Source organism: Gossypium arboreum, chromosome 11 (assembly GCF_025698485.1).
Source record: "Gossypium arboreum isolate Shixiya-1 chromosome 11, ASM2569848v2, whole genome shotgun sequence".
In the NCBI taxonomy this organism is placed as follows: Eukaryota; Viridiplantae; Streptophyta; class Magnoliopsida; order Malvales; family Malvaceae; genus Gossypium; species Gossypium arboreum.
Window position 1 is genome coordinate 122735014 of NC_069080.1, and position 71119 is coordinate 122806132.

Below are 71119 nucleotides of genomic sequence, written 5' to 3' on the forward strand. Positions count from 1 at the left end.
TAATTAATGGGAAACATGACAGTTTGATTCACCGACAGCAATGTCAATGTTGTGGAAATGGAGATGTAATGACATTAGTATTAGGGTGGGCCTGTTGGTGTTTTACATGGTTCTTGTGCTCCCCAGTGTCAGTTCCTTCCTCCCACACGTTACATTCTAGGTGGGACTTGCTTTTATGTACGTGTATAAAGAGTTGCGAATGTGCCGGACCTCTTGATTAGGTTAGAAGCCTATCCGAAAAATGAGAAAATTTAGTTAAAAATATAGATATAAAATATAAATTTGAATAAAAAAATGAGACTTATTTTCTAAAAGGATTATGCTTCGGGTAAGTTTTTTTAGTCTGAACTTTGCTCAAATACATGTCTTTTAAAAATTTGTTCAGAAATATTTCTTTTAATGTTTTTAATATATGTTCAATTTGTTGAGAAATATTATTTTAATGTTTTAGTGTATTTGATATATTATATTTTTAAAATTTATTTTATATAATAAAACTATTTTTAAAAATTAATACGAGTCGGGTTGAGCTTAGACCATGTTTAACATCTATAATTTGGGTTGGGTTTGAACAAAAAATTAAACCTATTTTTTAGGTCGAGCCAAACCCGAGCTTTAAATTTTGTTAAGGCCTGACCCGACCTATGAACAACTCTACGCATATACTAATTTTCATTATACATGTTACGCATTAATTTAATGCTTTAAATAAAAATAATATTAAAATAATTTCTAACATTATTATAAAATTTTAAATTTAAATTTAAAATGTAAATAAGTATAACAATAAAATTTTAAAGCTTAATATAATTTTATTCTATTTTGTTTTTTTTTTTATTTGTATTTACGAATCAAGTATTTAAAATATGCATATAATAATATTTTATAATCAAATTTTATTAATTAATTTTTGTTTTACCTAAATAAAGTGGGCTTACCCCAATCTAACTATAGCCACAAAATAGACTAAGGTATGATCACTCTATTTTCACCTTCATCCCTTATTTTCCATAGTTTTTTCTGACTTAAACATTGGAATATCAATTTAGGTGCTATCATAGTTGTTTTCGACCTTGCAATATTCTTGAAGCCTTGAACTGAAGCAATCTTGTAGAGATGACTTTGAATGACTTGACACTAGGCATGATTTTTATTATTGGTGATACACAACGTACAAATACTTACAAAAGCGAAATTATTTTTAAAAATTTATGATAAATTCATAAATCCTATAAATCATCTAAATCACTTCATAATTTTTCACAACCTACGAAACATATTGAATTTGATCTAATATTTTATTTTTCGACTTCTCTTAAATAACCAACTTGAATATGAGGGTACTCATTACCTATTAGATCAATCGTCAAAACCATTAGAGTAGAAATTTATTGGCCCATTTTGGAAGTTGTTGAGTGGCATTAAGAATCTTAGCCAATCTGATGTTGATTACGCAAAATATTGAAGAAACTATACATGAGTGCATAAAGCATTTCCATGTTGATACCAAATATTGAGCATTTCTTCGATTTCTACTAATAACTCCCCAACATCTCTGTTTTTTCGGTACCCAAATAATTTTGTCTCAACATCTTCATTATTATTGAGATTCATCATAAAGCATTTATATCCCCTTTTGCCATACCTTAGAGATACATACTTCATGTTGGATATGTACTTAATCCTTTTAGTCTGAATTTTGAGAAAAATGTCTAAATTCGTCACACACGAAAAACATGTTCTTGTTACATTTAACTTTCTATTCGTAACTATGAAGTATAAGATTTGTAAGAGAATCTTGCAAAGTGATCGCCAGGGCTTCGACACCAAATAAGCTTTGAAGAAACATACAATAAGACATTTAAAAAATTGATTATATATTAAAGTAAAAAAAAAAATTCCCATTAAAGGAAAAAAATCCACTTCTATTAATGTAGGACTATAATAACTTTACATATTTTTATAACTTTTATTAACATTTTCAACAATCCATCTATCATACTTAATGTATATGCATGTACATCAAATTTTGAGAAAATTAAAATATCTATTTGTTTGATGTAAAATATTTAGACCAAGGCAATATTTTAAATCAACATGATAGAAATATTGAATTGACTCAAAATTTTACTTGCAGTACAAATACAAATATATTGATACATACAATTAATTGTAAAAATATATAAAATGTATTAAAATTAAAATATTTCCTAAAAAAACAACAACCAGTGTTATAAGATCTCTCCCTTACTAAAAATATAAATTTATTTTATTCAATCAACTTAACATTAAGTCAGACTCAGAGGATATATGCTGTATTGTCTAAACAAACAATCTCCTATTGAATGAAAGTGTTATAGTGTAGATAAGATTCTTGAAAGAAAAAATTTTGCAGTTAATAGGACTCCTCCCTTGAAACAAATGCAGCAGCCAGCCATAAAGGAACAGAATCCATAAAATATTTTCTATGTTCTAAGCTTCCAATTCTACCCAACTTAGGTTAAGGCTGGTCATAACCAGCCCCATTTGATCATATCAATGCTTCTCAAAAGTGCTTGAAAAAAAAGCACTTTTGGAAAGAAGCTAAAATTTTCAGCTTCTCAAAAAAGTGTTTTTGGGCCAATTTTTGGCTTGGGAGAAGCACTTTTTCTATAAAAAAGTAGCTTTTTTAGGAATGTTTTTGTCTCAAAAGTGCTTTTTGTTCCAAAAATGCTTCTTAGAAGCAATACTAAACACACCTAAGTAATTCGCTTTCAGCTTCTCTCATCTTAAGTCCCATCTTTACCAGGCATATATTCTGCCTCCTCCATATGTGGAATAAGCAACTCGACAACCCCATTTGATCATTTTCAGTAAATCACTTCAGTTTCTTAAGCTTCTCTTCTCTTCAAGTCCCACTTTCAAGATCATGTATCAATGTAAACCAGCCATTTACCCTGTTTCTTCCATATGTAGAACAAGCAACTTAACAACCCCATTTGATCATGTTCAGTACCTTACTTCAGTTTCTTCAGCTTTTCTCCTTTGAAGTCCTATCTTCAAGATCATGTATCAAACAATCAAAACCAGGCATGTATCCTAGCTTCTTCCATATTTAGAATATGCAACTCTATAACCCCATTTGATCATGTTCAATAATTCACTTCAGTTTTTTCAAATCCCATCTCCAAGAACATGTATCAAACAAGCTAAATCCGGGTTCTTCTGTAAGTAAAATAAGTAATTCCACAACCCCGTTTGATCATATTAATCACATTTCAGTTTCTTCACCTTCTTTTCTCTTCAAGTCCCATCTTCAAGATCATGTATCAAACAATGTAAATCAGGAATATATCCTGCTTCTTTCATATGTAAAATCAGCAACTCTACGACCCCATGTGCCCACTCTGTGTGAGACCCAACCTTATCACCAACCACAAAGCTGTATACCTGATTTCTTACCTCAATCCAACTCCTTCCTGCCTCTTTTCTACTACCGGTTCTTCTCATCAACTTCCTCATTCTTGCAGATTCTCCCCACTTACCCTCGGCAGCATAGATATTTGATAACATCACATATGCCCCTACTTTATTTGGCCTCAAATCCAATACCTTCAATGCTGCTAATTTTCCCATACTTGGGAGCTTATGTGCTTTACAAGCACCAAGAAGTGCACCCCAAACAGATTCATTGGGCTTAAATGGCATGCCCTTGATCAGTTGATAAGCCTCCTCAACTCTCCCACCACGGCCTAGCAAATCAACAACACACCCATAAATCTCCTGATCGGGAGTGACGTTGTAATTTCTCATTGATTCAAAACACCTCAAGCCTTCATCTATAAGTCCAGCATGACTGCAAGCACTAAGAACTGCCATAAACACTATCCTGTCTGGTCTAATTCCAGAAACAACCATCTCATCAAACAACTTAACTGCCTCTTTCCCATAACCGTGTGCCCCATAACCAATCATCATAGATGTCCATGACACCAAATTTCTATCAGACATTTCATTAAAGATTTTGCGTGAGTCAGCTATGCTTCCACACTTGGCATACATGTCAATTAGGGCATTAGCCAACACCAAGTTCCCCTGGAGGCCTCTGCAAATGATACCTCCATGAACCTGTTGTCCACAATTCAAAACTGCTAAATTTGCACAGGCAGCAGTAATACTAGTAAATGTGAAGCAATTCGGTCTAAAACCTTCTGATTCCATTTGTGAGAATATATTCAAGGCCTCTTTAGAACCTAGTCTTTCATAACCAGCTAGTAAGGTGTTCCACGTGATCAGATTTTTTTCAGACATCTCATAGAAGTATGCATTTGCTTCAGATAAAAAACCACACCTACAATACATGTCTAGCATAGAATTCATGACAGGAAGATTAGAACCAAACCCGTTTTTAATGACGGCTGCATGTATTTGCCTACCAAAAGTATTTGAACCTATGGCAGCACAAGCTCTAATGGCAATTGAAAAACTATGAGGATTCAACTCTGCTTCATCCTGTTCAACAAACAATGCGAAATAAGTGAGAAACAATTTAATGACATACTATATTTATTTGCCAGAATGACATGCTAATTCAAACCCAAAAATATCCTGGTTGTTTGACATGCTTAACATAACAGCATTGATATACTAAACAAGATACTAAAGCATCCAAACTTGAGAACTGAAACTACCTAGATAAAGTATATAGTTTTGCACATAAAACACAGAATCCATATAAATTCATAAATTCCATTGTTGTTTTGAGCAATTACCAGTAACATTTCTCGGAAAACTTGAAGTCCACCATAGCCATCACCCCGGTGAGTGTAACCAGTTATCAAAGTAGTCCAAGTGACCATATTTTTCTCTTTCATATCTCTAAAAATGGAACACGCATCCTCCATGCTAATGCAACACGTAGCATACATGTCCATAAGCGCATTATCAACGTATAATGAACCCTCTAAGCCAAGCTTTATAGCCATCCCATGAACCAAACCTCCACGCGCAAGACATTGCAGGGATTTGCAAGCCTTTAAGACATTAGATAAAGTAAAAGCATTGGGGTTCTCCCAATTATTTACCATCTCACAGAACACAGTCCAGGAATGGACATATTGGTTGCATGAAGTATAGCCAGCAATCATGGCCGTCCACATAACCACGTCTCTTTCAGGCATTTCGTCGAACAGAGCACGTGCATCATCAATCAAACCGTTATCGAAAAAAGATCTCATGACATTTGTGGCTAATATAGCAGACCCCTTTGCTCCTTTCGATAGATTGGCAATGGGTATCTTTGTTCTGGTAGTGTAGTTTTGGACCCATTGAAGGGAGTTCTTGGTGGAAAGCGGGACTATTTTTCTAGCCGCGTACATTTAATAGTAACGATAAAGATGGAGATGAAGCTAATGTTTTAAGGATAAAATGACCAATGGAAGCTATAGCTTCAAAAATCGAAGCTCAAATTTGTCTGTAAAATGATTTCGCTGTGAAAAATTGATTTATATCCTTCCTCTTAACTTTTTAATTATTTAATAATATTTCAATAAATTTTTACATTATTATACATAATTTTAGTAATTTTTTTTAATCTAAACTCATATCTTAAATTTTGAATCCCGAATCCCAAATCAAGATTAAGGGTTTGAGGTTTGTAATTCGAGATTTCAAAGTTTTATTTTTGAGGTAAAAATTATCAAAATTATGTTACTGTAATTTTAAACAGTAATTAGCCTTGAAAAATTCATATAATATTTTTATGACATTATTAAGAAAATTCCCAAACTAAAGTAATAATTTTGCATCGGATTATGTATGTAATTTATCCTTTTCTTATTAACTACTAATATGTAATTCATTTATTACAATAATATTTTCAATACCATTGTTTTATGTTTAGAAACAAAAGAGAGCAAAATGTTTTTTCATCCTATGGTCTAAACTAGTCCGTATAATGCTAGGGGAGGTAGCAACATTTGATTTGTCTCGTTCCACTTAGATTCAAAAACATTTTCACTTTTGAGCTTCATAAAACATCGAAGTGTGAGTAGACTATTTGAACCGGCTTGATGACTTGATCCGGTAATACGAGTCACGTTTAATGTTTGAGCTATTTTCTCTAAACCGCCTAGCAACCCCAATAACTTGAAGGTGTGTTTGAGGTCGAAAATGTTGTAGCCAGAAGAAATAAGCCAATTGATGCATAAGCGGTGAAGATGCAAAAGCGTGGATTTTGAGTCGAATCTTTAGCATGAATCCGAAGTCATAAGTGCCGTGAAAAGTAATCCGATAATATTTGTCGGACCACAACAGTTGAAAAGCAAGTAATCCCTAAACTTCTTTGCAAAATCTTTAGAATCAATCCTTCTTTTATTCTTCTCAAAATCTATCCTCGACATTTGAGCGGTTGGATCGAATCACTAGCATAGCGGTCTCGATTGATATTGAAATCTCGAAATTAAATTCCCAAACATAAGAAAAGGAGAATCAAAGTCGGTAAATTACCTCGAGCATCTGAAGACTCAAGCCAAGTTGAATAATTTGAAGCGCGTCAACATTCAACTTCATATAGTGATAATTGATAATCGGATTGCCTTCACGAATCACTTGCTTCTTGGGCTTAAATATTGTCCCGAAATTCGGTATCTATAGATACAAAAGGATACCTCAAAATTGCTTTCTTAATCATCAAAAGCTCATTGTCCAAATCTTCACAAAAAACTGTCTCTAACGATAGACTTATTGCGAGAAATCGACATCGTTGGTCACAATAATCTCTTTTCTCTATTTTGTAACTTTAAGAACGGTTTGTGTGGACTTTTAAGAACTGTTTTTAAGCTTGTTTATTGAATAGGTGTAATTTCACTCAATTGAGCTAAGACTATATATAAGCCCCACAATTAATCCCACCTCAATTAGGATTTATCTTTTTAACATTTCATTTAATCCCAACTCAATTAGGATTTATCTTTTTTAGCTTTTTATTTAATCCCAACTTAATTAGGATTTAAGCTTATCTTTTTAATTTTTCATTTAATCTCACCTCAGTTAAGATTTACCTTTTTAGTTTTTTATTTAATCACACCTCAATTAGGATTTATCTTTTTATTTTTTCATTTAATCTCACCTCAATTAGGATTCATTTTTTAATTTTTCATTTAATCTCACCTCAATTAGGATTTATGTTTTCAGGAGGATTTATGTTTTAGTTTTCATTTAGTCCCACCTAAATTTTATATGATTCAATTTACATTTGATTTGAATTAGTTGAATTATATTAAAAAAATGTTTCCTGAATTATTTCTTGAAGGAGTTTCCGTTTTTCCAATGGTTTCTCTTTCAAGCTCTCAATTTTGAATCATAAGTGTGGGATAGCTCTTTTCCAGTTGAATTTTCTCAGTGAAATTCAAAGGCATTAATAGAAGAATGAATGGCCAAAACAAAACATGCTATAGATTATTTTGCTTATACATAAACCGACAAAGGGAACAAAAGTGAATATTCTGCCTTCTGAAATCCAATATGTTTCAGGTTTGAGAGATTGATCCAGAAATAGAATACTACATGGATATGTTAACTCTCACTATCCTAAAATTGTGGCTGTACAATTGAAAGGATCTCCGCCTACCAAACAATGGTGTTTCAATTAGACAAGTATCTGGGATTTAGCAGCGCCCCGAGAACAGTTCTTCCGGCCGCTTTTGTTAAGTGCGCAAACGCAGATATCGAGAAGCTCGTAGTCTTCCTCCCAGTATAACAAGGAAGCCATCTGCGGATTCTCCACCATCATTTTGGACGTCAAGAAACCAGCGATTGTCCATGTTTGATAAAGACGAGATTGTTTCCCAATGAACTTCCCCTACGAGTGTCGTAATATTCAGGCCATCGGTCGATTGAGAGCCTCTTCTCGGCCAAAGAAACTGCTTTTGAGCTAGTTCTAATCTTCCCATCTTGATGCATGCCAAAGTTCCTTTTCTTATTAACTACTAATATGTAATTCATTTATTACAATAATATTTTCAATACCATTGTTTTATGTTTAGAAACAAAAGAGAGCAAAATGTTTTTTCATCCTATGGTCTAAACTAGTCCGTATAATGCTAGGGGAGGTAGCAACATTTGATTTGTCTCGTTCCACTTAGATTCAAAAACATTTTCACTTTTGAGCTTCATAAAACATCGAAGTGTGAGTAGACTATTTGAACCGGCTTGATGACTTGATCCGGTAATACGAGTCACGTTTAATGTTTGAGCTATTTTCTCTAAACCGCCTAGCAACCCCAATAACTTGAAGGTGTGTTTGAGGTCGAAAATGTTGTAGCCGAAGAAATAAGCCAATTGATGCATAAACGAGTGAAGATGCAAAGGCAGTGGATTTTGAGTCAGAATCTTTAGCATGAATCCGAAGTCATAAGTGCCGTGAAAAGTAATCCAGATAATATTTGTCAGACCACAACAGTTGAAAAGCAAGCCGTAATCCCTAAACTTCTTTGCAAAATCTTTAGAATCAATCCCCTTCTCTTTATTCTTCTCAAAATCTATCCCTCGACATTTGAGCAGTTGGATCGAATCACTAGCATAGCGGTCTCGATTGATATTGAAATCTCTGAAATTAAATTCCCAAACATAAGAAAAAGGAGAATCAAAGTCTGGTAAATTACCTCGAGCATCTGAAAGACTCAAGCCAAGTTGAATAATTTGAAGCGCGTCAACATTCAACTTCATATAGTGATAATTGATAATCGGATTGCCTTCACGAATCACTTGCTTACTGGGCTTAAATATTGTCCCCGGAAATTCAGTATCTATAGATACAAAAGGATACCTCAAAATTGCTTTCTTAATCATCAAAAGCTCGCTGTCCAAATCTTCAGCAAAAACCTGTCTCACAACGATAGACTTATTGCCAGAAATCGACATCGTTGGTCACAATAATCTCTTCTTTCTCTATTTTGTAACTTTAAGAACGGTTTTGTGTGGACTTTTAAGAACTGTTTTTAAGCTTGTTTATTGAATAGGTGTAATTTCACTCAATTGAGCTAAGACTATATATAAGCCCCACAATTAATCCCACCTCAATTAGGATTTATCTTTTTAACATTTCATTTAATCCCAACTCAATTAGGATTTATCTTTTTTAGCTTTTTATTTAATCCCAACTTAATTAGGATTTAAGCTTATCTTTTTAATTTTTCATTTAATCTCACCTCAGTTAAGATTTACCTTTTAGTTTTTTATTTAATCACACCTCAATTAGGATTTATCTTTTATTTTTTCATTTAATCTCACCTCAATTAGGATTCATTTTTTAATTTTTCATTTAATCTCACCTCAATTAGGATTTATGTTTTCAGGAGGATTTATGTTTTTAGTTTTTCATTTAGTCCCACCTAAATTTTATATGATTCAATTTACATTTGATTTGAATTAGTTGAATTATATTAAAAAAAATGTTTCCTGAATTATTTCTTGAAGGAGTTTCCGTTTTTCCAATGGTTTCTCTTTCAAGCTCTCAATTTTGAATCATAAGTGTGGGATAGCTCTTTTCCAGTTGAATTTTCTCAGTGAAATTCAAAGGCATTAATAGAAGAATGAATGGCCAAAACAAAACATGCTATAGATTATTTTGCTTATACATAAACCGACAAAGGGAACAAAAGTGAATATTCTGCCTTCTGAAATCCAATATGTTTCAGGTTTGAGAGATTGATCCAGAAATAGAATACTACATGGATATGTTAACTCTCACTATCCTAAAATTGTGGCTGTACAATTGAAAGGATCTCCGCCTACCAAACAATGGTGTTTCAATTAGACAAGTATCTGGGATTTAGCAGCGCCCCGAGAACAGTTCTTCCGGCCGCTTTTGTTAAGTGCGCAAACGCAGATATCGAGAAGCTCGTAGTCTTCCTCCCAGTATAACAAGGAAGCCATCTGCGGATTCTCCACCATCATTTTGGACGTCAAGAAACCAGCGATTGTCCATGTTTGATAAAGACGAGATTGTTTCCCAATGAACTTCCCCCTACGAGTGTCGTAATATTCAGGCCATCGGTCGATTGAGAGCCTCTTCTCGGCCAAAGAAACTGCTTTTTGAGCTAGTTCTAATCTTCCCATCTTGATGCATGCCAAAGTAAACTAAGGGCAATATAAGATTTCGGGTGAGTATAAAACTCCATGAAACAAATCAAAGTCCCAAGCAAAACCGGATATAAAGTTATGTCGAACGAACGATTTTTACCTGCCAAAGAAGTGTTGGCCAAGATCCGCCGTTATGATAGGACCATGGCCTGCACAATTCATTAAGCACACTAGTCTTAGAAGATTATACTACGAGGAAATACATGTATATATGTGTGTGTGTATAGAGAGAGAGAGTTTTCATGATAAGGGCAAGGTACTTGCGTATTTTTCGGGTCACTGCCGGTAATTATGCGCCACTCCTCATTCTCCAAAGCAGGGTAGCATATCTTGAAAGGCATTTGCCCTGCAATATCATCCCATTTGGCTTCGATTAAGTTCAATATAGCTTCGTTCTGTTTCGGAGTGCCCAGCGATGAGACAATGGACCAGAGGTTCCCGAGTGTGAAGAACCTAAAATCCATGTGAGCTGGCTGTAGATTGCCGAGTAGATAACCACCTTTTTCAGGTATCCAATCCATAAGCCATGAAGGAATTTGCTCAGGGTAAATATTGAACTTGTTAGTAGCATCCATGGAATACTCTTCGGTTTTGTAACGATAAATCTCGTTGACCTTTTTCATGTCAACCCAATAGTATTCTCTGACGTGGAACGATAGTGCACTCAGTCTATTGTTGATGGCACTCACCAAATTCTTGGAACTTCCATTTGCTGTAAGAATCTCACGAGAGCAACGTAGAGCAGAACAAAACAATGCCTGTAGATCAAACATGTTCAAATTATGGTCTAAAAACTAACATCGTATCCTACTTTGAGATGAGGCAACCTAACTTCAAAGAAACGAACTCACTTGGATCTCGAGGGGATGACCATGAATACCCATCCTTCGGTCTATCATGCAGGATCCATCGGTGACTAACAGAGAAGGAAACATATCGAATCCATCGGCTAAACACAAGTTGAGGATCAGTCTTATTCCTGTTTGAACATCCACCCTCTCTTGCAATGAATAGTCACCGGTGATCTTCCCATATGCTCTCAACAATATAATCCACCACAATCCTATCAACAAAACCATTTCAATAAATTCACTTTTACTCGATGTTCCCACCGAGACGGACTTCGAGAAAGAACGGAAAAGAGAAAAACTTTAGGAAGTACAACAGAATCATTACTAAAGCTGAACAGATCTATGCAGTAATAGGTCTATGAAGAAGCAATATACCAACCAGAGTCAACCGGTGCAACACGACCGATAGCTGATTCACCAAAATCCGGGTCTAGTACTTCCTCAAACTTATTGTCCTCAAGAGGTACGGTTCTGACCTTAAAACTTGCCGGCATCAAACCCTGTCCAGGACTATAACAATCCACAGTTTTCTCCCAACTCTAAATTAAGAAAACAGCAACAAAAAAAGTTGTTAAAGTTTGAAACGTATACTTTTTTCAAGTCTGACCAGCAATATGGTTAACCAACATGGTACACAGCAAAACACGTCCACCTCTGGATCATGTCTGGGTGTGTCTAATCTCCCATAAAAAAAGGGAATACACAAGGTTAAAATATCCTAGGTGTCAAATTACATTTTACCCCGTTTACTTAAAAAATGAGTAAATTAGTTATTGTACGAGCAAACTAGTCCTTTCTGTTAAAAATTTCATTCACGTCTACTATTAAAAACTAACATGATTGATAGAATAACCAAACAATGAGATGAGGTATGCCACATGTACCTAATGCTAACATATAAGAATCAATTTTTAACAGTAAAAATGGATAAAATTATTAACGAATGACCAATTTGCTCTTTGATCTTAATATTTACTCGTTTTTTTTAATAGAGGAGGCAAAATAAAATTCAACTACTAAGGACTCTATGATACTTTTACCAATACACAACTATTGTAATGGTTAATATGTGGACAGGGGCGTAGCTACGAGGGGCTGGCAGGGGGTCAGTTCCCCTAAAATGAAAAAATTTTCATTTAGGCCCTTTAAACTTTTTAAAATTTTAAATTAGTAAATTGCATTTGTTTCACTCTTATTAATGGCACACGAAGCATCAACCAAGCAATGCAGAAAAAAGCATGAACATTTTCCAGCTATATATCCAAAAATATTAAGAAAAGAAACAGGCCTTCTGTTGTTGCTTAATGAACAATTAGAAAAAACCATAGAAAATGAAATACCCTAAGATAAATTTTCCCATCCTTAAGTTTGTCATAACATTATCCACCATACCAAAATGATTATCAATGAATATAAACGTATATGTATATGTAAATGCATACCTGCAACTGCAAGGTATGTAGGAGAAAATTCTCGACAATCTCTCCTTCACCTCTAAGCAAAAAAGCCAAAGCAGAAGGCACAAAATCACGAATGAAAACCTGGTCATAATTCAAAGGCTGCTTATCACCAGGATTATTGGCAGCCACTGTACCAACAGGGGATCCACAATACGTCACAACAGCATCCTTCAACAACCTCCATGCCTCCTTTTCAACCTCGCTCTTAGCTGAAACCCCATTTTTCTTCACATTGTTTTCACCTTCAGCGACAGCAACATTTCCTCCTACAACAAGTGGCGTCACATCGATGTCGTTCCCCCGGGTTGAGAGACCCCTCACCGTCGAAGCTACCCTGGCTTCAATGGAGACATCGTAAGGCCTTGAAACCGCCCTGGATTGAACAAAACTGGAACTTGGTAAACAATGCAATTTCTGGGTATCATTGACAACGCGTTGAAAGCATAAGAATCGAAAAGGGTAAGCGTGGTGGGATTGAGTGACTTGATTGAAATTCAACAGAAAATCTTTCTTTTTGCAGCAAAGCTTTCGTTCAAAAACAGAAGGATTGAAAGAACGTGCAAAGCCCAAAAACGAAGCGTTTCTAAGGCTGAGGACCCTGGAACGGGCCTTCATGGTGGATTTACGGAAGAAATGAATGGCGTTCATAGACAACAATGGAAAGTAGAAAGATATGGAGATGGAGAAAGTGTACAGCATGGATATTTGAAATATAACAGAAAAGAGCTGCCTTTACATATATATTGTAGGGGGCTTTACTTATTGCTATTTTATTTTATTTCCCCCAAAATTAGAAATTGTCTTGAAATAACTACTTTTTTTTTGTGGATAATTTTCAACAAAATCATTCACATGGTATTACAACACAATTTCAAGACAATGCTCAACAAACAAAAATTTAATATCACATTAATAATTTATCCTAAATTTTAAGATTTTCAGAATAAACATTAAATTCAAATTAAAATCTTGAAATTCAAGATGAAATTGTTGATGTGATATTAAACTATTGAAATGAATAATATTTTATAAAGAGAAAGGATTGTATAAATTAGTAATGTCACATCATCTGTATTTTTTTTAATAATTTAATACTATATCAACATTTTTATCTTAACAGATTTTCATCTTGAAAAAATCAAATCAAAATAAAAATACTAGAATTCAAGATGAATATATTGTTGTGGCATTAAACTATTAAAATTAATTATATTATTGATTCATACAATCATTTTTCTTCCAAAAGATGCCTTTTGTTACGGGAGATTTCACTAAAATTCTGTTGAAATTAATTTTATGAATGAATTTAGTTTTTGTATTATTAAAAATTAAATAAGATCAAATTGTAAATAAAATTAATATTTATTATTTAAAAATGTAATTTATTTTAATATTTTTAAAGTTTTTACTGTTCTCTAAATCAAATCTTTTATTTAGAATTGAATTTTACTTAAAAGAATAATGTTCTATACAATAAATATTAATTTTGTTATAATTTGAATTTATTAATTTTTAATAATATATGAAGTAAATTTAGTAAAGAGACTAATTTAATTTAAACCATATCATAAAGTACCTACCAAATATTTTGACCTTCTATTAATCATACATTTCAAATTATGCTAATTGCTTTTTTTATTACAAGTCATCTTATTTCTACGCAATACGCATACATAAAAACTTTGTTAATGAAATTAACACTATAATTTGAGTCAAATATTAAAATTTCAATATTCACAAAAATATAAATATTGTAGATTAATTCTTAGTTCGATTGGAATGTGAGTTTGAGTGCATCAAGCGTATTATCTTTTATTTATGAGTTAAATAGTGACTATGAATAATTCTAGACATTATGTTAAAAAATAGATATAATCAAAACTTATAATGAGATTATATATATATATATATATATACTAAATATGATTAAATTGAAAATTATAAATATAGGCTAAATACAAATAGAGAGCATCAGATCAACCATACGACAAAAAAAACTAACGAGGTACTCGTTCAAAAAGAGGCAAAAAACCATTTGACTTGTGAAACAGTATGGACCAGTTAAATTAGATTTTATAAATTTTTTAATAATTTTTAAATTTTTAATAATTTATTTAATATATAAATAGAATAAAAAAACCAATAATATAACCGATTTAGCCAAGCTTAATTCCCAAAGCATTATCCAGAACTTATAATAAGAGAGGATCTAAATAAAGTTTCTAAATTCGACTAAAATTGACTAAGGGTTTGTTTCACTAAAAATAGTTTTCGAAAAATAATTTCTGAAAAATAACTTACTAAATGAGTATTCTTTATTTAAAAATATGGTATCAACAAAATTGACAAAAAAATTAACAATATGGATAATTGGACTTGATTTTCAAATCTGAAAAATAAAGGGACTAAATTCCTAAAAATAAAAGTACAAAGACTAAATTACAAATTAATGAAGAGTACATAGACTTATGACATATTTTAATCTTTACACTTCAAAATATTTATTATTAAAATATTAATATTGAATATTTTCAATAATATGTGAAAAATATTATTTAAAATTATTGTTAAAATAAAATTAAAATATTAAATAATTTATTAAAATAATAAATTATATTAATTATATTAATAATTTATTATATGACTAAATATAAATAATTAAAACTGTATATTTAATAATATTAAAAATAATATTTATATTAATGTTTTAATTATTTTTAAAAATAAAAATAAAATTTATAATTTATTAATATTAAATTTAATTTAAATTAATTTTTATATAAAATAAATTTATCTTGGCAAATTCTTTTTTGAAAAATAACTTTCATTTTTAAAAAGATAAACCATTCTACAAGAAAAAAAACTTATTTTAGGTTAACTTGTTAGTCATTTTCTATGAAACAAACACAAAAAAATACAGAAAATATTTTCCGTAAAACCTTTACATGTAAACAAAAGAAGAGCAAATGAAGTGAGTGAAACAAAGAGCAAATGCCAAATGCCAAATGCCAAATGGAAAATGAAAAGTATTCCACATCAAGACTAGGGAAAGAACAGTTCAATAAGAAGAAAAAAAAATCTCAAAGAAGATTGTAATTGTAGGAATGTAACCTTTGCAGAAAGACCATTGTTATCACAAAGTTTTACTGTGTGATTCATTATACAAAAGCATTAGATGTACCATTAAGAAAAAAACAATCGAAAATCGGCAATTCGATACGCCTCGTTTTTTTTACATGCCACACTTGTTAACTTCTCTCGTCTACTCCTGCATTTTCTTCCGTTTTCGCTCTTGTATATTACTATCGACTATTTCAAACAACACTAAATGCTGATTGTAAGGTGGAAGAAAATCTTGACGCAATGGTCTGGGTGGCAAACTGTTGAATCTGCTTCTTGGCATCTGAAAGAAAGAAAGGACCAAAATATAATTTTATTGTTAATGATATACAAGATGAAAAAAGCAGAGCTCGAGAATGGGGCAATGATGCATTGCTTCAGATGGTACATGCACTCGAACCGAGAATACATGCAGAAACAAAAGCAAATGTATAACTGTTGAATCACTACCTTGATGGTTGGATATCGTTATGCAAACTGATAACACCAATTGTGCAGTGAAATGACCGATAAAAAGTGGTATATGTTATTCTTCTCTTTTAAGATATTGTGATCATCGTAGTATCCATGTGAAAAATATTGTATTATCCATGTGAAAAGTCATCTTGGTATCTAAACTAGAAGCCAATACAAGCGATCTAGAAATCTAGTTATCAACTTAATCGAAAATCTCTTTCGCATGTATCACAAACCTATCTTCCATCAAATACAATAAGATTTCCGCTCGAAAAATCTAGACCAAGTCATAAATCATAATTAAGCTAACAATCAGCATGCCATTTCCTTGTATCAATATGATGCCATACCGAACTAATTTGGTAAAGAAGTTGCATAAAAGAATTCTTGAATGAATAGGTAGGCTAAGGCTAAAAATTACACAGTGGCGCATTCAAAGAAGTATTGTGATTATAATAAATAAACCAACCTTTGCGACATTTGGTGAAGCCGACGATATTGGCAATGTTGAGAGTCAAACAAACTCCAATGACAAGGAGATAATCAGCTTGAAACCTTATGAGAGAGAATATTCCAAGCACAATCCACGCAACCGCCTGAAAAATTAAATAACGAATTAATGAATTCGATCATTCAGGACACAATTATACCTCTCAATACATAGTAAGCCACAGCACAAACTTACTGAAAGGTAAAGGGTCCACCAAAATAGCCATGAATCTTTCTTGTTCATCCGAGCCAATGACTAAAGCAAACAAGCAACAACAAACAATTGAGAGACTTGGTAATGTTATATCCAAAAGTAAATGTATGGTTCGATTAAACAAAGCATTCACCTCTTGGTCAAGACATTCAAATCTCCATACACTCTCGCCGAGATCGTTAATTTCATTCCACCACCTCAAACCGACTAATATGCGCCCACTAACATTCTTAACCACCCAAAAATCAAGGGCGGAAAGAAGAACAGTCACCACAAATATGATCACAAAGCTGTTGAAAAAGAGAGCTGAAAGGATGTAAAAAGCCAATGCTGCAGCCTGCAAGGAACAAGAAGGGAAGACATCAACACAGAACAAAGGCAAACAAATCAGATTCGTCGGAACAAAGATAATTAGATGCAGAAAAAACAATTCACCTTGAAGAGAACATGAAAGAAACAAGTCTTGGGGTTGGCATAATTTTCAACAGGAGGCTGCACAAGAACAAAAACATTTAAAATCAATATATAAGCAATCAAACCAGTACCCCAAGTACAAAATAAACAGCTGGATCTGAAATTAGTAACATTTCTATCTAATTTTCATGTTCCGAACAAGTATACAATGGCCATATAAGCTAATGGGAACTCTATTTTGTTCAATTTCATCATCTTTCTTCAACCAAAACATTGAGGAAAACATAAAGTTGAAATCTTTACCGGCTAAAGTTGGATCTTGGGATCTAATTTGAATAACCCAGAGTTGGCTATTGAAATTGTGTTTAGAAATGGTTAGTTTTCATCTGTTTTATCAAAAACCAATCAAAAGGGTACCGTTCAAAATCGAAATCTCTCACAAAAAACTCAGATCTACCAGTCAAACAGTCCAATACGTAGAACAAATAGTTACAAATTTGATAAACCAGCAAAAGGAAACTGAAGGGAAGGAGAAACAGAGAGAGGGATCAACTCACCTGACTAAAATCCATTACGGGAAGACAACGAATTATGGATTTTTAAGTGTTTTTGGCGAATTTACAGGGATTTAGTAAAAAATATTGACTTTCTTTTCCCTCCCTAAAGACGAGAGAGAAATTTTTTTTGTGCAGACGGGAAAACTTTTTCTTGAATCTGTTTTTGGTTTTCTTTTCTTTATAGATCCAGCTGAAACAAGGGATACTTACCCTTCTAGATTTTCAGGTCTGTTATTTACCACCCAAACCCTGCAAAAATAAATGACAAAAGGCTTAATACATAATTTGGTACCTGAATTTAATATTTTTTAAGGTAATATTTGTGTTAATTTTTTGTCTAATGTAATACTTATATTTGATAAAATTATACATTTTAGTATATGAATGTGAAAGTGTTAGTTTTTAATGTTCAACTCGGATGTTAGTTTTTAATGTTCAACTCGATTTTGGTTGATTCGATAAATTTTCATAATTAGCTAATATAGCTAATTATGAAAATTTACCGAATCAACCTAAAATCCAAATTAAATCATATCCATTGGATTATATTTGACAAATTAAATACAAAATAAAATAAATTACAATTAACGCTAAATTTATTCTATTAATAAAATCATGAAAATTCAAATTTAATAATATTAACAACTAATTTTCATTAAATCAAGCTTAAAACTTGAATTAAATACTAAAATTAACATTATAACCTTTGGATGCCAAAATCTATAACATTTGTCACATATAGATACAAAATTGAATAATAAAAAAACATAGATGCCATATTAAAAAACGTGTCAAACTTGAATACCTAATGACATATTAAGCAACAACAAAATTACTTTAGATTTGAAAAATAATTTAAAAAAATTAAAACCGTTTTAAATATAAATTAAGTTCAAGCTCTATTATTTAAGGATTGTAAAGTAGATAATTTGACTCATTTTGAAATTTATAATATATTTATTTGCCTTGTAATTTATATAATAGGTAAATTTAAATATTTAAAATATATGTTTATATTTAAAATGTTAGCAAAAGAAAAATATATAATAATAAAAGTATATATAAATTAATAATTATATATTTTTAAACTAATATAAAATAAATAACTCAAACACGATTCAGCCCTTGAATACTCTAACATGGACGACATGGATAATCCATGTAAAATTAGATATATATTTTTTGAACAATCTCGTTATAGGTAATGATTATATCTATTTTCCTTTATATAATACCTAGAACTATCCATAATTTCTTTTCAATTTATAAATAGGAAGATAATATCTTGGTATAAGACTTTCATTTACGTTGTTATGTATTGATAAAAATATACTTATTTATTAAACTAAAACTCAACCCACTGATAAAATATTGGGTGTGATGTATTCAACTAATATTTAGTACAAATTTAGGATCCTGAATTTTAATTTTCTTTTAAATATAAAAAATAATAATTATGCACTAACACTTAATTACTAGTCTTTTAAAAGAATATATTGCTAGAAAAAAGTCCTTTAAAAAATAAAATAATAAAATAAAATTTTTAGCAGGTTAGATCAGAATGGAAATAGCACATAAATTTTTGAGCGAGTAATTAAGAACTGATAAAAATAAAAAATAAAGACAAAAATATTTAACTAGTTTTATAATTGTTTTAAAATATATTATTGATTTTATTAAAATTAAAAGTAAAATTTTAATTAATTAATTAATTAATTATATTTGTATTAAAACAGTGGTGATACATGGTCCAATAGAATGAGAGGCTGTGGATATAACCAAGGTATGGTGTGGTAGGACGTTGTTGGCTTATCCTCATCACTTGTTATACACTTGGTGAGGGCCATAAAAACAAAGTGCTACAACACCTGTTTCAAATTTCAGTTACTAACTCAAAGCAAAGCAAAAGGCAAAAAAGCCATGTCAAAGCTGGTGGTGTTGCAGCCAACAAAGCAGCCTCCCATCTCCCTCCTCTCTTCCTCTCTTTCCCACTTCAATGGCACCAAGCTCTGCCAAATCCAGGTCCCTCTCTCTCTATCTCTATTGTAAAGTTGGTTCCTTTGTGGTTGAAATTAGGGAAAGTTTAAACTTTTTTTTTTTGCAATTGCTCTCTTTTTCTACACCTGGTTGCAGTACAAAAGAAAGGTATATCAGCCAAAAGGTGCATTGCATGTTGCAGCATCCAGCACCAAGAAGATTCTCATAATGGGTGGCACTAGGTTCATTGGTGTGTTTTTATCAAGACTCCTTGTAAAAGAGGGTCATCAGGTACTAATTTTGCATCTATTCTTGTGGTTGGAACCTAATGGAAGAGCTATATATATATATATAATTATAATTCTTTTGGCAGGTTACTTTGTTTACTAGAGGTAAAGCACCAGTTACTCAACAATTGCCTGGTGAATCAGACAGTGACTACGCTGAGTTTAAATCCAAGGTTATTTATGCCTTAACAATTCTGCTTCTTTTAGTTGATTCCATAAGACTAATGTGTGTGCTCGATTTCGTTATCCCGGTTTTTCACTAGATTTTGCATTTGAAAGGAGATAGAATGGACTTCGATTTTGTGAAATCCAGTCTTTCTGCAGAAGCCTACGATGTTGTGTACGACATAAATGGTATCCGCCCGGTTCTCTTTCCATGTTTTACTTTCCACTAGGATAGACCTTTTTATCAATACATCATAAAGAATATGATTTTCAGGACGAGAGGCGGCCGAAGTTGAACCGATACTGGATGCACTCCCGAACTTAGAACAGTAAGCTTTGGAATCATTCCGTTGCAAATAGATACAATGGTTCAATAGGATTTGAATTTATAGTTTTGCAGCTAGCTAGCAACTTGAAAGGATCGGTTTATGTGTCTAAAAATGGTGTCGATACCATATTCTTCATATCTGCGTTCTTCATTTACTAACAGATACTTAAAGCTCTGCTAATTCTCAGGTTCATATATTGCTCCTCGGCAGGTGTTTACCTTAAGTCTGATATGTTACCACATTGTGAGGTAGGATTGTCAATTTCATTCATGTTTCATTGACATGTATGTTACTGGTGTATGTATATATATATATATATGTATGTGTGTATCATCTTTTCTAAGATGTTTGTGCCCTGGTGATAGATCGATGCCGTTGATCCGAAGAGTAGGCACAAGGGAAAACTTAATACCGAGAGCTTACTGGAGTCGAGGGATGTTAACTGGACATCTGTGAGACCAGTCTACATATATGGACCTTTGAATTATAACCCTGTTGAAGAATGGTTCTTCCACCGATTGAAAGCCGGTCGCCCTATTCCAATTCCCAACTCTGGAGTGCAAATAACCCAACTTGGTCATGTCAAGGTAAGTGAAACTGCAACACTGCTATATATGATTTTACCCCCCCCCCCTTGAACTATTGAGTGAGGATGATGTAACACAGTGGTGAACTCCAGGACTTGGCAACGGCTTTCATTGCGGTTCTTGGTAATGAAAAAGCCAGCAAGCAGGTGTTCAACATTTCGGGAGAAAAGTACGTGACCTTCGATGGATTAGCAAAGGCATGCGCCAAGGTATCTCGAACCTTTCACCATCGAGAAAAGATCAAAGTCAAAACGAGTACTTGCTAATTACTGAATTTGTTGTTCTTCATCCAGGCTGGTGGATTTCCCGAACCTGAGATTGTTCACTACAACCCAAAGGAGTTTGACTTCGGTAAAAAGAAGGCATTCCCGTTCCGAGATCAGGTAAATCTTGACACAAACTTCAGATGAAATGATTTAAAGAACTTGAAAGGATTGATCATTGCATGGAGATGTTCATACTTTGTTCATGTATATTGCAGCATTTCTTCGCATCGGTCGAGAAAGCAAAGCATGTGCTAGGATGGAAACCAGAATTTGGCCTGGTCGAAGGACTCACAGACTCGTATAACCTAGATTTCGGCAGGGGAACATTCAGGAAGGAGGCTGATTTTTCGACCGATGACATGATTCTGGGCAAAAGTTTTGTTCTCCAATCATAAGACATTCATCTCATCATCACTTTCAAATTTTGCCTCTTCAAGTTGGCATATATAATAACTATGAAAAATGTATCGAATCTCATATTAATACAAACTATATGTATTGTTGCTTAATCAATTTGGAATGTGGAATTGTTGTAGCCATGCACAAGCAAAAGAGCATTGTTCCCTTTCTGGTATGTATCCAATCATACACAGTTGCCATTTTTGTATAGCAGCAAAACCAAACAAACAGATACATAACATACTCTTGTTTTACATGATTTACATCGTACCGAGCCAAATTACGTGTTTTGTTATCTCAAACTCGAACAACAGACTATAACTTTTTAGTCATCTGCCCACCAAACCCCATGTTTAGCCCAAAGATAGTATGAGCCAACTGGTCCTCTACCTCCGAGCTCGTACAGCTCTGGTGCTATATTATTCTGGTCTATCCATTGCAGAACAGGTGTAAGAATATTCCAAGCTGCTGCAAGCTCATCGCTTCTCAAGAAGAGATGGTTATCACCGTCCATGACATCAAGCAAAAGATGCTCATATGAATCAGGCACCTCAACATTATACCTTTAGCATAAATACAACATCGCAAAAACATCAAAACAAGAGCAACTTGATGTTGGTGTCAAAAGTTAATGAGTAAAAGAACGGTGCTTACTTGTCCTTGTAAAGCAAATTTAACTCTGAAGCATCTAAATTCAACCCTAATCCTGGGATTTTATTGTTGATTTTCACTAGGATGGCCTCATCAGGTTCATCACGTAAAATCAACTCATTAGTTGCAAGGTCAGTATTATGGCCGATACGCTCACGATAGAGATTTCCAGGAACACTATTAAATTGTATACGTATCTCCACTCTGCATTAAAAAGTCATATGCAAATATCAAGCATTAGCTAGTAGAAACAGCAGCAATCATATGGAAGCCCTATGCTAAGATTCAGATTGCATTTTGCCCATTTCACTCAAAGAATGGGAAAATTAGTCCCTGTACATTAGATTAAAGAGCAAATTAGTCCTTTCTATTAAAAATTGCATCCATATCTACATTTAAAAATTGGCGTTGCTGACAGAATAACTAAACAATTACATGAGACGTGCCACATGTGCCTCATTTTGACATACAAAGACCAATTTTTAATTATAGAAATGAATGAAATTTTTAACAGAAGGACCAGTTTGTTCTTTGATCTAATGTACAGGGACTAATTTGTCCATTTATTTAGTAGAGGGGGCAAAATGCAATCCGACTCTTTGTACAAGGACCTCTATGGTACTTTTACCCAACAATCATAAATTGGTGAAGGTCAGCTGCAAACATACATTCATATATCTTACTTACCTGTGTTTGATGAGTCCCACACCAGCTTTGATCATGAAAGGTACACCATCCCAACGGGCATTATCGATGTACAATGCAGCAGCAAAAAAGGTAGGGGTCCGACTGCTTAAGCTCACATCGACCTTGTCTCCAGAAGTAGCTTTATACTGGCCAAGAATCACATCACTGGGTTCCAAATTCCGAATCGATCTAAGAACCTTAACCTGGAAGGAAGCTTCTCGTTGGAAATACAGATGTGCTTTGAAATTGTATTTTTCGTACAAGAAAAGAACGGTACCTTTTCGTTTCGAATATCTTCACCATCAAGACTTATAGGTGGTTCCATGGCTAGCAATGCTATTGTCTGGAGTATGTGACTGTGAACAATGTCCCGAATGACCCCATAACCATCAAAATACCTGTATTAAAGGAGGAATGCAATAAATGGGATTATGAAAAAATGTTTACACAAGACAAAGGAAGAAAAATTTATATGATCCTACCTTCCTAGCGGCATGCTCAAGTCCTCGGATAAAATCACCTGCAAAAGAACAATACAAAGATGTAATGAGCAGGCAGCATGTTCCTAAAAGTACATGTAGAGTAAAAGAATTTATATCAACCCAAAGTTTACCTGCACATTACGGATGTATGTTCGACTCCATAATGGCTCAAAAACTAGATTCGAAAACCTTAATACAGTGAGGTTTTCAATGAGGTTCCTCCCAAGGAGATGGTCTATCCTGTAATAAGATGATTTAAATTAGTAGAATAATAAAAACATATAAATTACAAGATAGTGTAAGCATGCATGTGCACCTGTAAATTTGCTTCTCCTCAAACTTAGAAAGAAGGGATTTCGTAAACAGTTGAGAAGATACAGCGTCAAATCCGAATGGTTTCTCGATTATTATACGATTCCAACCCTTCTTTGTTTGTGCATTATCGGCAAGAGAAGAAGCAACGTCCGGAAGTGCTTCATGTGGTACAGAAAGATAGAATATCCTGTTTGCTGGATACCCCGCCTGGAGTAGTTAAGCTGTTAATTATCAATTATAAAACTCAAAAGCACACTCGAAACAAAACGCATCTCAACTTCAGGTGTTTAGCATTGCTTACTTCAATCTGCTCCATTCGAGAATTCAGCTTGGACATCCCTTCTTTGTTGTCATAACCTCCATTAAGGTAGTATGTTCTACTAAGGAAAGCATCCATCTTGTCCCCACAGTTTTGCCTGAGGAAGGGAATTACAAGACAAAGATTAGGCAAAGAAAATTATTGAAGATTAATGAAGTACCGGAACACCTTTCGTATATAGCCATTTTCATAATGCAGCTCTAAGAAGTGAAGACAAGGATTTCAAAGAGGGGGCATATCGTAACATGAGTGAGGACCGTACTGATGATCAATGCGGCAAGTCAAAGTTGAAGCAATGAGGGATCTTAAGTCTTCATCAGTCAAATCCTTTCTCGAATAACCAAAGATGCCGACATTCTGCAGCCATGTAAAGAGATAAACTCACAAAAGAGCTCAATTCATCACATTAATGTATCTTTTCCATTTTTATACAAGGAGAACCTAAGTTCTTAAGGGCTCCAAAATCCACTTAATGTCCTGATGATGTGATAAAAATAAATTCTACAAGAAACAAACAGGCATTTGGTATTAGAGCAGAATAACCTCGGGAAGAAAACCACTGTAATATAGAGCAAATAGTGCCGGAAAAATCTTGTTCTTAGCCAGCTCACCAGTAGCTCCGATAACAGCAATGCATAAAGAGGGTCTTTCATGATTATCATCAACATTCAAGTTTGAGGAATTTGTTTGAACAAATGGAGGCAAAGTACTTTTCTTTGGTTGTGAAGTTGTTCTCGTGTGTTCTTCGTTGGAACCTACAAATTTCAAAAGTTGAAAAGATTTTGAAAGGAACCAACCCCAAGAAAATGGATGGACAAAGTGTAGCTTCTTCTTTTTCTTACCATCGGATGAGGGTACAGTCGATGCTGCTTCGGAAATTTGTTCATCGTTCCTTGAAGAATTTTCTGGCTGATCCTTGTCTTGATTTCTTATTCTCTTCAAATCATTGGCAGGTACATGCTGCCGACGGTTCAGCTTCTTAAGTATCCGTAGTTTCAAACCATGAAACCTCCGGCACAAATCACTAGCTCCTCCATGGAGAACAAGGCAACTACCTCTCAACAATTGGAAGTTGTTGGCTGCACCCTACATACAAGCATAAATAACTCATTGTATGTACTCCTAAACAATGTTTTTAAAATCTAATAGCAAGCAAATAAACCCATTTGAGCCTCAGATCTTCAAGACCTATCATAGGGCCTAACTGCGTGTATTCTTAAGCACTTGCATATACATATACATTAATATATACTAAAAAAGATATCTTTTTGATACAATTTCAAATAAACCCATTTGAGCCTCTGATCTTTGAGACCTGTCAAAGGGCCTAACTGTGTGTACATTCTTAACCACTTGCATATACATATGCATATACATATACATATACATATACATATACATATACATATACTAAAAAAGATTTTCTTTTTTCATACAATTCATAAAATTTCAATGTGCTGGTTGCAATTATGTGTCAGTTTCAGCCGTGGCAAGTAAAAATTCAAGTAAAAAAAGTGATAAATGATCATGTCCAGTTGAGTGTAGTATAGAAATTAAATGGGTAAAAGCATACAAAAGTATGATCCTAGTGTTCAAGTTGACATGCCTGTTTTTTACAACTAAAACTTCAAAATAGTCTATAGATTGTGGAACAAGAAAATGAGATAAGGAAACATAGAAAAGCTTACAGTGGAGAGAGAAATGGATGAAGCAATTGAAGATTCAGAGAAGGGTATCGAGAAATGCGAAAACGAAACCGACATCCTTCGTTGTTTTGAGTGTGGTAAGTTGGGGGGTGATTTTAAGGTTGTAACTTTGCAGCAGTACATAAAGCAATGAAAGCAAAGGAAAGGAAAGGGGTAGATGACGAGTGCAGCAGAGGTGGGAGTGGTTTTGGATGTAGAAGATAGAAGCCTGAAAAGAAAGCAAGTAAAATGAAGTCAAGGGGGTTAAATAACTATGTTGGTTGATGTTTTTTTGTCGTGTCCTAAATATCTTTAAAATAGAATTTTTCCTTTTTTCTTGTGAGAATTCATAACAAAGAGAAACCCCAACATTCAATATCATCATTCATTTTCTTCCCCCCAACAAGGGTTTTTTACTAATATAATTTTAAAAAATAAAAAATAATGAAATGGTAAAGGGAAAAAAGTAATGACGAAAATGGCATGCACCAGGATAGTGCCGCCTATGGCAGTGGCATGATCACCTTGGGTCTCACTAATTCTACTATTTTCTGTTAAAAAATAAAAAAAATAAAAAAAGGGGGTTGTGTAGGTCCCAGAGGTGGCACCGGTTGTGCCTCTGGCAGAGGTGGCACCGGTCGTGCCTCTGGCAGAGGTGGCACCGGTCGTGCCTCTGGCATAGGCGACATCGATTTTGCTATACTATATTAAAAAAATAAATATATTCAACTCAAATACAAATATTTTTATTATAATTTAAAATATTTAATAAGTAAAATATTTTGATTTAAAATATAATATATTTAATACACCGCATGTAGTTCAATATATTTTAATTTAATTTAATTTTATTTAATAATAATTTTAGTGATGCAATAATAATTAAAAACACATGATAAGTTGTTCAATATTATTTTAAAATATATTATAATATGTAACTAATTAAATTCATTGGGAAATAAAAATTTTCGTATTTTTAAAATTTTCGGATTTTATTTTTAATATATACTATTTTCATATTTTATTTTTTTATTTTAGTACATAATGTTTCAAATATATTATTTTAGTATTTTTTATATTAATTTAGTAAATAACCCTGATTTTGACCATTTCTTTGTATTTTCAAAATTTTTGAATTTTATTTTCAAAAATATATTATTTTATATTATTTTAGTACATAATGTTTCAAATGTATTATTTTAGTGTTTTTATATTAATTTAGTAAATAACCTGATTTTGGCCCTTTCTTTGTATTTTTAAAATTTTTGGATTTTATTTTAAAATACACTATTTTCGTATTTTATTTTTATATTATTTTAGTATATAATATTTTAAATATATTTTTTAGTGTTTTTATATTAATTTAGTAAATAACCTGATTTTGGCCCTTTCTTTGTATTTTTAAAATTTTCGGATTTTATTTTTAAAAATATACTATTTTCTTATTTTATTTTTATATTATTTTAGAACATAATGTTTCAAATATATTATTTTAATATTTTTATATTAATTTAGTAAATAACCTTGATTTTGGCCATTTCTTTGTATTTTTAAAATTTTCAGATTTTATTTTTAAAATATACTATTTTTGTATTTTATTTTTTATATTATTTTAGTACATAATGTTTCAAATGTATTATTTTAGTGTTTTTATATTAATTTAATAAATAACCCTAATTTTGGCCCTTTGTTTGTATTTTTAATATTTTCGGATTTTATTTTTAAAATATACTATTTTCGTAGTTTTTATATTATTTTAGTATATCATGTTTCAAATGTATTATTTTAGTGTTTTTATATAAAAAACCTAAAATATTAAATATATTATATTTTAAACCAAAATATTTTACTTATTAAATATTTTAAATTATAATAAAATATTTGTATTTGAGTTGGATATATTTATTTTTTAATGTAGTATAGAACAACCGGTGTCGCCTATGCCAGAGGTACAACCGGTGCCGCCTCTACCAGAGGCACAACCGGTACCTCCTCTGAGACCCACACAACCCTCTTTTTTATTTTTTTTTGTTTTTAACTTTTTTTTCGTTTTTAACAAAAAATGACAGAATCAGTGGGACCCAGGATGATCATGCCACTGCTATAGGTGACACCACTCTGGTCCATACCATTTTCGTCATTACTTTTTTCCCTATACCATTTTAGTATTTTTTTTTAAATTATATTAGTAAAAAACCCGCCCAACAAGAACCAAACAGAAGGATTTAAGGGTAAAGAAAAAAGAAACTTTGGGTTTTTGATGCTTTTATGAAGTTACCCATAGTTGGAGTACTATATTTTGTGCAAAATAAACTCCCCTCTTTATCCCACCTAAACAAAAAATATACTTTAAACAAAAATAATAATAATAAAGCTTGTTTAATAAACGGGTCGAGACTCGAACAAAACTTTTTGACCCAACCTAAATTTGACAAAAAAATTATGTTGCTGTTCGTTGTTGTTTGTCGTTCTTATATTATTGTTTTGCTATTATATTACTATTATCTTGTTATTATTATTTGTATATGGTATAACTTTTATTTTATTATCAATTTTAGTACTATTTTAGAGGCATAAACAATTTTATATGTATTTTTAATTTGTTAAGAAATATTTATTTTAATATTTTTAGTCTATTTTACATATTATATTTTAAATTTATTTTTATATAAAATTAATCTAAAATAATTAATACGGGTGAGTCAGGTCGGGCTAATCTCAAGTTTAGTATTTTTATTCAGATTAGACTTAAACAAAATTTTAAACTCGTTTTATACTGAGTCTAAACCTAGAAATTGAACCTAATTTTTTGCACTAACCCGATTTGACTCATAATCCACTCTAGTCCCACGAAAAAAAATCAACTCAAGTTTTGCCATTCTTAATTAGCCATCAAAATGTTTTATTTTTACCTTCCATGTTAAGTTTCTTGATTGAATTCGGGTGCTAACCACCTTGTGCTTAAATAATTAATAATAAGGAAGGTAAGGAGAAAAAAAATTAATGTATTAGGAAAAATTCAAAATAAAAAATTATTAAAATAAACAAAATATAACATTTTAAAATATAAAATATTATTATATTTCCTTTTTTCTCATTCTCCTCAAAATTAGTATTAAAAAAAACCAAGAAAAGGATGAATTTTCAACTTCTTTTCACTTTCTTCTCTTTTTTATTCCAATCTAAACATATTGTAAAATACAAACCTAAATTTTCTTGGAACCAAGTAAATTGAATTCAATGAATTATTGAATTTTGAAATCAAATTGGATTAAATTGAATTGAAGTAAATTTATCGTATCATGTAAAAATATGAATAACTAAGAAAAGGTTAAAATGTGATGGAGATAGTGTGACAGCTAAACTCAGATTGGTCCACTTCTATCCAGTCATCTTCTTTGTGTACTTTCAATGGTACCTTACTACAGTAAAATAAAGAACAAAAACATACCTGCAACCAAGTGAGGACCATTTTCATGAATTGTTATTCCATTGGTGCAATCAATGTTTTGGCATTGGCAAATTTGTTGTACCATTTTGATTGGAAGGTCACAAATGGGACCAAAGTTGAAGATTTGGTTATGATTTATAGGATAATATATAATTTAGATTAATCCAACCCAATTGTTTTAAAGTTAAAGACATATTACTCTTACCTTAACCCACCCAACAGTGATAATGGAAGCAAAAAAGGCAAGATTAAACTAAACACTGATGTTTCCTTCACTACTAGGGTCTCGACAATTACATTACATACAAGAACATATATGAGAGTAGAACATAAGTTGGTCTCCATGATGATGTTACAAATCTTGAAAGAAATATATGAAGACAGTGGGATGGACGATTTTTATGTCTAAAATCTGCTTTTACATAAACAACAACAACAACACATGCATGCAACAAGAACAAAAAACTGGGGCATAGATGAACAACAAACACCATAAAAGCTTCCATAATGATAATCCACTTTTGCTACTAGTTGAGTTACACATCAAAATCACAATCCAAGTGATGGACATTGCTTTCTTGCATGCTCCGGTATCAGTTTTGCCGTTATCTCCTCCGGAACGCCTTTCAGTTCTGTGGTGGACACAATAACAACGATAATAATAATCATTCATTGTTAACGATACACATAAGGTTATTGCAAAGAAATGTTTACTTACCGTGAGGTTTGAAGTTAAACAATGGCGGCAGGAAACGGCCATTTGGCAAGCGGGCATTTGGATCGCGCAACTCGTCAAAGAAAGGATGGATCAAGGCATCTAGCTGCAAAAAGCAACACTTGCAAAATGAGATACATGCATGAAGCAAATAAAAATATCAAGTAACGGCGACTCTTAAAATATTGTTTAAGAAACCCAAGACTTGATGTCAACATGGACATAAGCAATGCAAGTCATTTGCCGATATTGTCAACTCCCTTTTTCATCATGAAGCATATTGAAGGAAAAACGTTGAAGCATAATAAAATAAGGATTCTATATACTCACAGCAGAACATCGGAGATTCGGGGAGTATTGGAGTAATCTTGACACCAAATCAACAGCTTCAGGAGGCATACGCCTGTGGAATATCTAGTACAAAAAATAATAACAATAATCATAATAATTGCATAATAAGGTTATACAAAAGACCATTTGCAAACCCTTTCTTTGATCCTTAATACCTTGTGCCATGGGTGAGCCTTAATCTGAGGGAATTTGAACTCTGTATAATTAGGATTCATGCACTTAATTTCTTCTCGGGTTGGAGTGCCCAAGACCTACAAAATTATCACATAATTATCATAATAAAAGTGAAACGGTCAACTTGACATTGGAAATGGACTAAAGAAGCTATAACGATGCCAAACAGGACACATACAATGGAAAAGTATTACAACCAATATACCAAAGTATAGATGTACAAGGAACATAGGTATTTCATGCCATTATTGTTAACAAAAGCACTTGTAGGAACAATGATGAATATGTCGACTTCATATGGCAATGAATCAGTCATCTCTTGAAGAAAATAAGTCTCCTTTCATTGAGACATTCCACAGAGAAAAGACTTTATTGTAACAATATGGATAAATGCATATGCGCCAAGTGCGTACGTGTGTTTATAAATACATGCAAGCATTGCACTAACCACACAGTCAGAAATTTAAATACCTTAATAATCTCAACAAGCTGGTCGACCCCACTCTCACCAGGAAACAAAGGCTGTGATAAATAGAAAAAAAAATAACATGGAACACCAAGGTTAGTTTAAGGTAACGATAACAATCATAAACCTTATATGGACAAGCTTCCTACCTGTCCAAGTAACATTTCAGCAAGGACACAACCAGCAGACCAGATGTCAATAGCTGTAGTGTACTCTGTTGCTCCAAATATTAGCTCAGGTGCTCTATAATACCTTGAGCAGATGTAGGATATATTTGGTTCCCCTTTCACCTATCATGATAAGAAAATATAAAATAGTAAGACCTAAGCAGAACTCAAAGATTCATAAACAAGTAAAGACAATCGTGATTAAAACCTACCAAAACTTTCGCACTTCCAAAATCACATAGTTTAACTTGATGAGTATGCGGATTTACCTACAGGGAGGAAAGTGTAATACATCAAGATCAAGTTGAAAGCGAACAGACTTGAACTTTACAGGTAAGGGCTACCACTATAATCAACAAACAAGGAGGCATCATGTCACAGTAGAAAGAGATATTTGGACGTACCAAAAGGTTTTGCGGTTTGATGTCCCGATGACACACACCAATGCTGCGGTGGATGTAAGACAAAGCTCTAAATATCTATCAAAACATCAACCTTTGTTAGCATCTCAAATGATTCAATTTAAAAGAACACAAAAGAAACCGAAAATTTAAACACCAGCTTTGTACCTGGTATGTATAAAGCTTAACATATACCAACGGCATCCTTTGGTTCAACTTGTTATAGTGCTTGATTACACGATGAACAGTTTCAGGTACATACTCAAGTACCAAATTAAGGTAAAGTTCATCCTTCTCAGTTGTTGAAAAAAAGCAATGTTTCAAAGCCACAACATTTGGGTGGTCAAGAAGTCGCATTGTTTGCAGCTCACGGTTTTTGTACCTCTTATCTTGAAGAACCTTCTTTATAGCAACAGTTTCACCCGTCTCCAAGCACTTTGCCTTTAAAAAACCAAGAACAAAAATGAAAAACAACAAACATCCATTACTAACCAAAAAAACGAAGATTAGCAAGTTATGACACCTTTAACAAAACAATCAAGAGGACCTTACCTGGAAGACAACTCCAAATGATCCATGTCCAACCACACGTTCAGCCATGTAACTTATCGTCTGGCATTTATAGTGTTATATTAGAATATAACATGTAATGAAATAAAACCAGGAAGAACAATGACTAACTTGTAACGTTCACTCGTTGCAACTAAATATCAAGGAAGAAGATAACAATACCTGTTTTGGCTGCCCATTTCTACCACCAATGGTTGTCACAATTATATGCCCTGTCTCAGTCCCGTTACCGTCCACTACTGTTGCTTCCATTTCCTAAAAATTAGAACACAATTCATCAGCAGTAGCCGCATTCTTCTTTTTCGGTTTTCAAATGAAAGCTAGTAATATACTTGATTATTATTAAATTAACTTAATAGAAAATGCAAAAGCAGGGAATCACAATGATGAAGGAACAAAAATGCATACTTTGTCATCTCGGATTTTCATGTCATTCATCTCCTCAGGTAACTTCTCAACACTGGCAGTACTAGATTCTCTTAAACCAGAAGTAGGCACCATGCCCACGGAAGCCATCTTTAAGACGAAAGAGTGTCCTCCTAATCCTGTTAATTTTCCACCTCACAGCCAATCATTTATCTGCAATACAAAAAGGGAAAAATAAGTTAAATAAACTCAACTAAGACACAACTAATATGTTTTTTTTAAAAAAAAAAAGAAGCTCTATCATTAACTACACCATAAAATTAATCAAATCCACAATACACCCAAAAAACAATCAAGTGAACTAAGCCCTTTTACCTATGTAGCCATTCAAGTTCCACAAAACAAAAACAAAAACAAAAACAAAAAAAGATTCAGCCCCAAAGCATAAACCTTTTAACTTTCTATCATATACATATGCAGGAAAATCTCTATATCTAGCTAAAAAAAAAAAAGGCATATTAGGACATCATTCATACAAAAAGGAGCGAATAAGGCTTAACAAAATAAAATAGCAAATAAAAAAGAAGCATAAATGTTAGGGGAAATTTCATTAATCATAAGCCCATATTGTCAACTTTTTTAGGGAAGGAGTTTTCATCATATAAATAAAGCTAATGATTAAGTACTCATCAAGCAAATTATCTACAACAAAGGAAAAAAATCTTTCCCATTTAAAAGCTTTCCAGTGATACATAAAAGGGAGAGAAAAAAAAAAAGCAAGAGGATTACTAGAGATGATATCTATAGAAAGGAAACCAAATAGCAAAAAACCCATCTTCAAATTTCAATAATAATAATAATAAAATATTTTTTTCCCAAAAAAAAAGATCTCAGAGGTAAACTTGAACCACTAAAAATCAGTTTTTTTTTTTTTTTTGAAAAACAACGTGCAGATCCAAATCTGACAACCACCAAGAAGATCGAACAAGAAACAAGCCGATCCAAAACAAAAGGAAAAAAAAAGGGGGAAAAACCCAGAAAGCCATTAATTCCATACATAAAAGGAAAAAAGAAAACCCAAAAACAAAAAACATAAAAAAAGGGAAAAAGGGGGAAGATATACATATGGATTGAAAGAGGGAATAGAGAAGGAGAAGCAGCAGCAGACGTGGTTGAGGCGACGCAGCGGTGAGGAAGAAGAAATGGGGGCTAAAAAAGAAATATATTATGTTATATATTTCTGTATTTGCAAAAATTGTTAATTTGTGATTGAATGGGTTAAAAAATTTTGGTGGTTGACATGGTATTTCAGGTTTCTATTTTGGTTTTTGTTTTTATAACTTTTTTTTTTCTATTTATTTATGTATATGTATATGTATCTATCCTGTATTCAACTGCTAACTGTATTTTATTATTTACAATTTTTTGTCAAACTTTTAGGTATTTGATCTTTTATATTAAGTTATTATTCAAAAAAATTATATTAAGTTGAATAGAGGTTGTCTTTTTATGGGTAAATTACACTAATATTACTAAATTATTAGTAAATTTATACATTTTAATAACTAAATTTTAAAAAGTTATAAAGTGATAATTGAACTATTTAAAAGATTTTTGTTTAAGTCATTAAGTTATTAAGTTTTTATTAAAAACAAAATGTTCAAATAACAATCTCAAGTGACAATTTGACGATCGGTACAAAAATTAGTACCTAAATCAACATTAATGTTGAAGATTAGAAAAAAAAGTTTAGATTTTGATTATATAAAACTGTTTCTTTAAAAAACTAAATATAGAAAAAATAATAAAAAAGCTTTCAATTGGTGTAATAGTGCGAAAACAAATAATGCTATACACAACGATTTTAACAACTCGACTTAGAATTTTAAATATTTCAATAACTACTTTGTAACTTTTAAAATTGATTAATCAAAATATAAATTTACTAACAATTTAATAGCATTGAGAATAAAATATTTAAATCAAGTTGTTTTTTGAGTTTTTAATTTATTTATATGATTCAAACTCGACACGCCTAGTAAAATTAAATTATTTATCATTAATATATCTATATTATTATTTAAAAATTTAATTAAGTTAATACTCAATCTCAATAATTGTAAATTTATCTAAATTATAAAACAATAAATATTATTTTTAAAATATTTTTATGTAAAATTTAGAAAAATCATACTATATTTAACTAAAATATTATGATTTTAAGGTCAAAATATGTCATAATCCTTATACTCTTTTAATCCTTATAAATTTATTTTCATAAATTTAATCGTTCTATTTTTAAATTTTAAAATTATTTTTAATTATTAGTACAATTAAATTTATTAGTATGACATTTTAAAACAAAATAAAATATTTAATTAATAATTATATAATTAAAAATAATATTTTAATGAAGCTGAATATAAAAAAAACAGTAATAATAATTGCATTAGAAGGATCGAATATAAAAATACAAATACATAGAACTGAATTTTAAAATTAAAAAAATACAAAGATATATAATAAATTTAAATACTTGTGTTTGTTTTGGGATTTGGATGTAAATTATTGGTTTGGGTTGTCAGTGTGGCAGAAGCAGACTGTAGAAACAGGAAAGAGGTTTTCATTTTGTTTTTTCTTTCTTTTTTTAATGATTTTTGTGACTATTATTGTTATTATTATAGTTATAGAAACAAAAAAGAAAGATTAAAAAAATGGTTGAATATTGATTTGTTAATCAACAGCTTGTTAAAAGGCCTAGCCAGAGAGGAACCTTTTGGGCCTCTTTTTTCTTTGCAAACCCACCTTTAATTGCAACATTTATGCAATTATCACATACATGATCAGTGATCACACCCCTATATACATATGATTGGTTTGGCTATGAATACCCTGAAGAACAAATATCACATGCAACCCTACACAATTAGACAAACTGAAAATAGTTGCAATAGATTGCATTATTGTTAATTTCATCAAGTTATTAACTAGACAATAATAATAATTAGGCAACTGTCATTATGATGATCATGATGATGATTTGTCATGCATGAGCAACCTCATAACCCTTTTCGAGGGCAACAATCCATCATAGTAATGATGAAAGAAAGTTGCATGTTTCCACTAGGCATATATTTAATATAACATTTCCATAAGTGAACAAACTCAGCACACCCCAAAATTAATGCAAAGTAATAGAACAAAACTTAGTTACCATTGAGTCGAGCTTGATTGCCTTTAAGCAAGAATAATGAAATTCAACACGGCTCTAGGGTTAGTGAGAACGTTTTGACTTCCCGACACTAAAAAGTCAAAAGACCAAAAAAGAAGAAGTGAACTGAACTGAGTTCCAAGAAGATATTGAACGAAAGCTTGCCTTTATTCATACCTTCCACATGCTGGCTTTTATGATACGCATCTTTGGGTTCATCACTGATGAGAGACTTAGGCACCTGAAAGCTACAAATAAACTGATTGCTATACTACATTTAGTAACATAAGATGGTTCATTTTCAACATCCAAATAAACTGTTAAAGCAGTAGTAACCACGCCTATCGTAAAACCAAAAAGAATGCATTCCAAATGGTCAAAATGCAGTTCCATAAATGGTGGAACACAAAACACGAAACTATAAAAACGTTTTCACTCCCCCATTTAATGATGCCCACCAATCTACAGCCAACATTTTTCCTTCCAGACAATCCCAACTGATTGCTTAACTGCTTAATACATAGGAACAAGATCCTAGTAGTATAAAAACTACAAATACAACGACAGTTCAAAGCTATCTGTTAGAAAACTACATTCTTCTAAAATACCAGCTGCTGCTACTAAATCATGTCTAATCATTAAAAATAAACTGAAAATTTGATAGAAATAATATAGCAACTACCGTAGCTTGGAACGTTTGGGAATAGAACTACTCGGAGGAGCTCGAGATTTCCCAAAAGCCTTCATTTTTCTTCTCCTCCTATCCTCTTCACTGTCCGATTCGTTCCCTTTCTCCCTGTCTGCATTGCTTGCTTCCCTCTCCAGCTCCTCCCATGTCTTTCCTTTCTCTTCCTCGGAGTCATCATCAGATTCTTCCTCCTCTTCATCCTCAGACTCAACCAGAGACTCACTATCGGAGTCATCATCCTCCGACTCAGATTCAGGCTCCACATCAGATGGCTCGTAACCCTGATCTGATTCCTCTGACTGCTCAGAATCTGAATCACTAGCTTCCAAGTTCAAAAATTCCCAGCCCCCATTCTCTATGAAGCTCTGTGGATCGTCAGTGATTGTCTTCAGAATCTGCCGCCAGTTCAGATTCAGCCTGCTCTCGTAATACTTTATGTCTGTTGTATCAAGCCATTCCTTGATGCCATCAAGTGAGGTTGAAGGGATGGAATCAATCCTTAGTACATCTTTCTTGAAGTCCTTGAACACTATGGTCATGTCAAAATTTTTCTGCCCAAGGCCAACCCTCTCCAGGTTCACGATCTCAATCTCGCTTAAGGTGACCACAAGGAAAGGAGTCTCTACCAACTCAACTAAACAGCTTGACGTTGGCACAATAAAAGCGGAGGCTTTGTAGGGGACCCCATGGAAGCCAAGTTCTCTAAGCGGTTGATCAAACTCAAGATCAAGACCATTGAACTGAGGCTGCCCCCATAGATCATTTACCCGGTTCACAAAACTCTGAAAATCCATGTTGATCTTATTCTTCCTATCCCTCTCCCTTTGCTCTTCTTCAATCTCATCAGGGTCATAAGCAGACCTCTTTCCCCCTCCCAATGTCTGGACTACATCCATAACCTCAACATAAAATTGGACGTCCTTGGTTTTTTTGTTCCCCACCATTATATGGTTGTGCAGATGAAAGTGAACAAGAGTGATCATCTCTTTCTCTGCAGGCTGGAAGAATGCATGCTTTATGTTTCCGTACATGATGTCGACGCGCTCATCTGCTCTAGTGGTAGAATACCGAAAACCATTAACATGAGCTTCCAGTGTTCCTGGAATCTTTCTCCCACGACCACCAAAAACAGGGCGTATCCAAAGGTCAGACAACCGTATAGGCTTGAACCTGTTCCCCGCAAGTTGAAGTTTTTCCTGAGTAACCAAGGTTGCCCTCTCAGCTTTCTCAGATTCCCTGGCCATGACTTGCCGACGAAGAGTTTTAATCTGCTGTACCACTTCACTTATGTGCCTTGGATCCTTGGAGCGGAATGAGACTTCTTTCAGATATATTGCTCCTTGATTCTTTGAAGAGTTCAAATCATGAGGACTGAAAGGAGTCCCTGGAACATTAAATATAATCCGGATAAAGCAATTTCTGTTGGTATCCTGCTGGCTGGAAACCGTCCTTATAGTAGCCACATGGAAAGGCACCATACTGCCATAAATTGGCAAGAGCACAGCCTCATTCTTTTGGTCAATTTGAATCATAAAATCTCTAGGAGGAGGCAGGTCGTTCACATTCTTATAGGCAATCAAATCAGTTGAAGACTTGGCAACTGAACGGTTGTCTCCATTCCCAGGACCACCAGCAAGCCGCCTAGCTGTTTCTTCATTCTTTTGACGAGCAAGTTCTGCTTGGTGCTGCCTCCTTAACTCCTCCTTTGAGATCTCATGATTATCTGACCTAAGCACTGTCTTAGACATGAAGGGCTCGAAGCCATTAGCTTCAGCCTTCACAGACTTTTCTTCTTCCTCCTCATCCTCATTGAATGAGTAAGCTACATCCTTAACAGCCTTGGAACATTTGCCAGTCACCACTTCTGTATTTTGTTCACCAACAATAACTGTATCAGCAAGTAAGAGAGAAAAAACACTGCTCTTTGGTTTCTTACTCTCACACTGCAAGTTCTGAAAACCAACTGACACATTGAAAACCATCCCTGCTTTCACCAGACGGTCATTCTTCCCATTGAGATTAAGGCCTGACTCACGAAACTCAAGACCGATTCCTGTACCAGCAGATTTTGTTAGATTGGGAATCCAGTCAGGAGCCTCCTTCTCAACAATTGAAAGTGCAGCTTGATACGCAGCACTACATTTTCTCCCAGGCTTCAACATACCAATTGCAGCTTCATGGGCCTTAAGAAGGACCTCATATGCCTTGCTCTGAAGTGGAGTGGCATCAATCAAGAAAGTCCTGGCAATATTTGAGCAATAACTGTTATAGCGAGCTCCAACCGCACATAAGATAACACTGGCAGAATCATAGTACAGGTTCTCTTCATTGCTTGCAGCACTAGGTCTGAGATCAAACTCACCCCCACTTTGAAATATGGGAGGGTAGCAAATATCAACATTTTCTGGCTTAAGCTTTACTTTGGCAAGCTGTGGATTCACTATGGCTTTCTCCGTTTCATCCATCAAGGTGGCATGAGTAATTTTCTTCTCCTCATCAATTACACTCTCAAGCCTTGGAACCACAATATTGTTCATCACATTGTAACTTAAATAAGCAGCTTTCTTGACATTCATAACCTCCTCTTTGTCCTTCACAGCAAACAGGTCAGATAACCCATTGGTTACATCAGTAAGCTGAAAGCCAGCACTTTTTAGTTGTTCAGCCCATGTCTCTAAAAGCTTTCCTTCAGGAGCCTCTCGAGCTATGTAACCAAAATTAGGAGCATCATTTTCATTTCCCTTGTATTGTACCCTGATGGACCGAAATATAGAGTCCATCGATGCAATCCCATCATCACTCTTTGCCTTCACATGCATCACAACATCAGCGCCCACAGCCTCCTTGGCGGATTTCTTCACAACTTCAAGAAGAGAAACTTTCTTCTGGCTACACAAGAAATGAATCTGCTTCTTTGTGAAGACAATTATAGTCTCAGGAAACTCATAACCCAGCAACCAAACGTTCAAAGCCGATGATTTCAGATATCGCAGATCTTCTGAAGTTGGTGGTGTAGCTACTGCAAAGACATCAGAAGAGCCCCAGAGCTCGGGTTTGTGTTCATTCCAGTGTGAATACAAAGCCTTCAGACGTTTGCTGAAATTGTCCAGATTAATAGAGTAAACACTTCCTGTTCCAGAAGCTGTCCCATTCGGAGCCTGGCCATTTGCACCTCGATGATCAGCCATTTAGGAGCTATTCTGCATAGAAGTAGGATCAATTAATGACCAATATATAAAGATTGCCAATGAATAAAATTTGAAAAGATGGGAATTTTCTAATTAATACTTCAACAGTAATTTCAGAAAACCTTGAACTGAAGATTAGGTTAGCTTTTTAGGAACCTTAAAATACTCGAGAAACAACAAAAATCAAAGAAACAAATACAACACAACATGTCACTGTCCTCATATAAGCGCCTAGCAAACTCAAATTGAAATCCAGGAACTTTAAGTTAATAAGTTCAAATTTCACATATTAATACTAGAAAACATATAATAACCTAGTATTACATCTCGAAAACACCAGTGGAACCTGTCCAACACTTCAATTTTTCATCAATAAAACTCAAATTCGAAGGCAAATTAGGGTTTCGAATGATACCAAATACTTAAAAGATGCTAAAAACATAAGGAAAACAAAAAGAAAACTCACATTCCCAACTCTTCCGAGAATCTCCTCTAAATTTCAGCCTAAAATCCCCTGGATTTGAAGTCGAATCAGGCTTATTGAGTCTGCGACTGCCGCACACTTACTTTGAGGACGCGAAACTAGGGTTAGGGTTTCGAATAGAGAAGCAATAATAAACAGAGCCCAAAATTAAAGGCTCAGATAAGAAATTATTTAGCGAAAGAGAAGAGAAACTAATCTGGGCATTGAAGAAATGAGAGGAAATTTGGGGATTTTTTCTTCGATTTTTTTTTAAAATCGAAGATTTAAGAAAAAATTTGAAAATTTTCTTAAGAACGGGAAATGCAAAAGGAAAAATATAAATGGCGGGGAAAGGAAATGAAGAGAGAGCAGCGGTGTTTATACATTTTAGATTTTAGAATAAAGACACGTCTAGAGTAGGCTTTATATATGTCGACCGACTAAAATATATGGCCTGAGGTTTGGGATATTTACGACAGATGCCATCATTATAATGTGACGAAGTTACTGAATTGCCCTTGATGACGTGGAGATTCATTTTGTTGTTTGACGAAAATGGAGAATTGACCGCCCCAGTTATTTTGATTCAAATCCAAATTCTTTTTTTTAATTTACTCGAATTTAATTTAATTTTATCGTAAAAGTTAAAATAATTTAAATATAAAATAATTAAAATCTTAAAATGATTTAATTATGAATTGATATGAACATATAACAAAAAATCCTTTAATTATAAATTGATTTGAACATGTAACCAAAATAATCCAAATTTTAAATTTTTTAAATATTTAATTATATAATAATTTGATATTAAAAATTAAAATTTAAAACTAAAATTATCTAAAAATTTTAAATTTAAAATATTCGAATTCTTAACCTCATCTGATCTATTCACATAGGGTAATATTAGAAATAACATTTTTAATGGGTTTTGGGATTGCTGGGGTTAAACTAGAATTTAACATTTTAAGAAGTAAGGTTAAAGACGCGGGTGTTAGTAACGTGTGGAAAACCATCCAAGCCAAACGGCTTGTTTGCGATTGAATTTATTAACGTCGTCGTTTTTGTCTCAGCTGCTTTACTTATGAGAGGAAGTGGGCGGGAAACAGATTCTCATCCCTTAAACGTGGCGGGAAGGTGACTTAGTATTAATCTTTATATATGTATTAATGTGTTAATTCTTTTTAAAAATGGTACTAATTTTGTCAATTGAATTTTAATTTAATTAGTATTGATATTATCATCAATGTAAGAGAATATAGGTTTAAGTACATTAAAACGTATTATTCTCTTAATTAAAGGTTAAAGAAGGGTTAAAATAATTTTAAGCATTATACAATAAAAATAAAAATATAAACTATACGAAAGAAAGTAACATAATACCATTTTTTGAAGATAAATAACTCAGATATTGATGAAAGCTAAAAATTTAAATGCAAATCTTTTATTATTTATTGGTGATTTCATCGATTCCATGATAACTTTTTTTTGACAAAAATGATAACATATTTAATTAATCGTTTAAGGTTATTCTATAAATAGGTTTCAAAAAATTTAAATTGAAATTTTACCATTTTAAGGGGACCATAAGTTCCGCCATTCAATCCAATGATAATATTTAGCTGCCATGATTAAGGATACAATTAGTGGTGGCGTCAGAAATTTTTTTGGGAGTTAGAATTAAATTGTATAGTTTTGTGATAGTAATAATGTAATTTTATTATTTTAATAACTAATATATTTATAATTTTAAAGGTTTAAATCTATTTTTTATCATTTTGGGAGAGAGAAAAGTATAATTTTATTATTAATAATTTAAAATTTTATAAATTATAAAATGCCTAAATTAAAATTTTACCATTTTAAGAGAATCATGAACCTTGATCTCTACTAAATTCTGCCATTGAGTCAATGATAATACTTAGCTTCCATGATTAAGGATATAAATGACTACTTTAAAATAATAATAATAATAATGTCTACTTTAAAGTTTAAAGAACCCATAGTTTTTCAACTAGTGATTGCCATGTTCATTAATCATAAACCTTTAACTAATGACCAAATAAAGCTCTAGCACTAGACCTAATAAAAGTATTTGACATTGAAGAACTACCATTAAATTTTCATCAACGAACTAAATTTTAGTGTTCAGTCCATGAAATATGCAAAGGAATAATGTTATGCCACTAAAATTTTGAGGTGTTTAAAGAATAAAAGGTGGTAAGTGTCCACTAGTCTAGAAGAGTTGTTTGCAAATGGATTTATTATGCCTAAACTTGATCATGAGTTGAGTCATTTGTCCAAGCTCAAAGGTCTATTCAAAAGCAAGAGGGGTAGGCAAAAGTCTGGGCTTAATAAATGAGTTTGGATAAAAAAATAAGGCTCATTTTCTAACGAGCTGAGCCTCGGGTAGGATTTTTGTTTGGGCCCGAATCAGCCTATACTTTCCTTTCTTATTGTTGTTTTGTTGTCATTTCACTATTATATTGCTACTATTTTGCTGGTATTGTTTGAATATTGTATATCTCTTGTTTTATTGTTAATTTTACTACTAGTTTAGAGGCATTTTGAAACGATGGAAATCTGCAAGTGTACACAATCGTAATAAGTAATAAAGTGACAAGTAAATGTTGAGTTATTGTACCCACATGGACTGTGCAAAGAAAATATTTATGAAATAAACATCAAACACTTTGGTGATTAAAAATATTTTGTTTTAAGAAAGTAATTAAAAACTAAAATTTAACTAAGTAAAATAAAATAAAAGTTTCAATGCACAATTTCAAAATATGGTCTTAATCAATATGACATAATTGTGTTAAATCAATTACATTTCTTAACTTAATATTACTAAAACAATGTTTATGTTGTTATGAATAAATTCACGACAACTTGGTAATTTGTTAACTATAGCACATACAGACTTACCAAATTGACTAATCTCTTGAACATATCACAATGTCAATTCAAACAATTAATCAATTTAAATAAGCAAGTAAAATATTAAGTGAGGTAACAATATATTCCTACATTGAAACAGTTTAATCACAATAATCTTGCAAGTTATGTAAGGCTAATGTACTGTTTAATACCGTCGCTAATTTAACCCTTAACTACCTTAGAAGATTAAACATGCACTGATTAAGTATTGTGTCAATTAATTACAATTTCAACACGATAATAATTAATTCATTAGTTACATTACAATTATAATGCAAGTATAATATAATCATGATTTTACTTAATCAAACAATTTACCAAGACCTATAACAACACAAACATGGTTTTAACAACTTAAGTGGACGAAATGCAATTAACCTAACACGAATTAAATTGAAGCCATGTTAATTAAATTCAAAATAACAACATAACAAATATTCATAGACATGTTCATAACAACAACAATAAAATTTAAAGAATAGAAAACTAGAATCAAATCCCGTGTTTCTCCGAAGTCTGACTAGTTTGCTCCGCTCCTCCTTCTCTGCTCATTCTTGTTGAACCGAGGCTTCTACAAGCACTTGAATGCTGCTATCAACGGTGGTTGAAGGACTCTTTTCCAAGAGGGAAATCGGCAAGGGATTGGAAGGAAAAAAGATGGAAAGCAAAGGAAGGTTTGGAAGGAAAAAAAATGAGAAAGAAGTGTGGAATGAAATGTGAGAAAGTTGTGAGACGTGTGAGGTGTGAGGTGTGAGGTGTGTGAGATGAGTAGCAAAGGGGGGTATTTATAGGTGGCCGGCCACACATGTGGCAAGTTTGAAGGTTTCAAACTTGTTAAATTTAGCATGGGGTGAATCTTAAAAAGCTTGATAAGTGAAGGGGTTTGAATGTAATTTCAAGGAAACTTCAAGGGCTGATTTGCAAGTCAAATAATCAGCTAATTTGAGCTGATTCGGTCAACATGTTGGACAGTTTTGGCAGCCCATTTGCTCGATTGGATCAGTCTCCCAGTTTAGCACAATTGGGTCTCATTTCATAATTTAATTAATAATAATTATTTAACCCAAAATAAATTGGATTAGAATTAAAATTAATTATATTATGCATTAATATTCATAATTTGGACCATCTTAGGCTGAAAAATTAAATCGCCTCGATGCTTTAAAAATCATTTCTCAGTTTTGAACTTCTAGCAATGTCTGCCGAGCCAATTTTCACCCTTTGTGCAAATCTGTCGAAAATAATAAAAATTTATGAAAATTTATTACAAAATTAATTGAAATTAAATATGTTAATAATTTGAGTATAATTTAATTATTTTATAATTATATTATATTTTTCGACAAGAATTATACTGAAACTGTATGAATTTGAGTTAAAAGGGGCATGAAAAAGTCTATATATTTTTGTGTTTCCATATTTGCTTATTAAGTTGCAACTATCTTAGGGTCAATTTGTTTGATTGAAAATAATTTTCGGAAAATGATTTCTAGAAAAGTTAATATTTCTTGGTGTTTGGATGAATCTCTGTTAAATATTTTCTGTTGTTTGGCAAATTTCTTGAAAATATTTCATAAAAGTTGTTTTAAATGAAACAAACATACATTTGAGAATTTATTATCTTTTCATTGTTTAATTGAGTTTTTTTATATCTATTAAATTTATATTTCCTAATTGTGCTATAAAAATAAAAATAAAAACAAAGACTGAATAATAATAAATTATCTTCCAAACCACAATTAATAACATTATCTAAGTGCATAATTAATAGTACACTACATGATAACTATAGTATTATCCAAGTGCATAATTATCCAAGTGCATAACTAGTATTACATCACATTAAAGCATCAATATCTTCAACCTTGAGAAAATTTTTGAAGCCCAATTTTTTTATGCTTCGTACTTTTAGCTAAGAAAGCTTTGGCCTCGAATTCATGACCCACAAGCTAATCAAACACACTATAAAGAAAGTCGTCGTCAAATCCTTTCATCTTCATCGACATCACTTCTTTGTAAAGATGTGGTGTCTTATCTACATTAGCAATCTTACCAAGTTGTTCACCCACAAATTTAATTTGTTCATCACCGGCACTTTCTTGAGCATTTTTTCTTTTACATTTAGATGTATCATATGAAGATACTTTTGTTATTACCTCCTCAACCTCCTTATTGTCACAGTCTATAGGCACTGAATCTTGGTTACCATCCAAGTCTATGTTAGCAAATGTTCTGACAAAACTCCCTATTGCCATATATTTGCCAGCAACCAAATCCATTTCATTATAATGATCAATGCTTTTATTCAAAAATGATTCATACTTCTTTGTGCCTATTGGATATTATACACAATTAGAATAATAAGTAAAAAAACAACTGAAATATATTTAACATATATATACATATATTACCATCATTGTTGCATCATATGTCGCTCTATCACATGTAATCATTTTCATGTTATCATCCCATCCAAAATCACTTTTGGCCTGAACAGTGCATATAATTTGTCATTGGTTTTTCACAGTCCTCAAATGATTCCCACATGCTTAACATCACATTGAACTTGGAATCTTTTAGAAATAACTGCAGCAAACTCAATTAATAGAAATTACTTTGAAAGTGTTAGAAGGTTTATTTCTTTTTTGGGTTTCTTCTACTAGAAATTCGAGAAAAAATAAGTTCTATCAATTTTGTGCACTTGAATTGCTTTATTGTCTATTATTTGTTGTCCTTACTCATTCTACATTAATAATTGCCATTGTCAATAATTACAACACCCAACAAACTTAAAACATAATAATTTCAATATCCAACAATAATTTTCAATATCAACATCCAACCAATATTAAAAAAATAAAAATTTTAATACTAAAACATATATAACATAGAAACATTAACCCTCAGCCCTAAACCTACCTAATGCTTCTAGCCATATAATCAGTCCACATAGTTTCTACAATTTTCTCTCTCTTAGCAAACCATTCTCTTGCTTCTTCTATTTCTTCTCACTCCGTAAAAGTTGGTATTACTAAATTAGGCTCCTCATATAATCATTGATTAAGTAAATCATTAGGATCAACTGCCATAATATGAACATGAATGATACAACATGCCAAAACTATATCTACTTGAGTTTGAAAATTCCAAAATGGTTTAACATCTAACACACAAAACCGTTTCTTCAAAATCCCCAAAACATGTTCAACAGTGATTTGCAATGATGAATGACGAAGATTAAATAGTTCCTTTTGCATTTTTTGGCCCCTGATCACTAAACTCTCTTAAATGATATCGGACAACATAATATAGGGTAATATATCCATTTCGAATGCCATATCAAGTATCAGCCAGATAATATTTACCTACAATTTTACAAAACATAATTATTACTAATAAATTATGAGCTTACTTGAACTATTTGGTATTTGATGTCAATTCTTACCTTTCAAAATTCTTAATCCTCTTGGGCGTGAAAGTGCATCACTTAAAATACGAGAATCATGTACACTATCTTTCCAACCAACTAGAACATAGGAAAATCTCAAATCAAATGTAATGACAACCAATAAATTTTGTGTCATCCTCCTTTTACGACTACGAAATCTTCCTTGACTACTAAGCGGAACGGATGCATGAACATAAATTCCATCTAATGCTCCAATACAATCTTTAAAATAAGAATAAAACCTTGGATTATTTCTAATTTCACTAGGAGTTGACTTATTAAGTAATCTAATAATTAATTTATACAATTTCAAATTAGCTCTTAATACAACCCTAAAGTAACGATGAATTGTCTCAATTGATCTATAATATCTTGATCCAATCACTCGAAACCTTACATTATGACCAATTATATGTAAAAATATAATTACTTGCTCTCTAATATTCATCGGCTTAGTTGATTGTAACAAATTGTTCCTACTAAGAATGTCACACAAATTAAAAAAAGCAATCGATCTCATCCTGAATACATCAATACAATGTTGGTCACCTTTATATAAAATACTATTAATATTAGTTAAAAATAAAAATTAAAGAATGCAAAATTATAAAATAAAAAATATTTTTATTGTTTTTCACTTAGACTATTTTGAAAATTGGAAAAAGTTGGAAATAAAATAAAATTAACTTTATTATTTATTTATTAATTAAACATAGTTAGAAATTTATAAAGATACTCATATTTTAACCATTTTTAAACATCAAATTTCTAACCATTGTTTGAGCATATAATTTTTTTTTCCTATTTCTCAAATGAGAAAATAGGGAAAAATTATTTTATGGATCCTTCCTATCACATTATTTATGGTCTCTTTTCAATTATTTTATGACATTTCAACAATTTTTTTTATGTTATTGGTACATAATTTTGCTACTTTTTTACCTTGAACCCAAAACTCCGAACCTTGAACCTAGAATCATGAACCCAAACCTTAAATCTCGATCATCGGACCTTGAACGTAAAACTCAAATCCTAAACCCTATATTCGAGGTTTAATATTTGGAGTTCTAGATTTGAGATTCATGTTTGGGGTTCGAGATTTAAGATTTAGTGGTTGGATTTAGGGTTTAGAATTTAAGGTTCGGGGTTTAAAGTAAAAAATTACCAAAATTATGCATCAATGACATAAAAAATTTATTAAAATATTATTAAATAATTGGAAATGGTCTATAAAATAATTTCATATTTGGAAATAAAATTTCATTTCATTTAACAAACATGTTTTTTTTAAAAGTTATCAATGAAATATATTCTATAATAATTTACAATATCTTCACATAATTTTTAGCTTTAGACTCTTGAACTATAATTTTATCTCAATCTCTTAAAGCATAATTTTTAACTTTAGGATTTGATATAGGAATAGTAACAAAAATGAGAGAAAAATGTAGTAAATTAGTTTATAATGCATCCACGATTTGGGTAGAAAATTATGAAAAATATTTATAAAAATTTGAAAAAAACAAATAAAACTTTAAATAATATGATAAAATTGAGACTTTAGGATTTTATATCCTAGGTTTAAATTTCACTATTTGATATCTTTTAAGTTAATAAGTATAAGCAAGTAAATGGGTACAGTATTAGTATATGTGTTCATGGGCTGGTCCGGGCAAAAACTTGGTTCAAAAAAAAAAATGTTGGGGTTTGAACTTTCCCAAATAGTTTGTTTTACTATTTAAAAACATTTTCTTTAAAATTAATAATATATGTTAACTACAACTATTTTTATATTTTTATTAATTTTGAATAAAATAGGCCAAACCAAGCTAACCCGAGATTGAAAAACCTAAGCTCAAGCTTGAATCAAAATAAGTTGGACGAGATGAGTATTGGGGGGGGGAATGGAAAAGGTATAAATAATCCAATCTAAGCAGAAAATACAATATGACAAATTTGTTGGATAGTAGGAGAGGCACGGGTTTGAATCTTGGGGATGACATTGTTGGAAGTGGCAACTCTGAACATAGACCGTTAAATGAACATATAAAATACAAAAAAAAAAAGAATTGTTCTGAGAGTAGGCAGAAAAATTTACAAGCAGCCTTGGGCACAGAGATGATTTAACAGTCCGTTTTCAGTGAAATCGGAATAGTGGTTTTGAGACCACAAATCTGAAGTCAGAGAAAAATTTATTTTATTATTATTTTATGGTCTAATGTATGACAAAAATATAGTATAAAAATTTCGTCAAGAAATTTTATCGTTCACATACCTAATTTGATGAAAATGACTAAATTGCATTAAATGCAAAAGTTGAGTTCTAATAGCTAATGGTATTAAATAGCTATAGAATTTGAAACTAAAGGTCCTTATATAGTAATTAACCCATTAAAATGGTTAGTAATTAAGCATGAATAGTCATCATTGGAAATTTCATGAAACATTAGGGTTAATTTTGGAAATTAAAGAATAAAGTTATATTAAATAAAAAAAATCTATTATCATCATCATCCACAAAACATTAAAAAAAAAAAAAACCCTAGCCATGGAAGCTTGAGATATTAGCAAGCTTATTTTGCTCAATTAGGTATGTATCATTGTCCCGTTTTTTATAATTTCAATATTTTCGAGATTATAATAGCTTAATTTAGCTAGCTCGGGGATTAATTTGCAAAATTGTTAAAGTATTAGGATTTTTCCATTGATGAGTATGCTTGAATTATGAAGTTTTATGATAGAAAATGAAAGGTTGTTGTTAGATAAACAATTTTCCTTTACTTTTTAGATTATCGGAAGTTCGATCTGGTTGGAAGTTCATCGGAGATCTATCACACTATCCAACGATTATATCGGTAGATTTTGATGTCTTGGGTTAAGGTTATAATGGCATGTATATGTGGACTTATGGTTAATGATTAGTTGAATTTCAGTTGATGAGTTTGGTATATATATGTCATTTTGGTTGATGATTATGGCATGAAATGTTACCTTGGATTTGAGGCACTTAAGGTACTATTGATATCTTGTTGGTTGTGGTTAATATGATCAAATTGGTGTATGTTTTGAAATGACCAAAATTGGTATGTGTTAATGTATCTTTAAATGGCTAAAATGGTATGGTTGTTATGTATCAATTATGTTATGTTTTGGCATTAAAATAAGTTAAATGATAATTGTTTAAATATGCACATTTATAGGTGTTTTGGCTGATATTATAGCCATTATGTTTTGGCTTGTAATTATGATATTTTGAGTGATTGAAATGGTGGCTAGATTGATATATATATATATATATATATATATGTGGCCTTATGATGGTGGATTTTGTAATCTTTATGATGCTTAAATGATGGAAGTTGAAATGGTATTTAAAATGTATGTAATGATATGATCTTTGATTTGGTTAAATGTGGCCATTTTGGTATATGGATTGTTGTTGACATATATGGCTAATGGTCCTAATTGTTAAATAGTCAATTTGGTAGTATGAGTGTGGAATTGATATGTGAACAAAATTGTAAGTTTTGGCTAAACTATGCAGATAGTTATACATGTTTAATTATTGTGATTGAGGTGCCTTTTGGGCATATTAGTTGTATGAACATGTAGGTGCCTTTTGGGCATATTAGTTGTATGAACATGTACTTTATTTGGATAGCTTGTTGTTGCATGGTTTGGTGCACTTTGGGATACTTGATTATATGAGCAAAAGTGTTATAGGTGGGTGTATGGTTTGGGTGAAAGAAATGGCTTAAAAAAATGACCTTTTTCTTGTCCACACGGTCAAAGACACAGGCGTGTGTCTCAGCTGTGTGTGACACACAGCCAGGTGACACAGTATGTTTCCTCTGTAGGTTGTTAAAGGTTGCATTTCGAAAGTTACACGGGCGTGTGGTTTAGCAGTGTGACCCAAGCCAGTGAGTTACACGGGTGAGGACACGGCTGTGTGTCCCTACTTTGAATGTCCACACGGCCTGGCTACACGACCGTGTGGCCCCTGAAATTTGAAAACTTCCATCTTTTTCTGAAAAATTCAATATGTTACCGATTTAGTCCCGACTTGTTTCTAATATGTTTTTATGGCATTGAGGGCATGTAAAAGGTACAATATGTATGTCATTGATTGATTTTGCATTGATTGATGTTGTCAGTTAAATGTTTTAAATTTTGATAGTTTCAAAACGTAAACTCCGGTAATGCTTTGTAACCCTATTCCGATGACGAATATGGTTAGGAGTCTTACACTTTTAATTTTTATATATATATAAAAGATAAAATGATAATTCCGTATAGTGGAGTGAGGTGAGGCAAGCAATTGCCCTAACCACTCCATACTCACTATCCAAAAGAAAAAATCCACCCACCCACCCTACATCCACTTTTCAAAAAAAATCCACTCTACTTGGAGTAGAGCGATTCAAAATCTATTTGGCAGTTCAGGTTTTGCCATCCCTACTTGGACAAGACAAAGAGGAAGAGAAATTTAAGTTGAAGGCAACATCAACATCTTCATATCATACTTAAATAGTGGATTTAGTCCTTATATTTTAATTTGATCAATTTTAAATTATATATTTTTTTCCCTAATTGGTCAATTTTAGTTTATATACGGTCTGAATTTTAGAATTACTATTTTGACCCAAATGAATCGATCAAAAATGTTAGGTCAAATTATGCTATTAGTATTGTACTATGCAAAATTTGTGGATTTAGTCTTCGCATTTCAATTTGATCATTTGTAATCTTATGTTTTTCAAATTTTAATTTTTAGTTATGACTCGAACCATAAGCATTAATTTTTTTAGTATATAATTTCTTAGGGCTCAAACCCAAAACCAAGAACATTCCTAGCCCAAACAAAAACAAGTAGCTTGGTAAGCTGAACAAACTTAGGTCACATGAGCTCGTTAAGGGCAAAAAGCCCAAATGTGCAATGGGTAGGCCACTAAGGCCTAATAAGAGATTTCACCTTTTACATAACGTTAAGGCTCTCTTCCAAAAACATTATTCACATTTTGTTATGATTCATAAAGCTTATTCGAGCTTCCATAATAACTTAATAAGAAAATCCAATGATGGCCTTTCGCCTTATACTGTCCAGATGGTTACTCAATGAGCATCTACCCACATGCTCCATATCACCTGTGAGAAGATCATTTGTCCTTAGTCATTCGGTTCTGCCCTGCCTACGAGGGGACCGTCTACAGACCATTGAAGTCTAGCAACCTCGTACTACCTTGGCAAAGAGAATATTAGTGTTATACATGACAGGAAACCTTATCCTGAGATTTTCAATAACATCACATAATTGAGCAAGAGACTCACCACCTATAAATACCATAGGACACGATAATAAAAGAATCTGTGTAACAGCCTAATTTTCAGTGGTGTCGGAAACAGTGATTCAAGATCACTAAATTCGACAAGTGAGTTTTAAAATTTAAATAAATTAACATTTACGAGTCAAGTATGGCATTAGAAGTATTTTAGAATTAGTGAATTCTATGAATTAAAAGAATTTATTGGGTAAAATAGGTCAAATACGAGGTATTGATAACTCGAATTTATAAATCAAGCCATAAATATTTTTAGGAATATTTATGGAGTGTTATGGAGTTAGTATTAAAATTTCCTTAGGAAATTTTAACGTTTTGATAGTTAATCAATTAAAAAGAAATAAATTGTAAAAGGTGCAAAACTTGCTAAAGAGATTAAATAGCTTAAATAACTAATAAAGAAGGATTTAAAAGGCAACTATACCCAAATTAAATGGGCTGGACGGTTTGGGCATGAAATAAGTAAGAAAACAATGTGAACATGGGGGCAAAATTGGAAATAATCTAAAATTTATTAGTTAAAAAGGATTTAATTGAAATATCTAGAGATTTCATCATTTTTTTTAGCTAAAAATGCCATAGCAGGCCTCCTGAGCTGATTTTTCATATTTTTGCACCATGTGAGTTCAATTCTTACTTTTTCTTTGAAATTTTTATGTTTTTGTGACTTTTACAATTAGGTCCACCTATTGAATTTATTAGTTTTTGATTCTATGGGTGATTTTGAAAGTTGCCATGGATAATTTCTAGAAGATTATGATGAATAAACATAGATTTAAAGCTTTAATTTTGTTATGTGATGATTTTATTAAGTGATTTTAATAAAAATTGATTTTTAGGACCTAATTGTGAAAAAGTTAAGAATTAGGGTTTTGTGATGAAATTTTGAATACCAAAGGTTGTGTAATAGTTTAGAATGATGGAATAAAGTGTTGATTGAGAAAAATTAATTCAATTGCTGGTTTAATTGATTAGGGACTAAATTATAAAATTGTAAAATTTAGGGTAAAAGTATAATTTTAAAAATTTGAGGGCATAAATTGTGAAGTGAATTAGAATTGAATTAAATGCTAATTAATGGAAAATTTTATATTATAGATCAAGAAATTGAAGATAAACGAGGAAAAGAAACAGTAGTAGAATAGTTCCTAAATTTTTACAAATTCTACCGAGTGGTTCAGGTAAGTTCGTATGGTTGAATTTTATGATTGATTTTTAAAATTTGAGATTATATAATGTATTATTTCATATATTTGTTATGGAATTATGATTATTGTGATAAAATGAAAATCGAAACCAAAGTTCAAATTGAGTAGAACGCTGGATTGAGTACAATCGTATAGTGACAAGTGAAGTGACAAGTGATGAATTGACGGATAAGTCATGGTATAACCATGGAACAGTGTAAATGTAAGACCATAGCTGGGCTATGGCATTTCAGTATAAAGTCTATAACTAAGTTATGGCACAGTGAATGTAAGACTATGGTTGGACCATGGCAATAAATGTACATGTATAAGACCATAATTGGGTTATAACATTATGAGTGAAAGATCATGGCAGGGCCATGGCAATATTTATGTAAGACCATAGTTGGACTATGGCATTAAATCAATGATGTACTCAAATCCGTAAGACGTTCTCTAATTTGACAAGAAATGATAAGTGTTATATGAATTAAAGTGATAGAATTCAATCAGTTCTAATATTGAGCTCAATCAAGTGAATTCATCATTTGTGACTGTGATTGGCAGGGAATATTAATGAAATGCTCTGTTTAGTGTTTTGTTATTATTTGTTCGGTAAGATTTATTTAAAAACGTATTGATAATACTCTAGAATAACATATTTTTATGTATTAATTACATATTTATTTTGAGTATGATCCTACTAATTTGAGCTATTTATGGTTTTTTATCTTGTAGGGACTAAATTGAAGGCAAAAAGACATTTGAGGGCAAAAAGCGTGAATTTAAAGTTAAATTGGGCCAGCATGCAAAGTAGGAGAGAAGTGGTGCCAAAAATGCAAAATGTGGAAGATTTTGGGAGCAAAAAATGTAAAAGAAGAGATTTTATATCACAAGACTCTATTTTAATTCTAATTATATTAGGATAATTATTAATGATTATTATTTAGATTTAATTTTAAGATTTATCTTTAATTATCTTTATTTATTTGTATTTATCTTTTGGAATTTAATTAGGAATAGACTGAGTTTTCTAGTACTATAAATAGGGGATGAAGTGACACAAACTTCACTCATCTTTTCTGTAAACACTGCCTCTCCCAAAAAGTCTAGTTTTATTTCTTTTCATATTATTCAATAAAAATTCCATTTCCATTCCATTTGTTTCTTTTTCCACAAAAATCATGAGCCACTAAACCTATCTAGCCAAAGGTTGTCAAAATTCCCCAAAAAGGGTTCATGAGGCTTAGAATCCACGCTTAGCCTTCTCAACGAATATTCATCGCTTATTAGCACTACGGGACTGACGCTTCCGTCCATGTCCCTTCAAAAGTGATATTTTCATCTTGTGCAAAGACGGCCGCTTTGTATAGCTTACTGCGTTAAAGGTTGGCGAGCCCAAGAGACAAAATGGCGTGGCATTCGCCATTCAGAAGTGATGATCTAGCATAAGATGGTCGCACAAAAGCGATTGTTGGCTTGAGTCAGGTTCCTCTGAATTGTAAGTCTAAAATCTTGGAGCTGGTGGTCGTGGACGTCCTCTTCCACTATAAGTGGCTTATTCTATTTGAGAAGGACCATCAAAAAGCTGGGGATTGAACCCAAGGCAGATCGAGGCAACCGGAGGCTGGAATCTCTTTATAAGAACCTTTTTTCCTCAACTCAATTTATTTCTACTATTTAAATTTTAATTTTCGTAATTTCAATTCAATCCAAACTTTTATTTTTGTTTTTTTATTTTATTTTTTTAGGCACATAGGTTTTCTTGGGCATGATTCTGTCTGGGATTTTAAGGAACAAGCACTTGTACAAATCCAGTCCCTGAGGATTTGACCCGACTTCTCTTATACTATTATTTTTCATTATTTTATAGGGATAGGATATTTTTGGTGCTCTCAATGATCGCATCACCTATGAACTTACTAAGCTTTCATAAGCTTACTTTTGTGTGTTAAATGTTCATTGTAGATTAACAAGAGTTTGAAGAATCGGATCAACACATCCGGCCACATTATCCAGAATTCACTCGTAGATTTTATAAAACAACTTATGGTTTATATGGCATGTATAGGATTGAATGAAATGAAAGTAAATTTGTAATAAGATCATGATTAGCTCTTATACATATATGTTAGTTTATGTGCATGTACCTAATAGTAGTCAATGAATGGAATTACATGGTAAGTTTATGCAAATGTATAATATGATGACACAATAGGTTTAAAACTTGATATTTGACTTGATTTGGTTTCTTGGTTGAGTTATATTGGTATAAAGGAATGTTGTATGTAGGTTGGAATTAGAAAGGGTGAGAAAAATGTCCTTAAAATAGGCTATTTTTGTCCACACGGGCAGACACACGGGTGTGTGTCATGATCGTGTGTGAGACACAGCTTAGTATATGGGCATGTGGTCCGGCCTTGTGTTCCTTGCACCTTAAATTTGAGAAACAGAATGCTTAGGATTGAGCACATGGACAGAGACACGGGCATGTCTCTCAACCGTGTGTGCCACATGGCCTAGATCATGGGCGTGTGTCTTGGCTGTGTGAAAACTGCACCTTAATGTTTTTCAAGTCAGAGAGTTACATGAGTTGGAGACACGGCTGTATAATTTGTGTCACTTGGCCATGTGAAGTACAAGGCCTACCCACACGAGCATGTGACCCCTGTACATGAGAAAAATTTTGAAATTTTGTATAAAAAAATTTCCTGAGTTCTTGGTTTAGTCCCGATTTGTTTCTAATGTATAATTTGGACCTCAATGATCCATTTAAGGAACATTATGAATGATTTTGAAAAAAAAAATGATTAGCAATTGATCTAAATTATTTGTAATTATTCTAAAATTTTTAGTAATGTTTTGTAACCCTGATTTGGAGATGGATATGGGTTAGGAGTGTTACATTTATTGGTATCAGAGCTTCGATTTAGTCGATTCTCGAAAAGAAAGTAACGTGAAAAGTGTCTAGAAATACATGCCTTATAAATATGTAATAGTGTGATGTATATGATCTGATCTAATTCTTATTTTTCTTATAGATTGTAAAGATGTCAGATAGACCTGAACGTACTAAACAGGAAGAAGTTAACAGTAGGGTGCAGACATCTGAACAAGGAACAAGTAGTAATGTTCCAATTTCTCTAATGCGAGAACAAGAACTCAAAAATATGATTTATGGATTTATGAATCAGTGGTACAATGAGATGATGTTTGAAAGAAGTCAGGCTCAGCAACCTCCTTCCCCTACTGCACCACCAGTAGTACCCCCGGTTGCTCCTTCACCTCTTTTGACAATTGAATCTAGTAAGCGAAATCAAATAGAAAAACTCAGAAAGTATGGGGGCGAAGAATTTCGTGGAAGGTCAGATGATGATCCGATCAAAGCTGAATATTAGCTACAAAATTTAGTAAGAGCTTTTAAACAAATGGCATGTTCTCCAGATGATTATTTAAGATGTGAAGTTTCTTTATTAAAAGAAAAAGCGTATAATTGGTGGGAAACTATAGAAGTTGTAGTGCTAGAAGAGAAACTTTCCTGGGAATTTTTCCAAAGCAAATTTAAAAAGAAATATGTGGGAAAAAGGTATTTGGATAAGAAGAAGAGGGAATTCCTTGATTTACGTCAGGGGAACCGGTTTGTAGCTGAGTATGAAAGGGAGTTTATATACCTCAGTAAATATGCTCGAGATATTGTACCCACTAAAGAGGAAATGTGTATTAGATTTGAAGAAGGGCTGAATGATGAGATCAGAATGAAGTACAAAAATTTGGGAATTTGTTGTTTTATCAGATCGAGCCCAGAAAAAGGAATAAGTGTATAAGAAAAAGATGTAACGGGAAAGAAGAAGTAAAGAATCTTATAAAAGAAGTTCTTCCAAGTCATTTTTAGCATTTTTGACCAAAAATTTTAGAGAAGGTTTTAGTCGATCTACTACTGTGACAGCCCAAAATAGACCCTAGCCGGAATGTGGTTTCGGGACCACAAAACCGAGGCATAACAATAATTTAAAATTTATTTCGATGCCTATAATATGTGAGTATTCATGTATGACATTTTTTGATGATTGATTTAGTGTTATAAAGGTGAATTTCACTAGAAAGGACTTGTGTGAGAAAATTTAGAATTGAGATAGGCAAATGTGGAAGTGGCCTATTGATGCACACTAGGAAATGTTGTCCTTGCATGTCAAATTCCCAAATTTGACTATAGTGGCCGCCATGGTGATGAATATGGGCAAAAGAAAACATGTTTCAAACATGTTTTGCTAGTGGTGCATGTTAGAAATAATAAAATAAGAGTATGAGAAAAAAAAGGAAAAAAAGTGTTCATCTTTCACCATTGCTCTTGGCGAATGTCCTAAGGAAAGAAAAGAAAATTTTGCTCATCCATTTTCACTTCTTGGCCGAAAATACTAAGGAAAAGGGGAGGATTTTTGCTTCATGCTTGGTTTGGAAGAGATCTAGAAGGAGATTTGGCTAAGTTTGCATCAAGATTAAGGTATGTATGAGGTTGTGTTAGGGTTTCATGCATGTCTTGGTTGCTAACTTGATGTGCATGTTAGCCATGGCTCAAATCTTTGTTATGCCATGGAAATGGTATTTGGCCAAAGTTGTTATGGTGTTAATGCCATTGCATGCTAAATATCAAGCTTGATAATGATTCATGTGATGGTAGATTGAGGATTCTTAGATTTTCTTTTAGCATTTTTGAATGAGATACTAAGTTCTTTGTTTAACCATGACCAAATTGAAACGGTATGGTGTTGTGGTATTCGGCCATGTTGTATCCATAAATATGATTCATGCATGTTGCATGGTGAGTAAGATTTAAGCTTTGGATATGTGTGTATATTTGGATATAAGCCACTTGAGAATTCGGCCATTGCACCTACATGAATATATGTTTGCACATGATGAATTGGTATGACATGTATACTATTTTGAGGTGTCTATTTGCTTGTGATGTTGTTTCGGTTATGAAATAAATGAGAGATGTGTATAGAACTACAATATGTAATGCGTTAATTAGGAAAATGTATGCTGTTTTTTTTGTGTAGTATAAGGTGTAAAATTTGCCTCCACATAGACATGCATATTCGGCCAAAGGAAGTAGATTGGTGTGCATGTATTCGGTTAGAGGCAACCATATTGGAGCCTTATCTTGGCTTAGATTGTTGACCAAATGGGTAATGAGTGAGGATGGTTGCCGAATATACAAATATACATATGCATGTGTAATTGAACTATAAATGTATAGCAAGATGATTAAACTAGTTTATTTATCTATTAAGCCCGAGAAGTTAAAGAAGGAGAAACAAGCAAGGGCAAAGCCAAGGACATCGAGTAGCCGGGTCGAAACCGTTATACTCAACACAAGGTAAGTCCTTAAGCACTTGTTGTGAGAACTCCTTGGATAGATATTTTTCAGAGTGATTCTCCTATTTATTATTATGATTATATGTACAAATTGAATTTAGTAAGTTGCTTTACCATGATGAATTGACATAAGGCACAATGTGTGCAAAGACCATATGGCACTATGTGTGCGGTTTACTATGGCACTATGTGTGCGACTCACTATGGCACTATGTGTGCGATTCACTATGGCACTATGTGTGCGATTTACTATGGCACTAGGTGTGCGATTCACTATGGCACTAGGTGTGCGATTCACTATGGCACTATGTGTGCGATTCACTATGGCACTATGTGTGCGATTTACTATAGCACTATGTGTGCGATTTACTATGGCACTATGTGTGCGATTTGCTATAGCACTATGTGTGCGATTTGCTATAGTCACATTCGGTTGTGGAAATAAATTGTGCATGAACGAGGTAAGTGATTGAGTTACTAACTAAATATCGAATTGGGATTGTACGGTGTACGCATAAAATTATCTAGTGCATTGTTGTTCCAACTTGAGGAAACGGATTCAAATCGATTGGGCTGACTTGTCGTTTGATTTGGTTGAAGGATTGGGCATGAGATCGAACCAAAAATCTTAGAAATTGCAGTATAGTTTGATATGGCTGGAAACATCTATTTTGTATTATTTGATTATTCACTTATGATTGTTATTGTTGATGGTAGAGTAGTGCTTACGACTTACTGAGTTATGTACTCATTTGGTGTGCTTATTTGTTGTTTATTTAGGTTCTTGATCCATTTTGCGTGCTCGGGACTGTCATCGAAGTCATCACACCGTCTAGCGACTTTTTGGTATCTTCTTCTTAGATGGTTTAAGAAAACATTTCGCATGTATAGGCTATTATGTTTTGTTTGAACTCGGTATGTAAATATTGCCTAGCCATGCGAAAATGGCTTATGAATGTTTTGAGCATAATGTTATAATTATTTGGTATGTATATGCTCATTAAGAGGCATGGAAGTGTTTGGCAATGACCAGCCATTAGAATGGGTCATCATGCTTATATTTTGGACCATATATGAAAAAGGGTGGTTGAATCATAGAGACTATGTGTTAGAGAAAGTCTATCCTAGAATATGATGCTGGCAGCAACAGTGACGTGGATGTGAAAAATCACTAAAAATAGTAGGAATAGAATTAAATAGTGAATAAATTATGTAAATGAACCTTGATGAGTCTATTTTCATATGGAGGAAACGAAACGGTTATATGAGTTGTATGTTGAGAGATATTTGGGTTTTAGTGGAACGGGGCCAGAACGGTTTCTGGATTCCCTGCTTGGACTTTGAAAATTCATTATAAATTAACCAGAAATAATTAGGAGTCATACCATATATGTATGAATTCCTCTTTGAGTCTAGTTTCTATAGAAACAAACGGTAGCAGTATTGAAGTCCTGCACAGGAGTTATTTGAGTTGTAACGCGTGAAGGTCAGTGTAGTCGGCCCCTGTAACACGGGTGACTTTAACTAATAAACTGTACCAATTGGCCCAACCAAAAATTCTAGAAAAAATTCTGTAGACGGAAATGTGAGTCTAGTTCCAGAAAAAAATTACGAAACTGATTTTCGAGTTCTAAAACTCAAGTTATGATTTTTGAAGCGACTAGTACACAGATTGGCAGCTTGTCTGGAACTTTTCAATAAGTGGTTTGAAGTCTGTTAACACCTCGTGTTCGACTCCGGCGACGGTCTCGGTTCGGGGTGTTACAACTACAATGCTGGAATGATTGAACAGAAACAGAGTAATTCAGCAAGAGCTTGAGGTAACTATTAAACCTGCGGCTAGTGTTAGCAGTGTACAGAATGTTTTCAGCCCTAATGCAAGTATGGTGGGAAATTTCACTTAGATGAATCTAGAGTTAAGATAAAGGCATGTTATAAATGTAGGGCTACTGATCATTTTATTTGGGACTCTCCTCAATTGTTAAAAGAAGAAGGAGAACAAAAAGAAAAACAATAAATCATTTCTCAAAAAGGCAAACACTCGGGTCAAAGTAGTACTACGGGAACTACTTGTTAGGGTATAAGAGGTTCTACTACCCGGTCAGAAGCTAGAGCACCTGTACGTACATATGCCATCCGGGCGAGAGAGGAAGCTTTAGCTCCAAATGTCATAGCTGGTACTTTCTACCTTTTTGATGATTTTGTGTATGCATTAATTAACCCTGGGTCTACACATTTGTAAATTTGCACCGCATTAGTGTCAGAAAAGAAATTTTCTGTTGAATCCACTGATTATGATGTGCAAGTCACTAATCTATTAGGACAGAGTGTGTTAGTTAATTTAATATGTCGAAATTGCCCATTGAAAATCTAAAGCTGTGAATTCTCTGCTGATTTGATGTTGTTACCCTTTCGAGAATTTGATATTATTCTTGGAATGGATTGGCTAACCAAACATAATGCCATAGTAAACGGTAGAGAAAAAAATTGATCTGAAAAATCAAATAGGGGAAGTAAAAAAATTGATCTGAAAAATCAAATAGGGGAAGTAAAAAAATTGATCTGAAAAATCAAATAGGGGAAGTAATTTCAGCTGAATTTGCAAACACAAAAGACGTTGTCAAGATTATCTCAGCCTTTACAACTCAAAAATTGATTCAGCAAGGTAAGGAAGCATTTTTAGCTTATATTCTTGATACTCGGGGTTTTGAATTGAAGATAGAACAGTTGCCAGTTGTTAACGAGTTCACTGATGTATTTCCTGAGGAATTATTGAGTTTACCACCAGATCGTGAAGTTGAATTTATGATTGATGTGGTTCTAGAAACAACTTTGATATCAATAACACTGTACAGAATGACACCGGTTGAGTTAAAAGAATTGAAGACACAGTTGCAAGAGTTATTGGACAAAGGGTTCATCAGACCGGGTGCATCACCTTGGGGTGCACCTGTCTTGTTTGTGAAAAAGAAAGATAGCTTATTGAGATTATGTATAGACTACAGACAGTTGAACAAGGTTACAATCAATAATAAGTATCCTTTGCCCTGTATCGATGATTTGTTTGACCAACTAAAAGGTGCTGCAGTATTTTTAAATTTAGATCTCAGATCCGGATATTATCAGTTGAAAGTTAAAGAGTGTGATGTGCAGAAGGCAACTTTCAGAATTCGGTATGGTCATTATAAATTTTTGGTAATGCCTTTTGGAATAACTAATGCTCCTGCTGCTTTTATGGATCTGATGAATCAAATTTTTTAGCCTTATCTGGATAGATTTGTGGTTGTATTTATTAGTGATATACTGGTCCATTCCAAGACAAAATCTGAGCATGCACAACACTTGATAATTGTGTTACAGATTTTGAGAGAAAATCAGTTGTATGCAAAGTTTAGCAAATGTGAATTCTGGCTTCATAAGGTTGGATTTCTGGGCCATATTGTGTCAGCTGAAGGGATTCGTATGGATCCAAGCAAAGTATCAACAGTGGTGAATTGGAAAGTTCCAAAGAGTGCAACAGAAGTGCGAAGTTTCTTGGGTTTAGCTGGGTATTATTGCCATTTTGTCAATAACTTTTCGATGATTGCTTCACCAATGACCCAGTTACTACAGTAGAATGTTGAGTTTGTATGGTCTGATGAATGTCAACAGAGCTTTGATCAATTGAATAAAATGTTAACAGAAGCTCTAGTTTTAACTCAACTAGAATTGAGTATGCCATATGTTGTATATAGTGATGCGTCTCTGAATGGTTTGAGTTGTGTATTGATGCAGTCAGGAAAAGTAGTGGCTTATGTTTCATGGCAGTTAAAATCGCACGAGAGAAATTATCTTACACATGATCTTGAGTTGGCTGCAATTGTGTTTGCTTTGAAAATCTGGAGACATTTTTTATACAGAGAGGAATGTTTTATGTATATAGATTATAAAAGTTTGAAATATTTCATGACTCAAAAGAAACTAAATTTGAGGCAGAGACGGTGGTTAGAATTATTGAAAGACTATGATTTAGTCATTGAATATCACTCGGGAAAGGCTAACGTGGTAGCTGACGCACTTAGTCGAAAGTCATCTTTATTTGCACTTCAGGCAATGAATATTTATTTGTCTCTTAATAAATATGGTTATATTTTGGTAGAGTTAAAGACAAAACTTGTGTTTCTTCAACAAATTCTGGAGTTGCAAGATAATGATCCGAAGTTGGTATTGAAACAACAGATGGTTCGAGATAATTTAAGTTCAGAATAAAACATTGATGATAGAGGTATGTTGTATTGTCATAATAGAATTTGTGTTCCGAATAACTCAGATCTGAAAAATGATATTCTTTCTGAAGCACACAGTGAGATGTATTCTATTCATCCGAATAGTACGAAAATGTATTGTGATCTGAAAAGAATGAATTGGTGCCTGGAATAAAACGTGAAATCTATGAATTTGTTGCAAAATGTTTGATTTGTCAGCAAATGGGAACATATTATGATGGATTTTGTATTCAGATTACCTGTAACTCCGAGAAAGAAAGATTCGATCTGGGTGATTGTTGATAGATTAACAAAATCAGCACATTTTATTTTAGGTTAGAATAGACTTTTCATTAAGAAGTTATCGGAGTTGTATATGTCTAAGATTGTGAGACTATATAGGGTTCCAACATCCATTATCTCGGATTGAGATCTGAGGTTTACATCGAGGTTCTAGAGTAAACCATAAGAAGCCCTGGTTACTAAGTTGAATTTTAGCGCAACTTTTCATCCTCAGATAGACGGACAATCAGAGCGAGTAATTCAGATTTTAGAAGACATGTTGAGATGCTATATACTCGAGTTTGGAAACAGTTGGGAAATTTATTTACCTTTGGCTAAATTTGCTTACAATAATAGTTATCAGTCTAGCATCAAAATGGCACCATTTGAAGCTCTTTATGGTAGAAAATGTAAGACTCCATTATATTGGTCTGAATTGAGTGAATCTAAGTTAGTTGGATTCGACTTGATTCGAGAAATTGAAGAAAAAGTTTGAATCATTCGAGATAGTTTGAAAACTGCTTAAGATGGTCAGAAATCATATACAGATTTAAAAAGAAGAGATATAGAGTTTGCAATTGGTGATCGAGTGTTCTTATAGGTTTCACCATGGAAGAAGGTGTTACGATTTGGTAGAAAAGGGAAACTGAGTCCAAGATTTATTGGACCATATGAAATTGTGGAAAGAATTGGTCTTGTAGCCTATCGATTAGCTTTGCCTCCGAAACTTGAAAAGATTCATAATGTGTTTCATGTGTCTATGTTAAAACAGTACAGATCAAATCCTTCACATGTAATTCCTCACACTGAAATTGAGTTTCAACCAGATATGACGTATTCAGAAAAGCCAGTAAAAATTTTGGCTCGAGAGGTTAAAGAATTATGGAACAAACGGGTACCATTAGTTAAAGTGTTATGGCATCGACATGGTTTGGAGGAAGCAACCTTGGAAATAGAGGAAGCAATGAGATCACAGTATGCAAACTTGTTTTCAAGTAACAAATTTCGAGGACAAAATTTTTTAAAGGGGGAGAGTTGTAACAGCCTAATTTTCAATGGTGTCGGAAACAGTGATTCGAGATCACTAAATCCGGAAAGTGAGTTTTAAAATTTAAATAAATTAACATTTACGAGTCAAGTATGGCATTAGAAGTATTTTAGAATTAGTGAATTCTATGAATTAAAAGAATTTATTGGGTAAAATGGGTCAAAAACGAGGTATTGAGACCTCGAATTATAAATCAAACCATAAATATTTTTAGGAATATTTATGGAGTGTTATGAAGTTAGTATTAAAGTTTCGTTAGGAAATTTTAACGTTTTGATAGTTAATCAATTAAAAAGAAATAAATTGTAAAAGGTGCAAAACTTGCTAAAGAGATTAAATAGCTTAAATAACTAATAAAGAAGGATTTAAAAGGAAATTATACCCAAATTAAATGGGCTGGATGGTTTGGGGCATGAAATAGGTAAGAAAACAATGTGAACAATGGGGCAAAATTGGAAATAATTTAAAATTTATTAGTTAAAAAGGTTTTAATTGAAATATCTAGAGATTTCATCATTTTTTTTAGCTAAAAATGCCATAGCAGGCCTCCTAAGATGATTGTTCATATTTTTGCACCATGTGAGTTCAATTCTTACTTTTTCTTTGAAATTTTTATGTTTTTGTGACTTTTACAATTAGGTCCACCTATTGAATTTATTAGTTTTTGATTCTATGGGTGATTTTGAAAGTTTCCATGGATAAGTTCTGGAATATTATGATGAACAATCATGGATTTGAAGCTTTAATTTTGTTATGTGATGATTTTATTAAGTGATTTTAATAAAAATTGATTTTTAGGACCTAATTGTGAAAAAGTTAAGAATTAGGGTTTTGTGCTAAAATTTTGAATACCAAAGTTGTGTAATATTTTAGAATGATGGAATAAAGTGTTGATTGAGAAAAATTAGTTCAATTGATGGGTTAATTGATTAGGGAATAAATTATAAAAACTGTGAAGTTTAGGGTAAAAGTGTAATTTTTAAAATTGAAGGGCATAAATTGTAAAGTGAATTAGAATTGAATTAAATGCTAATTAATGGAAAATTTTATATTATAGATCAAGAAATCAAAGATAAACAAGGAAAAGAAAAAGTAGTAGAATAGTTCCTAAATTTCTATAAATTTTACAGAGTGGTTCAAGTAAGTTCGTATGGTTGAATTTTATAATTGATTGTTAAAATTTGAGATTATATAATGTATTATTTCATATATTTGTTATGGAATTATGATTATTAAGATAAAATGAATATTGAAACCAAAATTCAAATTGAGTAGAACGCTGGGTTGAGTACAATCGTATAGTGACAAGTGAATGACAAGTGATGAATTGACGGATAAGTCAAGGTATAACCATGGAAAAGTTTATATGTAAGACCATAGTTGGCTAGGCATTTCATTGTAAAGTCCATAATTGAGTTATGGCACAGCGAACGTAAGACCATGGTTGGACCATGGCAGTAAGTGTACATGTATAAGACCATAATTGGGTTATAGCATCATGAGTGAAAGATCATGGTAGGGCCATGGCAATACTTATGTAAGACCATAGTTGGACTATGGCATCAAATCAACGATATATTCAAATTCCTACGACGTTCTCTAATTTGACAAGAAATGGTAAGTGTTATATGAATTAAAGTGATAGAATTCAATCAGTTCTGATATTAAGCTCAATCAAGTGAATTCATCATTTGAGATTGTGATTGGCAGGGAATATTAATGAAATGCTCTGTTTAGTGTTTTGTTATTATTTGTTTGGTAAGATTTATTTAAAAACCTATGAACTTACTAAGCTTTCATAAGCTTACTTTTGTGTGTTAAATGTTCATTGTAGATTAACAAGAGTTCGGAGGATCAGATCAACACATCGGGCCACACTATCCAGAATTCACTGGTAGATTTTATAAAATAACTTATGGTTTATATGACATGTATAGGATTGAATGAAATGAAAGTAAATTTGTAATATGACCATGATTAGATCTTATACATATATGTTAGTTTATGTGCTTGTATTTAATAGTAGTCAATGAATGGAATTACATGGTAAGTTTATGCAAATGTATAATATGATGACACAATAGGTTTAAAACTTGATATTTGACTTGATTTGGTTACTTGGTTGAGTTATATTGGTATAAAGAAATGTTTTATTCAGGTTGGAATTAGAAAAGGGTGAGAAAAGTGGCCTTAAAATGGCTTATTTTCGTCTACATGGGTAGACACACAAATTAGTATATGGGCATGTGGTCCGGCCGTGTGTCCCCTGCACCTTAAATTTGTGAAATAGAATGCTTAGGATTGAGCACACGGGTACAGACACGGGCGCGTGTCTCAGCCGTGTGTGCCACACGACCTAGAACACGGGTGTGTGTCTTGGCTGTGTGAAAACTGCACCTTAGTGTTTTGCAAGTCAGAAAGTTACACGGATTGGAGACACGGTCGTGTAATCTGTGTCACTTGGTCGTGTGAACTACACGGCCTACCCACACGGGCGTGTGACCCCTGTACATGAGAAAAATTTTGAAATTTTGTAAAAAAAAATTTCCTGAGTTCTTGGTTTTGTCCCAATTTGTTTCTAATATATAATTTGGGCCTGAAAGGTCCATTTAAGGAATATTATGAATGATTTTGAAAAAAATGATTAGTAATTTATCTAAATTATTTGTAATTGTTCTGAAATTTTTAGTAATGCTCCGTAACCCTGATCTGACGACGAATATGAGTTAGGGGTGTTACAATCTAGGCCTCTATTCAGCAACCTTAAACTCCTAAAAGCACAGTCTCATTTTCCTCCACTGGGTTTCCATTATCCTTCTTCCTTCTTACTTACTTTTGAATGACATGAAAGTCAGTAGTGTTAGAAATGGTGGTTTCAGTATCTTATATCTGATTAGTATGAACTTTAATTAAAGTTTGGTCTTCCAATTTTGACAATCTGATAGTTAATTAAGGTACAAGTGTTTTGACTCTAAAGTCATTGGTGTTGGAAAATGAGATATTGGGACATTGCTTTCGTAAATCAGATTTGTAAATATTTAATATAATATGTATGAAGTTATATAGTAGGTGAATTGAATTTTGGATAGATAATTTTATCAAATTAGTGATTAAATAAAGTATAGGGACTAAATTGTAAAACTAGTAAAAGATTATTGGCAATATATAGAATATGATAAATTTTTTATATAAAATTTAAAAAATTATTGTAATAATATCTTAACTAAACCATAAGTGGTTGGAAAAAATGGCAATTGAATTCTTCCCCAAACATTTGAATTTAGTTTTAATCTTGGAGTTATTTTTGTTCAAAGGACTTTAATTACTTAAATATCGCCCTAACCTAAACAATGAAGTTTTACTATACTTTATGACTATTGTTCTTATATATATTAGAAGATTGTTTGCTTAGTGAAATGGTAATGAAAGAAGGTACATGGAATCTTGATCTTTTCCGAGATTGGTTATCGAAAGATGTTATAAGACTAATTGTGAGTATTCTTGGACTGGATAGGATCACTTGGAGGGTACTCCAACAGGGTCAATTTTTGTTAAAAGTGTGTATTGGATGTTACGAGAAAGAACTTGGTCTCTCAGATATGCTGCTTGGAAAATGGCATGGAAGTTTTAAGGTCCCAAAAAGGTAAGGTTATTCATTTGGTTAGTTCTCAAAGAACAACTACTTACCAATGTAGAACAAGTGAAACATGGAATTGAAAATGATAACTCTTTCTCGTCCTGTGGCCATGCGTTGGAAGATATTTTACACGTGTTTAGAGACTGTATAGCCACCAAGGAAGTTTAGGCTCAGGTTGTTCTGATTAGTCACCATAATAGGTTTTTTTTTGGTTAATTCTCATTAGTGGCTGGTATCTAATTTACAGAATAACTCGAAGGTGATTCTAGAAGGATTTTTTTGGTTCTGTCTTTTTAGCTTGCTTGTATGGCATATTTGGAAGAACATAAATCTCTTATAGTTGGGAAAATTAGTACACTTTAACTCATAAGGACATTTAGATTAGTCACCATGAGGCTAGTTCTAGACAGCTTTTGACAAATAATTGGGCCTTTTTAAATACTGATGGTGTGGTTAAATTGGACTCGAGAATTGGAGTCGCTAGAGGAGTGTTGCGAAATGGGAATAGAGATGGATTCTCGGGTATACTCAACATTTGGGAAAGTGTTTAGTTTTTTTTTATGTTGAATTATGGGGCATTTAGGATGGTCTGATCCTCCATTAAAGACAGGGTAGTTGTTCAACCTGATAGCATGCAGGTGGTCAAAGCTATCCAAGAAAGTTCATTGGTAGGCTCAAATTCTCCTCTGATCAGGCAGATTCAATAGATTTAGTAGTAGGAAAATCATTGAGAAAATAATAGGAAGATTGCATTGTCATAGAGAAAATATTAAAGTTGCGGATTGCATTGTCAAATTGGCTCTCAATAGGAAGATTTGCAGGTTTTTGATAATCCACCTAAGGGTCATAAAAGTTTTAGTTTCTAACATATTAGAGGACGATGATGGCCAAGTTAATCTAGTATAATTTATTTTGTATTGCCTTTCATAAAAAAATATAAATGATTCTTCAAATTGACATTGAAGGAAGGTAATTAGCATATCATAATGAAATCATTAAAAACATCAAGAGATAAAATAGTTTTAACCTTGTTATGCAATGAATGTGAAATTTCAAGTTTATGCCAATGAATTTTGAGAGTATATTCAGTTAATACGCTAGAATTGTACCCGACAAGTTATCATTCGGACAAGTGTTGCACATGACTGAGGCTAATTAAAACTTATATGAATTCATTGGTTGGTATTTTCAATCACCTATTTCTTTGAATTTTGTGTTTTTGATCCAATAAATGCTTTGTTTCCTAAGATATTTGAACTCTTTGCAGGCTAATATCAAAGGAAAAATGGATGCTTTTGTATCTGCTTATAATAGATGAAAATGGTTATCTATAAAAGAAGTTGTCAATGAATGTTTTGATGGGAATTTGTTTGAGTATATTTCCAAAATGAATAAATCTAATAAGAATAAGGTTTACTGGGTGTATGTTTGGGCCCTTTTAGAGTTTTAAAGCAGGTAAGCCAAAGGGCTTACAAACCAAAGTTAGCGGCAATACTTAAGGTTAACTTGATGTTCAATGTGGGTGTGCTGAAGCCTATTTGTGAAGATCAAAGGGATCCTAATCGAGCCAAGTCACAATGGGGGAAAGGAAGAGCAATGGGCTCTTGCAAACGAGATCTACAAAGGAGAGAAACAATTCAAGTTAAACGATGATAGAGACATAAGCCGGGGCAAAGGTTACGAGGGAAGAGACTACTCGATAGAAAGGCTAGTTGAGAAACGACTAAGGCATTGAGATAGTTCCAAGACGAGTCAAACTAGTTTCATGCTGAGGTCGGGACGAGGGTATCACGAGAATGGGTGAGGGAGAATGTAACAACCCGTTTTTAGTGAAATTAGAATAGTGGTTTCAAGACCACAAATCTACTGACAAAATATTTAATTTATTATTATTTTATTTTCTACAGCATGATAGTAGTACCGGATAAAAATTTTGTTAAGAAAATTTGCCATTTGCATGCTTAATTCGATAAAAAAGACTAAATTGCATAAAATGCAAAACTTGAGTTCTATTAGTTAAAGGTATCAGATGACTAAGGAATTAAATGGTTGAGGGTCTTATGTTGCAATTAGCCCATATAAATTGCTAGTGGACTTTCATGGCCATTTAAAATGAAATTATAGATGTTATTTAATAACGCTAAAGTTGTAATTTAATCATTAAAAGATAATAAAATATAGAAAAAAGGAAAAATATTGCATGTTCATCTTTTCAATTGAAAATTGAAATAGAAGAAGCCATGGAAGCTTGAAACTTTCGGCCATCACTATTTTGCTTGTATATGAGTAGCTTTTGTCCCGTTTTTAATGATTTCTATGTTTTTGCAATTGTTGTAGCTTAATCTAGCTAGCCCGGGGACTAATTTGCAAAATCGTTAAAAGTATAGGGTTTTACCATGAATGTGTATGTTTTGATTGTGATGTTTGATGGAAGAACATAAAAGGTTGTTGTTAGTTACACAACTTTTATTAAGTGATTTTTGCTGAAATTGTCAAATAATGATTAAATTGAAAAATAGAAATTATACATGGAGGAAATTGTGAAATAAATGAAATTTAGGGCTTGCTAGGGACCTATATGAAATTTGACTATAGTGGGTTAAGGATGAATTGCATGAATTTTCATTTTATGAGTTAGGGACTAAATTGAAAAGAAATTAAAAGTATAAGAGAAAATTTTAATTTTTCTAAAATATGAATTTCGATTAAATTGAATAAAATAATTTTTGAATTAAGCTGAATTTATTCATTTAGATCAAGACAAACCTCGTACGACTTTAGATCGAGGTAAAGATAAAGTTTTAGAATAATCGTCTTCGTATCTACGATTAATCGTCAAGGTAAGTTCGTGTAATTTTATCAAATTTATATGTTTTAAATTGAATTATACATGTATTGTGAATTGTCATGTTTATATACCGATTGCATATCCAACGATATCACATCAATTGCCTAGCCCTATTTGAACCTTAGGAATTTTTAGGATACAAATGACATGTCATTAGGGTTTACATGATTTGGGTGCTAGTCTTGAACGTCCTACCGATGGCTGAGGTCTGACATGTATTGCGGATACTCCATAGCTCGTGTGAGCAGCATCATGTAGCTACGTTCTGACCCACAACTCATGTGAGCAGGCCCATTTTCACAGCTTGTGTGAGCATTCTGATTCACAGCTTGTGTGAGCATTCTGATTCACAGCTTGTGTGAGCATTCTGATTCACAGCTCGTGTGAGCATACATGTACAGGAATTGACAGATTATAGTTATATGATTTAGCACACTATGTGTGAGCTATCTCGGGTATCCAATGGTATTCTAAATGGTTCAACAGGCATCATCTGAAAGAAAATGGTAAGAGTTCGATACGAACTAAAACATGAACACATGTGAATTACATTCAATTGGATACATGGTATAATGAAAGTCGAGATGGAAGATATATGCATATGATACATGTTTAAATGTTGTGATCATCCATGATTAAATTGTTTATATTATATGCTTATATGACTAACATGTTTGGTGTAAATGCTTAGGCTTTGGCCAAGTTGTGGTTAGATTATGCCATG

General features: G+C 32.6%; 8 protein-coding genes across 9 annotated transcripts; 1 reads left to right on the top strand and 7 right to left on the bottom strand.

The window, feature by feature from the left end:
- Positions 1–2231: 2231 nt before the first annotated feature.
- LOC108472406 (putative pentatricopeptide repeat-containing protein At1g56570) lies at positions 2232–5507 on the bottom strand. Its single transcript, XM_017773915.2, has 2 exons — positions 4752–5507; positions 2232–4491 (listed from the first exon to the last, which is right to left on the bottom strand). The coding sequence occupies exons 1-2, from the start codon at positions 5355–5357 to the stop codon at positions 3283–3285; spliced, it is 1815 nt and encodes a 604-aa protein (XP_017629404.1). The 5' UTR covers positions 5358–5507; the 3' UTR covers positions 2232–3282.
- Positions 5508–8061: 2554 nt separating this feature from the next.
- LOC108471814 (probable CCR4-associated factor 1 homolog 11) lies at positions 8062–8901 on the bottom strand. Its single transcript, XM_017773377.1, has one exon. The coding sequence runs from the start codon at positions 8899–8901 to the stop codon at positions 8062–8064; it is 840 nt and encodes a 279-aa protein (XP_017628866.1).
- Positions 8902–9577: 676 nt separating this feature from the next.
- LOC108471815 (alkaline/neutral invertase A, mitochondrial-like) lies at positions 9578–13141 on the bottom strand. Its single transcript, XM_017773379.2, has 6 exons — positions 12416–13141; positions 11353–11512; positions 10974–11185; positions 10387–10880; positions 10223–10271; positions 9578–10119 (listed from the first exon to the last, which is right to left on the bottom strand). The coding sequence occupies exons 1-6, from the start codon at positions 13130–13132 to the stop codon at positions 9793–9795; spliced, it is 1959 nt and encodes a 652-aa protein (XP_017628868.2). The 5' UTR covers positions 13133–13141; the 3' UTR covers positions 9578–9792.
- Positions 13142–15529: 2388 nt separating this feature from the next.
- On the bottom strand, positions 15530–17939 carry LOC108470775 (Golgi apparatus membrane protein-like protein ECHIDNA). The gene is made up of 6 exons (XM_017772225.2): positions 17684–17939; positions 17148–17204; positions 16846–17049; positions 16695–16754; positions 16479–16605; positions 15530–15836 (listed from the first exon to the last, which is right to left on the bottom strand). The coding sequence occupies exons 1-6, from the start codon at positions 17696–17698 to the stop codon at positions 15748–15750; spliced, it is 552 nt and encodes a 183-aa protein (XP_017627714.1). The 5' UTR covers positions 17699–17939; the 3' UTR covers positions 15530–15747.
- A 1525-nt stretch (positions 17940–19464) lies between these two features.
- Positions 19465–21846, top strand: LOC108473977 (chloroplast stem-loop binding protein of 41 kDa b, chloroplastic). The gene is made up of 10 exons (XM_017775816.2): positions 19465–19705; positions 19817–19951; positions 20034–20120; positions 20211–20301; positions 20387–20441; positions 20629–20689; positions 20807–21028; positions 21121–21237; positions 21322–21411; positions 21510–21846. The coding sequence occupies exons 1-10, from the start codon at positions 19604–19606 to the stop codon at positions 21687–21689; spliced, it is 1140 nt and encodes a 379-aa protein (XP_017631305.1). The 5' UTR covers positions 19465–19603; the 3' UTR covers positions 21690–21846.
- Positions 21822–26125, bottom strand: LOC108473976 (inactive glucose-6-phosphate 1-dehydrogenase 4, chloroplastic). Its single transcript, XM_017775815.2, has 12 exons — positions 25836–26125; positions 24990–25233; positions 24691–24902; positions 24410–24504; positions 24130–24244; positions 23830–24035; positions 23645–23753; positions 23514–23551; positions 23309–23429; positions 23032–23234; positions 22348–22548; positions 21822–22256 (listed from the first exon to the last, which is right to left on the bottom strand). Exons 1-12 carry the CDS (start codon positions 25974–25976, stop codon positions 22019–22021), a joined length of 1923 nt encoding a protein of 640 aa, XP_017631304.1. The 5' UTR covers positions 25977–26125; the 3' UTR covers positions 21822–22018.
- Positions 26126–29531: 3406 nt separating this feature from the next.
- On the bottom strand, positions 29532–33799 carry LOC108473877 (shaggy-related protein kinase alpha). Its single transcript, XM_017775675.2, has 13 exons — positions 33617–33799; positions 32536–32706; positions 32290–32382; positions 32110–32169; positions 31726–31998; positions 31561–31635; positions 31369–31425; positions 31139–31279; positions 30995–31045; positions 30505–30600; positions 30329–30412; positions 30002–30104; positions 29532–29915 (listed from the first exon to the last, which is right to left on the bottom strand). Exons 2-13 carry the CDS (start codon positions 32641–32643, stop codon positions 29833–29835), a joined length of 1224 nt encoding a protein of 407 aa, XP_017631164.1. The 5' UTR covers positions 32644–32706; positions 33617–33799; the 3' UTR covers positions 29532–29832.
- A 2252-nt stretch (positions 33800–36051) lies between these two features.
- On the bottom strand, positions 36052–40459 carry LOC108473705 (FACT complex subunit SPT16-like). 2 transcript variants are annotated; one of them, XM_017775420.2, is made up of 2 exons: positions 40047–40459; positions 36052–39587 (listed from the first exon to the last, which is right to left on the bottom strand). In XM_017775420.2, the coding sequence occupies exon 2, from the start codon at positions 39578–39580 to the stop codon at positions 36383–36385; it is 3198 nt and encodes a 1065-aa protein (XP_017630909.1). In that variant the 5' UTR covers positions 39581–39587; positions 40047–40459; the 3' UTR covers positions 36052–36382. The 2 variants fall into 2 exon arrangements, with proteins under 2 accessions (XP_017630909.1, XP_017630908.1); XM_017775419.2 differs by having other exon boundaries at positions 36052–39592.
- Positions 40460–71119: the final 30660 nt, after the last annotated feature.

What these genes read in the sequence shown, in the direction of transcription:
- LOC108473705 (XM_017775420.2), bottom strand. Translation starts at nt 39,580, where the DNA reads ATGGCTGATCATCGAGGTGCAAATGGCCAGGCTCCGAATGGGACAGCT.
- LOC108471814 (XM_017773377.1), bottom strand. Translation starts at nt 8,901, where the DNA reads ATGTCGATTTCTGGCAATAAGTCTATCGTTGTGAGACAGGTTTTTGCT.
- LOC108473977 (XM_017775816.2), top strand. Translation starts at nt 19,604, where the DNA reads ATGTCAAAGCTGGTGGTGTTGCAGCCAACAAAGCAGCCTCCCATCTCC. An exon ending in ATATGTTACCACATTGTGAG is followed by an intron (nt 20,690 to 20,806) that starts GTAGGATTGTCA and finishes CCCTGGTGATAG; the next exon opens with ATCGATGCCGTTGATCCGAA. An exon ending in CATTCCCGTTCCGAGATCAG is followed by an intron (nt 21,412 to 21,509) that starts GTAAATCTTGAC and finishes TGTATATTGCAG; the next exon opens with CATTTCTTCGCATCGGTCGA.
- LOC108473976 (XM_017775815.2), bottom strand. Translation starts at nt 25,976, where the DNA reads ATGTACTGCTGCAAAGTTACAACCTTAAAATCACCCCCCAACTTACCA. An exon ending in GACTGTACCCTCATCCGATG is followed by an intron (nt 24,903 to 24,989) that starts GTAAGAAAAAGA and finishes TGAAATTTGTAG; the next exon opens with GTTCCAACGAAGAACACACG. An exon ending in TTGAGCATGCCGCTAGGAAG is followed by an intron (nt 23,430 to 23,513) that starts GTAGGATCATAT and finishes CCTTTAATACAG; the next exon opens with GTATTTTGATGGTTATGGGG.
- LOC108471815 (XM_017773379.2), bottom strand. Translation starts at nt 13,132, where the DNA reads ATGCTGTACACTTTCTCCATCTCCATATCTTTCTACTTTCCATTGTTG. An exon ending in GTCATCCCCTCGAGATCCAA is followed by an intron (nt 10,881 to 10,973) that starts GTGAGTTCGTTT and finishes TTTGATCTACAG; the next exon opens with GCATTGTTTTGTTCTGCTCT. An exon ending in GGCAGTGACCCGAAAAATAC is followed by an intron (nt 10,272 to 10,386) that starts GCAAGTACCTTG and finishes TGAATTGTGCAG; the next exon opens with GCCATGGTCCTATCATAACG.
- LOC108473877 (XM_017775675.2), bottom strand. Translation starts at nt 32,643, where the DNA reads ATGGCTTCCGTGGGCATGGTGCCTACTTCTGGTTTAAGAGAATCTAGT. An exon ending in CTGAAATGTTACTTGGACAG is followed by an intron (nt 31,046 to 31,138) that starts GTAGGAAGCTTG and finishes TATTTATCACAG; the next exon opens with CCTTTGTTTCCTGGTGAGAG. An exon ending in AGGCTCACCCATGGCACAAG is followed by an intron (nt 30,413 to 30,504) that starts GTATTAAGGATC and finishes TTTTTGTACTAG; the next exon opens with ATATTCCACAGGCGTATGCC.
- LOC108470775 (XM_017772225.2), bottom strand. An exon ending in TCTTTCATGTTCTCTTCAAG is followed by an intron (nt 17,050 to 17,147) that starts GTGAATTGTTTT and finishes TGTTCCTTGCAG; the next exon opens with GCTGCAGCATTGGCTTTTTA. An exon ending in CTTCACCAAATGTCGCAAAG is followed by an intron (nt 15,837 to 16,478) that starts GTTGGTTTATTT and finishes TCTTTCTTTCAG; the next exon opens with ATGCCAAGAAGCAGATTCAA.
- LOC108472406 (XM_017773915.2), bottom strand. Translation starts at nt 5,357, where the DNA reads ATGTACGCGGCTAGAAAAATAGTCCCGCTTTCCACCAAGAACTCCCTT. An exon ending in TTTTCCGAGAAATGTTACTG is followed by an intron (nt 4,492 to 4,751) that starts GTAATTGCTCAA and finishes TTTGTTGAACAG; the next exon opens with GATGAAGCAGAGTTGAATCC.